Consider the following 72,089-nt stretch of genomic DNA (forward strand, 5'->3'; position numbering starts at 1 on the left):
ACCACCCAGTACTCTACCGTGCACCTTAGAGACTGCTGCCCTATGTTTTGTTTTATTTTATTTTTAACTTCACCTTTATTTAACCAGATAGGCTAGTTGAGAACAAGTTCTCATTTGCAACTGCGACCTGGCCAAGATAAAGCAAAGCAGTGTAACACAGACAACAACACAATTACACATGGAGTAAACAATAAACAAGCCAATAACACAAAAAAGTCAATGACACAGTAGAGAAAAGAAAGTCTATATACAGTGTGTGCAAAAGGCATGAGGAGGTAGGCAATAAATAGGACATAGGAGCGAATAATTACAATTTAGCAGATTAACACTGGAGTGATAAATGAGCAGATGATGATGTGCAAGTAGAGATACTGGTGTGCAAAAGAGCAGAAAAGTAAATAAAATAAAAACAGTATGGGGATGAGGTAGGTAGATTGGGTGGGCTATTTACAGATGGACTATGTACAGCTGCAGTGATCGGTTAGCTGCTCAGATAGTTGATGTTTAAAGTTGGTGAGGGAAATAAAAGTACACAGAGTCATTGAACACTGGTCACTTTAATAATGTTTACATACTCTTTCACCCAACCAAGCCATGATGTCTAAGGAATTGTCCATAGAGCTCCGAGACAGGATTGTGTCATGGTACAGATCTGGGGAAGTGTACCAAAACAATTCTGCAGCATTGAAGGTCCCCAAGAACCAGTGGCCTCCATCATTCTTAAAGGGAAGAAGTTTGGAACCACCAAGACTCTTTCTAGAGCTGGCCGCCCAGCCCAAACTGAGCAATCGGAGGAGAAGGACCTTGGTCAAGGAGGTGACCAAGAACCTGATGGTCACTCAGACAGAGCTCCAGAGTTCCTCTATGGTGATGGGAGAACATTCCAGAAGAACAACCACCTCTGCAGCGCTCCACCAATCAGGCCTTTTTGATAGAGTGGCCAGACGGAAGCCATTCCTCAGTAAAAGGCACATGACAGCCCACTTGGAGTTTGCCAAAAGGCACCTAAAGGACACAGACAATGAGAAACAAGATTATCTGGTCTGATGAAACCAAGATTGAACTTGGAGGAAACCTGGCACCATCCCTATGGTAAAGCATGGTGGTGGCATCATCATGCTGTGGGGATGTTTTTCAGCGGCAGGGACTAGGAACCCAGCTAGCAATGAGGAATCGGCGCAGAAGTGGCCCTCTTTCGGGGGGCCGGAACTGATTGAATCCGCCCGGAATCGGGTGTCGGACAGAATCAAAATGAGTGACTGCATAGAATCAGCCCAAGTACATCGGCTCGTTTCCGTCTACTGGCATTTTACCAGAATCCCCCCAGAAGTGGCCCGGTGCAAATGTAAATAAATGTAGTCATTTTAAATATTACTATTATACATTTTATACATACAAATTATACCCATCCACAAAGTGTTTAATGATGATCAATTGCCTTCAACAAAGTATCAAAACACTAAAATACCACTTAAACATGAAAGATTCAAAGAATGTTATTAATTCATTAACATTTCTTTCTATTTAGGCTATGGTAGTCATTCAGTTTTCTCCATCACTCCTCCACGGTCTGGTCACTTCTCACTCACTCGCTCTACTTTTTCTCCCTCCATCTCTGTCAGTGGCTAGCTGCATCCATCATTTTATCTATTTTTCTATCTCCACATCAGGAACTTAAGAATGGCTGCGATGCACAGCACCTTTGTGAATATTAGATAGAGAGAAAATAGAACACTTATTGAAATATTGCCAGAAATGACTCATAGTTTATGCAATTCCCCTATCCCTACAACACTGTTCTATCAATAGCTTTTTGTAAAATATGTCCAGTTCATTATATTCTTCCTGCCTTAAACTATGTTGTAATAATGAACTTCTCAGCTGACAATGAAATTGACATGCTGGCCTGTTTTATTTAATTAATCACTTGATTCCTCTCTGCCCATGCAGTGGCCTTGAAAGCAAACTTACCGATAAAGTGCCTTGCGAAAGTATTCGGCCCCCTTGAACTTTGCGACCTTTTGCCACATTTCAGGCTTCAAACATAAAGATATAAAACTGTATTTTTTTGTGAAGAATCAACAACAAGTGGGACACAATCATGAAGTGGAACGACATTTATTGGATATTTCAAACTTTTTTAACAAATCAAAAACTGAAAAATTGGGCGTGCAAAATTATTCAGACCCTTTACTTTCAGTGCAGCAAACTCTCTCCAGAAGTTCAGTGAGGATCTCTGAATGATCCAATGTTGACCTAAATGACTAATGATGATAAATACAATCCACCTGTGTGTAATCAAGTCTCCGTATAAATGCACCTGCACTGTGATAGTCTCAGAGGTCCGTTAAAAGCGCAGAGAGCATCATGAAGAACAAGGAACAGACCAGGCAGGTCCGAGATACTGTTGTGAAGAAGTTTAAAGCCGGATTTGGATACAAAAATATTTCCCAAGCTTTAAACATCCCAAGGAGCACTGTGCAAGCGATAATATTGAAATGGAAGGAGTATCAGACCACTGCAAATCTACCAAGACCTGGCCGTCCCTCTAAACTTTCAGCTCATACAAGGAGAAGACTGATCAGAGATGCCATTTCTCAAAGATATCCATAAAAAGTGTCGTTTAAAGTTTGCCACAAGCCACCTGGGAGACACACCAAACATGTGGAAGAAGGTGCTCTGGTCAGATGAAACCAAAATTGAACTTTTTGGCAACAATGCAAGACGTTATGTTTGGCGTAAAAGCAACACAGCTCATCACCCTGAACACACCATCCCCACTGTCAAACATGGTGGTGGCAGCATCATGGTTTGGGCCTGCTTTTCTTCAGCAGGGACACGGAAGATGGTTAAAATTGATGGGAAGATGTATGGAGCCAAATACAGGACCATTCTGGAAGAAAACCTGATGGAGTCTCCAAAAGACCTGAGACTGGGATGGAGATTTGTCTTCCAACAAGACAATGATCCAAAACATAAAGCAAAATCTACAATGGAATGGTTCAAAAATAAACATATCCAGGTGTTAGAATGGCCAAGTCAAAGTCCAGACCTGAATCCAATCGAGAATCTGTGGAAAGAACTGAAAACTGCTGTTCACAAATGCTTTCCATCCAACCTCACTGAGCTCGAGCTGTTTTGCAAGGAGGAATGGGAAAACAATTCAGTCTCTCCATGTGCAAAACTGATAGAGACATACCCCAAGCGACTTACAGCTGTAATCGCAGCAAAAGGTGGCGCTACAAAGTATTAACTTAAGGGGGCTGAATAATTTTGCACGCCCAATTTTTCAGTTTTTGATTTGTTAAAAAAGTTTGAAATATCCAATAAATGTCGTTCCACTTCATGATTGTGTCCCACTTGTTGTTGAATCTTCACAAAAAAATACAGTTTTATATCTTTATGTTTGAAGCCTGAAATGTGGCAAAAGGTCGCAGAGTTCAAGGGGGCCGAATACTTTCGCAAGGCACTGTAACTACACTTTTTAAGGCAAGAGGTTGAAAAGCCTGTTTCCCATTGGCCCCTCTCCAATTCATTTTCATGACCAGGCCATTTGTAAGGAGTTTTGAGAGGATTCTCCACACATTCTCCTTGGTGTTCATCCCTCCAGACAGTCCCAAATATATGTCTAAAAAACAAAAACGCATATATGATGAATATAATACCAATTTGAAGGAAGCTGGAATGATACTCTTGGTCAGATTGTGGCCTGGTTAATTACTTTTCAGCTATACATGTAATGATAATGATATCTTGTCATACCAGGTTATTTTTTTAAGTCTTGATCTGAAAGTTGACCCTCAACTCTCCTCAAGTCGTCCAGCGAGGATATTGGATGTCGAAGGTCTGTCACATCTGGAACCTCATCCAGGGTTGATCTGTTCGCCTGGAGCTTTTGAAGATGCAACACAATCAGCTTTTGCTGTTGCTGTTGCTTAATCATTTCTATAGAGGTTAAGATCTCACAAAGAATTGCTGCAAAAATACAAAACAGAACACAGTTGTGTTTTATCCCTCACATTCTTCCAGTAGTTAAAGTTATAAAGGATAATAAAGATAAATATATACAACATAATCAACGCAATCACATTATAGATCAGGGGTGGGAATCTTTGATGTTGGTGGCGGCCACAATATGTACCTGACATGTAACACTTACAATCACACACTGGCTGCTGCTGTTGTTGAATGTTTGGCTCAAGCCTTGTTGGCCGATCAGAATTCCCAGGTGTCTCTCTTCTGTCCAATGGAGGTCTGATAACTGATAACTGGTCTGATAACTGGTCTGATAACTGGTGCAGGTGGCAAACCCATAGAGGTGTTTGACTGGCCCTTGAGTGAAAACTTTTCCATTGGCTCCTCATCCTAAGTTTCAGTGGCACTGAATATTTGCGTATTTGTGCCCCTGATGTTAAAAATACAAGGTTATTGAACTCATAAGAACGACCAGTGAAGTAAACATATGTTGGATATTTAGGCCATACACTGATAAATGTATTTTTCAAATCATATTTGTTATAGTTATACCTTCCTTTTCTCTTCATATATGCAGGCGGTCATCCTCCTCCTCAGTCTGAAGATCAGATTGGACCACAGCCATAGGAAGCTTACGGCGAGCCTCTTCATATGTGTCTGTAAGGGAATATTAATGTATCGTGTTTAGATTGCAGATACATAATGTCTCAGGAGGTTGATGTCAGTTATAAATCGTTGACTGCAAATATAACATTAACTCACCTCTAGTGTACCTGATGTTCAACAAGTCCCATGTTTCGTCAGGTGCTTCTTGCCGTTTCATTGTCCTTGAGATATCTACAGCTGAGGTGGGAGACTCTGTCCATAGGACAACAATCAGTCGTATATTGCACAAATCTGGCCTTTATGGAAGAGTGGCAAGAAGAAAGCCATTTCTTAAAGATATCCATAAAAAGTGTCGTTTAAAGTTTGCCACAAGCCACCTGGGAGACACACCAAACATGTGGAAGAAGGTGCTCTGGTCAGATGAAACCAAAATTGAACTTTTTGGCAACAATGCAAAACGTTATGTTGGGCGTAAAAGCAACACAGCTCATCACCCTGAACACACCATCCCCACTGTCAAACATGGTGGTGGCAGCATCATGGTTTGGGCCTGCTTTTCTTCAGCAGGGACGGGGAAGATGGTTAAAATTGATGGGAAGATGGATGAAGCCAAATACAGGACCATTCTGGAAGAAAACCTGATGGAGTCTGCAAAAGACCTGAGACTGGGACGGAGATTTGTCTTCCAACAAGACAATGATCCAAAACATAAAGCAAAATCTACAATGGAATGGTTCAAAAATAAACATATCCAGGTGTTAGAATGGCCAATAGCTGAATCCAATCGAGAATCTGTGGAAAGAACTGAAAACTGCTGTTCACAAATGCTCTCCATCCAACCTCACTGAGCTCGAGCTGTTTTGCAAGGAGGAATGGGAAAAAAATTCAGTCTCTCCATGTGCAAAACTGATAGAGACATACCCCAAGCGACTTACAGCTGTAATCGCAGCAAAAGGTGGCGCTACAAAGTATTAACTTAAGGGGGCTGAATAATTTTGCACGCCCAATTTTTCAGTTTTTGATTTGTTAAAAAAGTTTGAAATATCCAATAAATGTCGTTCCACTTCATGATTGTGTCCCACTTGTTGTTGATTCTTCACAAAAAAATACAGTTGTATATCTTTATGTTTGAAGCTTGAAATGTGGCAAAAGGTCGCAAAGTTCAAAGGGGCCGAATACTTTCGCAAGGCACTGAATATTACTTAATACTTCAATATGATATGAATGATGTTGTGCTCATTACTTTAGACACACATTCGTGCACTTTAAAATACACATTTGTTTTTAGAATAGTTAAAACACTTATATAGTTTACACTTTTTATACAACCATTTACATACTGAACCAACTACATACTGCAGTTTTATATATTATGTTTGTAAAATACAATCAAGTATATGGCAATATCTGTTAGATTACAGATTGCAGATGTTAACCTTCAACCAAATGAAGAAGCAGCATACCCACAAATTAGTTTTTAAATGGCAAGAGCACACACTTTAGAAGGCTTTCATCTACCTTGACATATTTCAGATTTAAAGACATATCTGACAGAAGGAAGACTCCCAAATGTGATGATTTAACTGGGTAGTCAAAAAAGTCTGTGACAGAAGTGAACTCATTATATACAACATAGGAACCTCATTATGGGCTATTGTGTGTATATTGATGATTAAAAAAAACTATTTAATCCATTTTAGAATGAGGCTGTAACGTAATAAAATGTGGTAAAAGTAATGGGGTCTGAATACTTTCCCAAAGCATTGTATATGCTGTATTCTAGTCATGGCTCATCCTATATAACTACAGCTGTACACACTGTTCATACTCTCTATATATTTATATACATTATATGTATATATAGATATATTTATATTCCGGTCTCTGACATTTTTCTGGATTATGTGTGTATAGTTTTATTTTTTATTAGTGCTAGGTATTACTGCACTGTTGGAGCTAGAAACACAAGCATTTCACTGCTCCTGCGATAACATTATGCAAATCTGTGTATGCGACCAAATGTTGATTTGATTAGATTTAAGGAGTCCCAGGAATAATGATATAATCAAACACAGGTTTGTATCAAACACAAGAGAGTGTGAGATGACAACAAAGAGATACAAGAAGTAACCCACTCAGGCTGCAGCTATATGGGAGTTAACATGGATTTCTTCAGTTATCATGGCAGAGCTACAGGCTTTTGACCGGAGAGCTGATCCTCGTAGCTGGAAATTTTATAGTTTGCTGCTCTCTACTGGGCAAAAACTATACTAGCTCAGCTGGATTGACTTGATACAGTACTAAGGCCAAGTTGTCAGCTCTGAGGCCTTAAGATGAATTCCCCACCATTTACACTAGCATTACATCATGATTATTCACTGTCAAGCCATTGACATGCTTTCATAGGTTTGATGTAATCATTCCAATATTACAACCGATGATTTAGGAAATCATAGTTGACAATCAAAACTGTGCTGTGATTTGGAATGAGTAATTCAAAGCATGTCAGCCGTAGTAATCTGCCATGACCATATGGAAACGTGACTTGTGTGTGTTGATACAGTCCTATTTCAGAACATGACATACTTGGGTTTCTGGATTTTACTTACAGGATTTGAACAACCCTAGTCTACAGTAGATAACATGACAGAAGTATGAAGTTCTTACCTCAAAACGATTCTGGAGGTTCTGGAAGTAATGTTTTCTTAGACAGAGATACTCCTGTGACGTACACTTCACATCCTGGAAAAAGACAAGACATGCATAACCATTTCAGAGACTGTTTTGATTGCCTATGTACTGTATGATATTTTATATTACCTTATGTTATTGACCCTAATTGTCATTGGCTATTGAAGCCAATACATGCATGGCTGCTTTTACATTTTTCCCCCATTGTAGTACATTTATCAGCCAAAACATGACACCCACACTGTATTCAAGAGCATGTTGTGTCTCAGCTGATGCCGGGCACAACACAAAAGCCTTCCATGATGTAAAATAGGTTCTACGCGGTTTTGCTTAGTAGCCATTGATTCATGAATAATATAACTTATAAATGTCACATGAGCTTAGTTCAACTGCATAGTCGTACAGGACCCAAAATATAAGCTTGTTTAACTCCAATGTTTGTAAACAAAGTAAATGTATACAAATACTACATAGCCTCAAAACATGGTTTCAACTATAATTTTGAGATGGTCAAACCATAGTTTACAAGTTTTTAGATAATTGCCATTAAAGGTAAAGCAATAAATAATTTTAATAAAAATATACATTTTTCCAGAAATTCTAAAATAGTTTGACTAGCTAAGTGTTGCACATTAGTAGGGCTAACTAGCCAATACAGTAGCAGAAGGAGAGAGATTTTTCTAGTTAGGACCCACCTGGGTCTGAGCATGGCACAGCGTCACCACACGGGCAAAACAACAACATACGACAATCAATGCAGCAGAGAAGGGGAACTGACGAATATAGTGGAGGTAATAACAGGTGATTGAGTCCAATAATACACTGACGCGCCTGACGAGGAAAGGCAGGTGTGCATAATGCTGGGGAGCCTGGCGCCTTTGAGCGCCAGGGAAGGGGAGTAGGCGTGACACAGAGGTACGTTTAACCCTAACCTTAAACCGACACGGTTCTTGTACCATAAAGCTACAAACATTTAAATATATTTTGTTCTTGAAGAAAAGTTTAAGACATCAAGTCAATTTTCTTCTGATGTTCTTTTCAGCATAATGTCACTGCAGGTATACTTTTCAGTCAATCACCTGCATTCTTCTGCCACAAATATCACATCAGGCAAACCATTTGGAACATTGAGATAGTTTAAAAGGAATATTGTAGAAATGTCCTTTTATCCAATAAATCGTAGCAATTTGACCCAATCTACCCATACAATGCAGACTTGATTGTTGAATTATGGGGAAGCAGTCCTGATCGCAGTGAGGTAATCAAGTCCCTAAACCTCAAATCCAACTAAGTCCCTAGTGTTTGAGTCCCGAGTCCTATAGATAGAGTACCAAGTTGAGTCGTGAGTCCCTTGAAAGGCTAAAGATGTGGTTCAGCAATCTTTGAAGCTACATTTCATAATGGTGAAAGCTAGCTGACTTACAGTGATGCACATTAGTAGGGCTAACTACAGTAGATACTGTTTAACAAGGGAGAGGTTTTCTGATAAAATCACTACTGGTTGAGTTCGAGTGACAACTGGTCGAGTCCGAATCGAGTCACGGAAAAACTGAATTAGATCTGAGTGAAATCTGATTCCTGGAGTGTATTCAATAGACCAAGACCGTAGCAAAATGTTAAAAACAATTGCAAAAAGGTTTGCAACGGAAACCAGTTACTACAAAAATTGTTTATGTTGGACAAATGCAGGTAGGTCCCTCCCCGTTTCGTTACGTTTGCTTCTGCTGGCTTCCATTTGGTTCCTAGTGAATACACCCCTGTGGTGCGTTCAGTTTGGTTCAATGTTTGCTATGTTGTGTGACGGTTTGGACTGAACAACACAAATTCCCCAAAATGGTTCGCACTGTTATACAACAGCTTTTGAAGTATGTTTGCTCCCCGTGGGTGTGGTGAGGTATGGCCTGATCAATATGGGTGTGACCATTTGAAATCGCAAAACTAGTGAGGCACACCATACACCATCTGGGTTATCATTATCACGCCATTCTTCAACTAGTCGTTCAGTACAGTCTCTGTTGAATTGAACATGTACTAAACGCACCCCAGGGGTTTGCTTAATATAAGGAAGTTGAAAGGGTTTATACTTTTACTTTTGATACTTAAGTGGTTAACTCGTTGGGCCAGTAACTTGAAGTCTGCTGGATCGAATCCCCGAGCTGACAAGGTAAAAATCTGTCGTTCTGCCCGAGCAAGGCAGTTAACCCACTGTTTCCCAGGCGCCGAAGACGTGGATGTCGATTAAGGCAGCCCCCCGCACCTCTAAGAATTAGAGGGGTTGGGTTAAATGCGGAAGACACATTTCAGTTGAATACGTTCAGTTGTACAACTGACTAGGTATCCCCCTTTCCCTTAAGTATCAAAAGTAAATGGAATTGCTAAAATGTACTTAAGTATATTTAAAGCCAAATACTTTAAAACTTTTACTCAAGTAGTATTTTACTGGGTGACTTTCACTTTTACATGAGTCATTTTCTGTTAAAGTATCTTTACTTTTACTCAAGTATGACCAATTGTTCCAGATGACTGTGCGATCACGCTCTCCGCAGCTGATGTAAGACCTTTAAACAGGTCAACATTCACAAGGCCGCGGGGCCAGACAGATTACCAGGACGTGTACTCCGAGCACGCACTGACCAACTGGCAAGTGTCTTCACTGACATTTTCAATCTCTCCCTGTCTGAGTCTGTAATACCAACATGTTTCAAGCAGACCATCATAGTCCCAGTGCCCAAGAACACTAAGGTAACCTGTCTAAATGACTATCGATATGCAGCACTCACGTCTGTAGCCATGAAGTGCCTTGAAAGGCTGGTCATGGCTCACATCAACACCATTATCCCAGAAACCCTAGACCCACTCCAATTTGCATACCGCGCCAATCCCTATTGCACTCCACACTGCCCTTTCCCACCTGGACAAAAGGAACACCTATGTAAGAATGCTGTTCAATGACTACAGCTCAGTGTTCAACACCATAGTGCCCTCAAAGCTCATCACTAAGCTAAGGACCCTGGGACTAAACACCTCCCTCTGCAACTGGATCCAGGACTTCTTGATGGGCCGCCCCAAGGTGGTAATGGTAGGTAACAACACATCCACCAAGCTGATCCTCAACACGGGGGCCCCTCTGGAGTGCTTGTTCAGTCCCCTCCTGTACTCCCTGTTCACTCATGATTGCACGGCCAGGCACGACTCCAACACCATCATTAAGTTTGCCGATGACACAGCAGTGGTAGGCTTGATCACCGACAACGATGAGACAGCCTATAGGGAGGAGGTCAAAGACCTGGCCGCGTGGCGTAAGGACAACATACTTGCACTCAACGTGATCAAGACAAAAGAGATGATTGTGGACTACAGGAAAAGGAGGACTGAGCACGCCCCCATTCTCATCAACAGGCTGTTGTGGAGCAGGTTGAGAGCTTCAAGTTCCTTGGCATCCACATCACCAACAAACTAACATGGTCCAAGCACACCAAGACAGTTTTGAAGAGGGCACGACAAAACCCATTCCCCCTCAGCAGACTGAAAAGATTTGGCATGGGTCCTCAGATTCTCAAAAGGTTTTACAGCTGCACCATCGACAGCATCCTGACGGATTGCATCACTGCCTGAAATGGCAACTGCTCCGCCTCCGACCGCAAGGCACTACAGAGGGTAGTGCGTACGGCCCATTACATCACCGAAGCTAAGCTTCCTGCCTTCCAGGACCTCAATACTAGGTGGTGTCAGAGGCAGGCACTAAAAATAGTCAGACTCCAGCCACCATAGTCATTAGACTGTTCTCTTTGCTAACGCACGGCAAGCGGTACCGGAGCACCAAGTCTAGCTCCAAGAGGCTTCTAAACAGCCTCTACCCCTTAAGCCATAAGACTCCTGAACATCTAATCAAATGGCTACCGAGACTATTTGCATTGCCCCCCCCCACCTTCTACGCTGCTGCTAGTCTGTTATCATCTATGCATAGTCACTTCAATAACTCTACCTACATGTACATATTACCTCGACATCGGTGCCCCCGCACCTTGACTGTGTACATGGCACCCCCTGTATATAGCCCATATTTTAGGTATTTTCTTAACTGCATTGTTGGTTAAGGGCTTGTAAGTAAGCATTTCACTGTTGTATTCGGCACGTGACAAATAACATTTTATTTTATTTTGATTTAAGTACTTTTTCCAACACTGATACTTTTGAAGTTGATGATATCACATGCCCCGTGGACCTAACTATAAACTCCACTCCACATTTAATTCTAAATGCCTACTGCTTGCAAAATAACTAAATTTTAGCTAGAAGAATGTTTGTTTGCAGGAAAAGGATTGTCCTGACTTTCAAGAATGTCTGAATTGTTTCACTTTGCTTTTCTGGTTGGCTGTCAAGTTTCACCATCTGATTAATTCAGATCTATAAGGGTGCATGTCTTACCATGGAACAGACCTTGGTGATATGTTGGCATGTGAGATTTATTACCATATGGCAAATATTTGTAAATTATTGCATTCTATCCATGCTGGCTTTCGTGGCTACCTGAGACATGAAACAAATGCGTGGAAGACCTTACAGGTTGTCGCCAATTTATTAATGTGTAATTTGTCTAAATGGGTAAAGGAAACACTTCAACCACTACATTTTTATTCGACACTAGCTAGGTTTTCCTCCATTTGGCGACAAATTTTCATGCAAATATAAAAAAATCTGTATATAGAAAATGTGCGCATTTTCCCATCAGTGGTGTGATTCCACCAAACTGACTTGTTGTAGATAAAAATCAGTGTGTGATGACGTGGTGCACACAATGTACTTTTTCACTTAAGTTTTAATGTACTGAATAAAAATCTAAAGTTCAATGTATTTCCATTGCATTTTCAACCCTACTGATTTACTTTTGTCACACAAACTGTTGCATTAAATAGCAAATGTTCCTACTCTGGTCTAGCCAACAGCTCAAAGACGTGCATCTTATGGATGAGAGCAATGATATTTTTATTTATCAAACCGCAGTCAAGCATCAATCATCATGCCACCAGAATAAAACCCTCAATATTTATTGGAAAGGAGCATCAAGATCACTGTGCACTTTCACAACCCTGTGAAGTTCATAACTTATTTCATCTGTTGCCCAATAAACTGAATGGTTTCCCGAGCCGTAGTGGGAGGACTACACACACCGTGTTATCTCGTGGCTCCCAATTTTACTTTGATATGATGGTTGTTATATCAATACCATATCATTTTTCGCATAATTAATTTTACAGACACAAAAGGATCCTGCCATGTCGAACAAACAAATGATCTGACTGCATTTATAACATCACAGCTGTCATGTTTTATTTATATGGTATGACTTTACTTGCGTTAATAAATCTGGATGGAAACGTGGTTACTGTAGGTTGTGAAAAATAGTTTTCTGTCCATCTGTTTTTATACAAGATAGTTAAATGGAAAGGCCCCCTAGCAGACAATTGTCTCATCTATTTTATATACAAACTTTCTGTTGACAAAAACAATCACTGGGCAACTTTTTTTTTCTTTTTACCTTTATTTAACCAGGTAGGCCAGTTGAGAACAAGTTCTCAATTACAACTGCGCCCTGGCCAAGATAAAGCAAAGCAGTGCAACAAAAACAACACAGAGTTACACATAAACAAATGTACAGTCAAGAACACAATATAATTTTTTTAAATGGAAAAATAGCTAGTGTTAGGGAGGAGATGGGGCTGCTGCGATGACCCTATTACCGCCACACCGGCGGTCACGAGTCATGAAGGCAGTCAAATTACAATTAGGCTTCTCCAAGCTCTGATGCTGCTGATGGTCATTAGTAGCCTACCAAACTTGCTAACTGCCTCACTCTATTGTCCCTCTAATTACTCTGACATCAATGCAAATGTTTTCGAAAATCTAATCAAACAAACCATTAGAGCCCATGAGCTCATGTTGCGCAACATTTCTATAGGCTATGCAATTGCGCAAGAAAACAGAGTGATGACCTCTACTAAAAAGAGGAGACTTCCATCAGCTTTCTATAGGCTAGGCCCACTACATATTTATTTATCTACTTTCCTAATATTAAGCACATTGTTTATCGTTACAACAGGAGTGTAGCCTACCTGGCTGGCATGAAAATGAACCATGGGAAAGGTGTCCTCCATTTGCTAATTAAGTGCATAGATGACATTGATTTTTTTCCCCTGCTGCCCCTGTTTCGAGGTATTAGTAAAGACGAGATTACATCAGGAATGGTCTGATGGGACAATATTAGCCTATCACTTGTGAAAGAAATATTACCACTTGTGAGTGATGCCAAGTATAAAACTGCCTTTTTTAGGCTGATTTTTCAAATCATAGTCACACACCTCATGTAGCCTAGCCCATAGGCCTATATGTTTTGATAAGGTTTGTATCACAACTAAAGTGGTCAATTAACTTCTTCAAATTAAACACATTAGTCTGCTTTACAAGGGGTTTAGAGCACACATAAGGCACAAATAAGCAACGAGTGAGTTTCAAGTTTGGTGAAGATAATTTTCACCATACAAATGCACCTTTATAATAAAAGCATTACATGCATAATTGCATTTGCAGTCACATTTCATAATAGTGTTTTCCCGCTAGTGGAACATTTGCATTCATAGCCTACTGCCATGTGTGCATTGCTGCGCTTATAATGTGAAGAAATATCCTAATAGTTTATCAAAAAATGTTAAGCTAAATGTTCTGATCTGTTGCGTCAGCCACATTGTGTAAGAAATATTTTTTGATGCTAGTGGTTGTATTAATTTGGGATCTATTACATCCCACAACTGTCCCAGACTGTTTGAAATATTTATTTCTCGCACAGAATAGAATAGGTTCACTTTTGTACTATAGTAGTTGGACATAGGCTAGTGCTTTTGCTGTTCGTTAGGCCTACTCATCTTGTTGGCTAACGAAAAGTAAATGTGGACAGTTCTTCCAAGATATTCAATATGCATCTCGGAATTGGATCGTAGTACGAGCGTAGTTGCATCACCGATGTGTCTGTCTTCACTTGTAGCCTGTGAGAAAGACCTGATCACATGATGGAGAGGCATGTGAGTGAGAGGTGCTTAGGAGGGCGTAGCACTCAGGGAGAAGGGCACAATGCAGCACTCCGGGCCAAGGGCACAATGGCCACTGGGCGCAAAAGGCATGGATTTTCTTAGGGTGCATTACGGCCACAAAGGGGATGTCGCCATGAAATTTGAGGCATTATTAAGTGCTTGTCAAATTGTGAATGAGAGGCTGATGAAGTGTGTACAGCCTGCGCAAAAAAACAAAGCAGAGCTCATGCCTTTCAAGCGAGTCACATCGTGCAGCCTTTACACTGTGTTAAAAATCAAAACATATAGCCCAACAAATTATATTAACAACTCTAAATTAAGTGTGGAAGCCAGAAGATGATAAATGTGTTTATGTTAAGTAACGGTCAATTACTGTGAGACTGACAGTTATTTGCTTGACAATCACCGGCTGATTAAATTTCATGATCTCAAATGTGTTCAACATGGTTGAGGTCAGGGCTCTGTGCATGCCAGTCAAATTCTTCCACACCAATCTCGACAAACCATTTCTGTATGGACCTCACTTTGTGCACGGGGGCATTTTTATCAAGACTTACCAAATATGCCTAATTGGTATATTAATACATTTTCAAGTTCCTAACTGTGCACTCTCCTCAAACAATAGCATGGTATTATTTATCTGCAATAGCTACTGCAAATTGGACAGTGCAGTTAGATCAACAAGAATGTAAGATATCTGGCCATATCAGATATGTATATGTCTTAGGAAATGTTCTTGTTACTTATTACCTCATGCTAATCACATTAGCCTACGTTAGCTCAACTGTTCTGGGGGGGGGGGTCCCATAGAGTTATAAAATGCTAAAATTAAGCTAAGTAATGTAAATGCTGATTTGTTTGTCCTATAATTGTATAGAGTGGTTCTTCATGTTTCCAGGTCAAAGATGGTGACAGGCAATCGGAAGTAAGTTTGAGAGCTCAATATAAGTTTTTTGGTTGATGCCAACCTTTTGATTGACCGGGTGGAATTGAAATGTTGGTATGTTCCATAGAAAATTATAGAGGCCTCTAGTGGCCAAAAGGCTGTATTAGCATGGGCAGTGCAATTGAGGGCTTCCACCATTTTAACTCAGTCAACTGGGTGGGACTTCCTACTTCATTGGCTGATCCCTCCTGGTGACCCTGTTGGAGTCTTGTCAAACCGGGTGGGAGGGATCAGCCAATCGTTTAAAATGCTGTCACAGATGCTATAATGGCACAGATACAAAGATGAGTCCTCTAGCTCTAGGGTATGTTCCATTCTGAAATGCATTATTGGTAAAAGGTCTTAAAATAATTCAAACCCCTCGTTTATCTGGGGTGTAACCATTACTCCAGACTAGTGTTTCTATTGAACAGGTTCAGCAAACAGGGAGTAATGATTACACCCCTGTAGTGGCCAGACAGGGAAGGTTGGGTTGTTCCTGCTGCTGCAATTACTAAGGCAATGGTTGCGTTCTCCTGCTCAGATGTTGCATGCATCAACCAATGGTTGCGTGCCACTTCATCGACTGTGTCATCAACTGACTGATCGATACGATGTGGTTAGCTGCTACCTAAAATACATTCCAGACGTTGTAAGATGTAGCAGACATCAGCAACTCCTGTGCAGAGGAACGCTCAACTTGGCATTACTGAGGCCTTGCTAAGTTAGTTCAGTGCATGGATATGGAGCGAAATCAGTACCAACATAAATTGAATTTAGTAATTTTGAATTTGTTATGTGCAAATTTAATCATTGAGTTAATAAATTGAACTTGTATTTCATGATTTGAAACTTAACTGAAATAATATTGCATTCAGTTTTAACAAGTAATTTCAAGTTAATCGAATATTCAAATTCAATTAAATGTATATTCTCAGTTTCAATATGGTCGATATTACATTAATTCCAGGGTTTGAATGCAACATACCCAGGGTGTTGCCTGTGGTTTTGAAACTGAATTTAGAGAACTGAATTAGAAAACTGAATCTGAAAGCCTGCATATTTAAAATTGTGGAATTCAAATACAATTTGTGTTGATTTATAGATTTATAGGTTTCAGTTAATTTGTCATATGTATTGTAAATATTGTACTGTAAGTACTGTTGGCGCAGGCATAGTACTTTTAGGCCCAATGCTTTTAGGCCTATTTTATTCTTCATTTTGCAAATAAAAGCCCTCAGAGGTAGAGGAAAAAATGAGGGATAGGGAGAGAGGGAATGGGAAGGGACAGAAACAGATAAGAGGATCAGTTGATCACACAATGGTGAAATCAAGTTTTTAACAATGCTGTGGTATAAAACAATGTGCATTAGTAATAATAACAATAATAGGGCTATATAGTGCCATAATAGGCTATATGTTTTTTTTTGTGTAAAGGGTAGGCCTATTGTTAAATTGGGTCTTATTTCAGTTACTTCCTGAAGTATGCAGCAAATTCCAGCTAGGCATGACTAGGCTGGTATATTACAAAGCCCTATGAGCATGACATCCTGGCATTTAAAGCACACAATATTTTGCAGCACAGCCTAGGCCTACTATCCTTGTACATTCCTGCGTGGCTTAGTTGGTAGAGCATGGCACTTGCAACACCAGGGTTGTGGGTTTGATTCCCATGGAGGACCAGTATGAATGAAAATGTAGGTACTCACTCACTACTGTAAGTTGCTCTGGATAAGAGTGTCTGCTAAATGACTAAAATGTATTTTAAAAAGTACATGTACTTAGCCTAGGACATGGTATGAGCATTTGGACTGAAACTAATGCAGCATTCAAAACTAAGTGGGAAGGTGGAACTTACCAGTTGGATGCATTCACAAGCTTTAAACTTGTTCACTAAGGCTGATTGGCTTTGGACAAGCTGTCATTCATCAACTAAAAGTACATGCTTGTAAAAAGAAAAATGGTGTTCAAAAACAATATTGATATATTGGGTTTTATAAATAATATTGTGTTGCATTTAACTGCCTAAAATGCTGTTATCAATGTAATTTCCTTAGTAGGTGATGTGGGAGAAGTCAGCATGTGGGAGAAGTCGGAGCTCAGGGATGTAATTACCAGTTGGGGCGTTCAAGTGGATTTTTCAGTTATATGTTACAAATATCACCTTCCCACTTGATTATGAATGCAGGGTCAGCATACTCTTTGAATTGGAAATATTCTAAAGTGTTGGCCAACCAAGAAGTCAGCAATTCTCATCTAGTTTCATTAGCCTAGCAAGCTAATAGTGTTTTTTTTTTTTCAACAACAGTCTGAAAAAATACATCACTACACAGATGCATATACACACGTGTGTATGTATGTCTGAATTATATATATATGTATATATATATATTTATTTATTTCAGACATAGTGTCATATACATATATATGTAAACATTCATACACATAGCTCATATATTATATAGAGCCAAGCCAAACCACCCTACTCTCCAGTAATTGAACATCAACAATAGCAAACTTTATTGAATAAAAAAATGGCATGAGTGACAAAATATACAACAAAATATTCTCATCTGTTTTATGGACGTATAGACTATCATTTGGGAAAAAATGGACAAAGTGTGCATTTCACAGAATATTTAGAATGTTCAACATCATTTGTAATCATGTGTGTCATGAAGCTGTTACTTGTTTCAACTCCAATTCAACTTTCACATTATTAGATGCAGAAATGTTATTCTGCATGTGATTTCTAGTCTCTAATTCCCTGCGCAACTTTACGGTCGTTCGACCTTTTTTCGCTCTGCCCAGAATCATTTTGATATAACTAGCAGGCGTAGCAATTTCGGAATCTGTCCTTGTATGATGGCGGACGACGAAAATTTCCACTGGAGAAACCGCAACGCATAGCCTACCCTGAATACTGGAAAAGCTGAGCCTGGGCGGACTAGCCTGCACCTTCGTCAACACAATCATACACTCGAGTTCATGCCGGAAGATGTGAAGGTTACAATATCGAAAATAAAGCAGTTTTAGTTTAGATAATTTGAGAATTAATAACTAATTTTTATTTCAAAGCGCTAGTTGTGCAGTCACCTTTGGTGTCCGAGGAGGATTTTGGAGCTCGAGCTATCCTACTCGCATGTGCTGCATCATTTTGGGAGGTAACGTCAAACCATTCTTAATCGTTTTTTTTCTGATTTAGAAATCCAAAATTTGTAAATTTTATACAGGCCGCGGTTGCTGATAGTTTTTTCGACTCTCTCTTCATAATTAGTGAGGGTGTGTGTTTTCACCATTTGGTTTTCACGCTAATGCATGTTTGGTGAGCTTTATCAAAAGCAAGGGTGCTGGCTTTAGTTTCCGTCGCAAATAATCTGTTGATTTTAGACAGCGATTTCGAAGAAAGTTTGAGTAAACTCAGTTGTCTACACTGGCTAATTAACCCAGTGATACTTTGTAAAATGTAGCTTTAAAAGCGCGTGGGAAATGAGCAGTGGTGGTTAAATGAAGGACGAAGAACAATCTGAAAACACAACCTTGCAGCCATGTTTTGGGAATTTTGCTTCAAATTTCTTTCAACATTTTATAATCGCACCAATTGAGCCGTCCGTGTTTGTTGTGTTAAAGCGAAGGTAGGCTATTTGTTTCCGTTTCAATCGGTCGATATGAGAATTTCCCAATTTCGAATATAATTTCTACTTCTGTTTTCAAAATGGTTGTAGGATTTAAATTAATTTCATTTTGAAATTGGCGCCACCTGTTGGCGATTATTTTGTGAAATTAAGAAATTCCAATTAATTTGACTTGTTTAAGCATTTTATTCTAACTAACCTTTTTAGTTTTGTGACTTTGTTTTTGTCGAATGTGTTTTTGAATATAAGTAGGCTACATTGGTAGCCAATGATAAGATCCCTTGACTGTGGACCCTTTAGAGGATAATTAGTAGATTGCACGAGCAGCTCTGTTTGAGTGCATGAAAAACGATCAAATTGATACCAGTTACAAAATTACCTCCGTTTAGAAACAGATTAGTTTTATCACCATGCGCTATTTGATGTTGAATATGAGCAACGATAGGAGTAGGCTACAGTTTGAAACAGGGTGTGTAAACTCATTTTAATGTCTTATCTCAGTTTGGACTATTTTGTTTAATAGTAACAATGTCCTTAATTCAAATACTCTTCTAATTAGCAGGCTCATACTTAAAATAAGCAATTATAAATGCATTATATTACAGTGAAACTGTTTTACCCAATCATAACCCAAGATCTAGGCTGTATTAATCCATTGTTGATGTTTTTGTCATTTGACAACAATGTAGGCTATAGCTTCAAAATCAGTTTAGAACTAATCCTTGTTTCCACAGCTTAGATGCATTTGAGTGGTTACATTTACCCAGCCCCACCCAGCTGTACCAAACAGTGGCAGGCAGGGCCTGGCTGTTGAAATGGTAGATTTAAGCAATAAGGCCCAAGGAGGTGTGGTATATGGCCAATATTCCACAGCTAAGGGCTGTACTTACACACAAAGCAATGCGGAGTGCCTGGACACAGCCCTTAGCCGTGGTATATTGGCCACATATCACAACCCCCAAGGTGCCTTATTGCTATTATAAACTGGTTACCAGCATAATTAGAGCAGTAAAAAATATTGTTTTGTCATACTGTGGTATATGGTCTGATATACCATGGCTGTCAGCTAATCAGCATTCAGGGCTCGAACCACCCAGTTTATAATATGGCTTTATACTACTAACATCCTCTCTGATGTTGCTGGTTACTGTGAAGAGGTGTTTAGTAGGCTACCAAATAAAGTAACAATCAGCCTAATCTGTCAGCTTGTTGTGCATTTCCGTAATATTAAAGAAATGATGACTGGGTATGACACATCTAAGCCCTTAGATGTACATTAGAAGAGAGGGTAAAGAGATAGAAAACACTTGTACACATATACATATACATTCAAGTAAGAGATTCTGCATGTCACCCATTCTAAGATTCTTCTGTAAGAATTCCCTTTGCAATAAATAATAGAAATGCAATGTTTGAAAGGTCAAGGTTGGTCATCTTCAATTTGTTTTTTTTGTGTATTTTGAGAAATGATAGAGTGAATTCATGGCCTGCTCAAATGGTGAAACAAGGAATGCACCGGACTTGTTATGCGTCTAAACTTAGGGGGGAAGAAAACCCTGACCAAACAAAAGGGAACAGTACACGAAAGAGGACAAATGCAGAGGAGGACAGAGGTGACACATTTTAAGAAAAGGAAAAACAATCATTACCAATCTCTGCTTTTTACAATCTTGTAGACGCAAAACAATTTTCTGTCTTGCATGGTTTGTCATTGTAAGTAGATCTCGCCGAGCCATTTTACTTTGTTAATTTTGAAGCTGACCTTCAGAACTGTAGTATGAATTTGAAGTGTTTGTGGAATTTATTTGGTGTGTATGCTAAATTGGAACCCTGACCTTTTCCCTCCACATTCAGTGTAATCAAATGCAGGCTATAAATTACATTGGAAATTCCATGTTTTTAATAGAAGAGCATGAATGTATGAATGACAGAATGTTGTTTATTATTATTTATTATTAAATGTCAGAGCAGCCAAGTAATAAAATGCATTTAGGATTTGTTTTGGAGGAAGGTTGCATTGAAGTGAAAGGTGCTACAGTCTCAGAAGTTTGGACACACCTACTCATTCAATGGTTTCTTTATTTTTTACTATTTTCTACATTGCAAAATAATGGTGAAGACATCAAAACTATGAAATAACACATGGAATCATGTAGTAACCAAAAACGTGTTAAACAAATCAAATATATTTGAGATTCTTCAAAGTAGCCACCCTTTACCTTGATGACCGCTTTGTACTCTTGGCATTCTCTCATCCAGCTTCACCTGAAATTCTTTCCCATTGCAGCACTCCAGCACTCTCCTTCTTGGTCAAATAGCCCTTACACAGCCTGGAGGTGTGTTGGGTCATTGTCCTGTTGAAAAACACATGATAGTCCCACTAAGCTCAAACCAGATGGAATGGTGTATCGCTGCAGAATGCTGTGGTAGCCATGCTGGTTAAGTGTGCCCTGAATTCTAAATAAATCACGACAGTGTCACCAGTAAAGCAACATCACTCCACCTCCATGCTTCACAGTGAGAACCACACATGTGGAGTTAATCTGTTCACTTACTGTGTCTCACAAAGACAGGACGGTTGGAAACAAAAATCTCAAATTTGGACTCATCAGACCAAAGGACAGATTTCCACCAGTCTAATTTCCATTGCTTGTGTTTCTTGGCCCAAGCAAGTCTCTTCTTATCGGTGTACTTCAGTAGTGGTTTCATTGGAACCATTTGACTATGAATGCCTGATTTGACGGAGTCTGCTCTGAGCAGTTGCTGTTTGAGATGTGTCTGTTACTTGAACTCTGAAGCATTTATTTGGGCTGCAATTTCTGAGGCTGGTAACTAATGAACTTATCCTCTGCAGCAGAGGTAACTCTGGGGCTGCGGTCCAAACACTTAAAAGACACACCATTTTCCACTTACCCTCACCTTCTGCCCTTGGGGAATCCCTGTTGCCATCTTGGAGGGCAGTCCAAATGATTAGCCAAGCAATGGAAATTTGCAATGTATGCCCCCAGCCCTCGTTTTTTGTCGGCTTTGTGAGTGTACAATTATGTTCACTCCGGGGCCTGAAACTCCCCATAATTCAGTTTGTGCCGATTGTACATCCGCTAAGAAAAGTCAGCGAAAACTTAAACAACATCAATGGAGAAGTCAACATGCACGTAAGTAAAAACAAATGCAAATAAGTGAAATTGTGCTACTAATGCACATGCCGGCACAAACACGTCTCGTAAAAAGCAAAAATGTTTTTGTTTGGTCATCTTTTGGAAATTGTAGAAATAAAACATTTTCCTTCAGAGGTTCCAGCTAGGCAGGCTAATGTTAGCTAATTCATTTGCTAGCTATCATACAGTAGGTGTATATTTACTATAAGTAGACATGCATTCATAATTGACTAGTGCATATAAAGCACCCACAAGCTACCGGTAGCTGACAATCATCGCGGGATGGACGAGAGATTAATTTCCGGCAAAGGGTGGTCCATTTAAAAAAATAATTCCTTCCCTTGCCCTACAAGTATATACTTGTCAGACGTCATGATACGTCATCAGAAGTGTCCCCTTTAATTTGAGGGATAGGGTGTGTCTTAAGTGTTTTGACCGCAACCTGGGTCTTCCTTTCCTGTGGCGGTCCAGTTTCACCATGGTGCTTGATGGTTTTTGAGACTGCACTTTTTTAAATTTTTTGGTTTGTCTAACCTTCATGTCTTAAAGTAATGATGGACTGTTGTTTATCTTTGCTTATTTGAGCTGTTCTTACCATAATATGGACTTAGCCCTGTTTGGTAAAATACCATCTTCTGTATACCCCCCAACCTTGTCACAACACAACTGATTGGTTCAAATGCATTGAGAAGGAAAGACATTCAACAAACTAACATTTAACAAGGCAAACCTGTTCATTGAAATGCATTCCTCATGAAGCCGGATGAGAGAATGCCAAGTGTGTGCAAAGCTGTCGAGGCAGAGGGTGGCTACTTTTGAAGAATCTCAAATATAAAATATATTTTGAAAAAACAGTTTTTGGGGGGGGTTACTACATGATTCCATATGTTTTGTAGTTTTGATGTCTTCACAGTTTTACATAGAACACCAGGGTTTCTTTATTTTGTCTAACTTTTGTGTGTGAATTCATAGTAGTTTGACACCTTCTCAGACCTAAACACTCTACCCACCCAGGTCACACTGGCTTGCGGGAGACCGAAGACTGAGCAGGACAGGGCTATTTGCACCTTCAGACACTGATCACCAAGAGGTAGGATGTCCTGGTCTGCTTGTGAACCAAAAAATATCTGCCACCCCAATTAAAACAAAACTCAATAGGTCTGGAAAGAATGATGGACAACAAGATAGTAAACCATCTTGTCAGTTCATAACAATCCATGAAGGCCTCCCTAGACCATATATCACTAGCCAGGACTTGGTGTAATTTATTTCTATTGCCTAGAGTGCAGTCACAAACATTATGTAGGCATACCTGTCGTTGAGTAGACCTTGTTGAAATGCAGATAGATGTAATCCTTATGATGTTCTTGCTGAGACCTGCAAAAGTTAAGCAATTGTAGTTTATAGTGTGTATTTATTGGGCTTCTGTCCAAATCTGCTAAATGTATCAACATTTACCTTCCTTATATAAGCATCCTTGTCCTGATAAATCTCTGAAAATGATACCACTCAAATTAGGGACAGCAGGATGGTATTTCAGGTTTGGATGGCTACATGAAGAGCTTTTGGCATTTGGGGGAATATGTGCATTCTGTGCATATTTCCTTCCCCTTCTCTACTTAAAATGGACCTTATTGGTCTCATGAATAATGCACAGGGACGTTCAATTGCTGCAGCAAAGATGATTTAAGGGCCGTCTTTGTGGTTATATGCACATAGGGTGTTTTTGTCAGTTTTCTAAATGTTTCAGAGCTCAGTTTGCCTTTTCAAAAAATATACATTTTTACAAAGGGAAATCTCATTTCTGTGAAGGGGGGGGGGGTGTCTTCTCTTGCTCTAATGAATCCATAAATCACAAAGGAGCGGGTTTACCAGACCTGCCTCAGACTGCACTGCAATTTAGATTTTCACTCAAATAAAATCTGCTAGTGTGCAAGGGCTTAGCGGCAGACCGGATGCTGCCCTGAATTTCAAATTTTAGGGCTGCTCTTTCAGGATTTATTTTTTGTATAATTCAAGGCCACTTTTCAATATCTAGTTATTAAATTTTAATTCACAGCATTAACATATAAATTGAAAAGATTTTATGGGGTTTCGGACTGCATGCGGATGTAATTTCAAGAGTTGACACAGTTCTGTTTCTATACCATTCCGGCTAATAGAAGGAAATGTCGAAAGGGGGGGGGGGTAATTCTCCCATTTCTCTGCATTATTGCTTTTTTGAAATCGTTGGTTGGAAGCAATTTTGAGAGACATTACACAGAGGAGGCTAGGAAAATGTGCTTCTGATTTTAAGGAGCGGGGGAAAGCATTCAGGCTGAAATAGGATTTGTTCATCCCTGTGGCAGATAATATTCTACTCTGATACTCCCCTCTGCATAGCAGGAATATAGCAAACCAATGTATTGATCTAATTTACATAAGTATTCACACCCCTTTGCTATGACACTCCAAATTGAGGTCCGGTGCATCCAATTTCCCTTAATCATAATTTTTTAGATGTCTCTGCACTCTTGATTGCAGTCTACCTGTGGCCAATTAAATTGTTTGGACACGATTTAGAAAGGAACACACCTGTCTATGTAAGTTCCACAGTTGACAGTGCATGTCAGAGCAAAAACCGTACCACGAAGTCCAGGAACTGCCCATAGATCTGAGAATTGTGGTGAGGCATATATCTGGGTATGGGTATAAAACAATTTCTAGAGTGTTGAAAGTTTCCAAGAGCACAGTTGTCTCAGTCAGTGGGAAATGGAAAAAATTATGGAACTACCCACTCTGCCTAGAGCTGACCATCTGACTAAACTGGGCAAGAAGGACCTTGGTCAGGGAGGTGACCAAGAACCCAATGACTACTGACAGAAGTGGAGTTCCTTGGCTGAGATGGGAGAACCTGCCAGGAGGACCACAGTCTCTACACCACTTCACCGATCTGGGTTGTACAGGCGAGACGGAAGCCACTCCTGAGAAAAAGGCACATGACAGCACGTCTGGAGTTTTCAAAAAGGCATGTGAAAGATCATAAGGCATAAGATTCTGTGGTCTGATGAGACAAAAATGTCAATGGCCTGAATGCAAAGTGCTATGTCTAGAGAACCAGGCACAGCTGATCACCTGCCTAAGACCATCCTTACTGTGAAGCATGGTGATGGCAGCATCATGCTCTGGGAATGCTTTTCAGCGGCAGGGATTGGGAGTCTGGTAAGACTAGAGGGAACAATGAATGGACCAAATGCAGGCAAATCCTTGACGAGAACTTGCTTCAGAGTGAAAATGACCTTAACCCCCCCCCCAGTCTATGCTCCAACAGGACAATGACCCTAAGCATACAGCCAAAGCAACACTGGAATGGCTTTAGAACAAGAATGCAAAAGTCATTGAGTGGCCCAGCCGAAGCCCAGACTTGAATCCCATTAGAAAATCTGTGCAAAGACTTGAATGCTGTTCACCGCCGCTCCCCATTTAACTTAACAGAGCTTGGGAAAATCTGCAAGGAACGAGGGGAGAAAATCCCCAAATCCAGATGTGCAAAGCTTAAACAGACATACCCAAGACGACTCAAAGCTATAAATCACCGCCAAAGGTGCTTTACAAAGTATTGACTTGGGGGTGTGAATAGTTCTGTTTCATTTTCTATAGATGTGCACAAATTTCTCAACTGTTTTCAATTTGTCATTATGGGGCATTGTGTGTAGATGGGTAAGACAAAACATCTATCTAATCCATTTTGAATTCAGGCCTTAACAGCAAAATGTGGAATAAGTTAAGGGGTATGAATACTTTCTGAAGGCACTGTAATTTGTTATGGTATTAGCCAATGTACTTTCCACATATTGCCTAGTATTTTTAAAGTATCTTGACAAATCAGTACTGTTAAATAAATATTAATTCATTTATTTCCCCTCCAATGTTGACCTTTCCGACATCGCTAGCATTGAGACTGATTTGCTTAGGGCTGTAGTCCAGCACAATATGTTTAATATCCATGCAGTGACATTAACTGAACCACTGCCCTCAATCTTAAGGAAAGCAGTCTATTCAAATGGGTTCGTTTCAAGCTAAACTATTTTCATAACATGCCGTCTCACATACACACAGGGCCTATTGCCCCCCAAAAAACATTCAGCTTGTATTAATGCTGCTTTTATCCAAGGAATAATAAAATGTTTGTAATAAAATGTTCAAATGACTATTGTATTAGGGCTGGGAACTGCCAGGGGCCTCATGTTTATTTCTTATGTCAATACATTTTCAGAAGGATCTGGTCATGTGTTCCTATTTCATAGACATTTTTCCTATCAGCCATGAAATGGGAACATTTTAACCATGACATTCATTTTAACGTTTTATTAAATAGGAATATCATTGACGTTTTGTGTCAAAACAAGGTTGAATTTTTTTTTTTTTTATAGATGCAACAGAAATGATTTATGATCAATGAAAGATGGTGGTTTCACATTTTCAATTCAATAAAAGATACAGCAAGCCATTTTGTTTGCAGGGTATCCATTCTATATACATGAAAGTTATACTCGGTGGAAACATTCTATAGGTGCCAAAACAATTCATCAAAATGCTGAGATTCCTGACAGAATTTGACCTAGTTAGAAGCCCAAAGCAAGCATTTGTTCAATAATTTGAATAGGTAAATTCTTTAGTTTTTATTTGATTTCCTTTTTCTCTCAGGGTGAATTTACCATTTTTAGCAAAACCTTATGTAATGGGCTGTTCTAAGGCATGAGAAATGTGCTCAATACCTGACCTTTTGGCCATTGATTTTTCATCCATTTCAACCAAATTGGGGGGAGGGGGGTTGGGATCAATGCTGCCTTGCCTTGCCAGAATTCATTTGTCAATGTCCATGAATGCTATTTCCAGGCTGTGTTCAGTGTTGTGCTTACCGATACCATGTTGGAGTTAGCTTCAATTCTGTTTCACCGCATTAGATTATTTGGACACATTCTGTGGTATGTTTTTGTTCCTGATATTGAATCTTGGAAAGGATATTGTCAAATTCCATGATGTGAATAGCAAGAGGTCTAAATCCTCCATTTTGAATGTAGAGGAAAAAAATGTCATGTGACTATCATGCCTCTGTAGTTATGTGATGGAATTATTTAAACGGTGATGAAATGGAATAACCAAATTAGGCCTACATGAGGCTTATAAATTAGTTATTTTCACCTGCATATATAAATGAGAAATAACCTATCATTGTATGGCTTATGAGAGAAATTCCCTGAAACGGCACAATGTTTTCTAAAATATGGTTTGTTTGCTTTTTCCACCATGAGATTTCACAAGCTTGATTAGATTTATTACATGGTGGTTCCAGCACAGAAGCAAACACACAAATAGACTGGGCTAACTCACAATTGCATAGCAGCCGACCAAGCAGCACAGCATTAATGCCTACGTGTGCTAAAAGGAATTTTGTGGAGAAATTAATCACATTCTGCCATTAGGGTATGAAATCCAATCATGTCCAGCTTTGAGAGGGATTTCACTTTTCTGCTTTTTCCTCTCAGCTGATATTCCCCTCCATGTAGCTTCCTGCCCCCACCTGTTCCTGATGGGGCTGTTTTTGTAAAAAAAAAAGAACTCTTGTCATAATTTCCAACACAACATGGCGCATGGCGGTGACACGGCTGCTGCTGAAATGAACACTCGGCCATTCCCTTCGCTTCCCAAATTAGCTTTTATGGCCTCCAATCTGCCCAGGCTTGTTGAATTGGCCTCTTTTGAGGGAGATTAGAATTTTCAATATTTAGATTGTCGGCTCGCTATTTCTTTGCATGCATAATTTTATCAAGTAGGCTAATAGATGTCTGAGGTGGTTAGTCGTTTTGCATTTATTCTAATGCTATATGAGGTTAGTATAGCATCATCCCCTTAAACTGTTGCACCCATGCTGATATGAAAACATGGAGGTTCTGCCATTGTCCATTTCTCTACCAGATTAGGAATGTTTTCTCTACCACAACAAACCAATGTAGGCTAGATTGCAGAAATGGGGCATGAAACAGTGGAGCAGGTAACACCTTTTTTTTAAATTAATATTTAACAAAGTTGGAGTAACTGGGAATTGTTTAATGTTTTAATGACTAGCCTACTTGCAATGAGCTTCTTCCCTCCTACCACACATTATTCTATTGAACCAATACCCTTTTACAATGTTGCCAGCTTTCTAAGTAACTCCTGACTAACTAATTGCCATCCAGAAATACTCCCTCCACAGCTTAGGAATCTAAAAGTTCTGCATAATTCATATTTAGGGTGACAAACAGAAACATAGCAATGCTGTATTTTTGGGAACAACAGCTGTCCATGTATCCATGATCTGTTTTAATCATTAGTGCCAATGTCAATCAATTATCCCTTCCAAGAAAAGGTGTTGCCCATGAAAGGTAATTTCTCTTTACACCAAAAATCTGTCATCCTTGTTATAACTCTGTTTTGCTTGGTTGCATTTGACTTTATTTGAGCCCCCTCATTATAGTCCTAGTGTACAATGGTACTTACTGTAGAAGGCTGGGTAATTTGGATTTTTCTGGAATTAGAACACCTGGGTGCTGTGGATTTATTGTCGAAGGTCACTCATACAAAATGAATCACTGCACTGTAGGGCAAATAATGGGTAATAATGTATATCTCCCATCTATTCCCCTCCTATATTGGACAAACCCCATTTGTCACGAGTAGAGAAATGGTATTGAAATATTCTTTGTTTTTTAAATGTATTTAACTAGACAATGTCCTAAATAATGTCATTATGGAGACAATTTATAGACCCATTAAATTGCACTTTCTCTCATTGGTATGCCGGACGGACTACCTCTAACTTTTTGATGTACCTTGGTCAGGCATATGGCAATCTGAGTGTCAAGTGCCTTGCTTTAGAACTGGCTAAAGAGATGGTTTGGCAGAGCTCTGCTTTAGAACTGGCTAAAGAGATGGTTTGGCAGAGCTCTGCTTTCTTGGTGTTATCCCTTTCTGTATTTGAACTGCACCCGTTTCAAAGGAAGGCTGCTGTTTCTTGAAAGTTGTATTAGTAATTCTGACTTGTTTTGTTTCTTCCTCCTACCTTTTGCCTGGCTGTCTGTTGCACTCACTCACAGTCCCAGGAGCGCTGGCCCTGAGCAGTCAGTCATGAGTGCTCAGGAGGTGCCCACCAATCCTGGACAGGAGCAGGTTGACGCGGGGGGTGGAGTCCCAGATGGCCCCTCTCCTACCACCACCACCACCCTTGCTGTCCCGGTCACAATAAAGAAGGAGCCTGACATGCAGGGAGCCAGTAATGGGAAAGATGTGCCAGCCGAGATCTGTGTGGTCCTCGGAGGAGGAGGAGGAGGAGGAGCAGCAGCAGCAGCAGGAGGAGGAAGGTCGCGCAATGACCAGACCCAGGGTACGACCCCCCCCCCCCCCCCCAACACGTCACCTCCCGCTCCACACACAACGGGCATGCTCATTTTGCATCGCCATCTGTGCTCCAGGTTGTTGGAGTTTGCACATTTTAGACCATGATGGAAAAACGGGTGATGCAAATCGAACGCATCCACTCTCTCCATCATGCACCTGTCGTTTTAACTTCTCCCTCTGTATCTGTCTTCTTCCAAACCTGTGCACCTGCACCTGGCAATGCAAATGTCCTCATCTCAGCTGCTTCCTTTTTACCTAGTCCCAACATCTGGGTTCGTTACACAAAACTGTTTTGCACCTGTGAGCAACTACCTCACCCTTTTCACAGACTGCCCTCATTCATACTGGCCCCCTGACATTGAACATTAACTATCTCAGCTGGTATTTACTGTGAAATGTCATGCTAGGAAACCAGTACATTTCTGTACCTAATACATTTCTGTACCTATTTACAAGAAAAGGTAATCATTAGGATATTATGTCAGAACTGTCTGACCATGTAATATATTGATAAATACATGTAAATCAGGACTGGTCACCTGTTTTACAGTCTTAAATGATTGCACATGGTTAGTCTTAGTTAAGTTCCATGTTACACACCAATGATATCAATGCAGTTGACTCTTGTAGCTTTTGCAGCGCTCTCTATTTAGCTTTTCCTCTCTCATACAGGCTCCTACGTTTGCGGGATTTGTGGGAAGAAATACAAGTACTACAACTGCTTTCAAACACATGTCCGTGCACACAGAGGTAAGGAAGGCCTAACCTGAAACACTAAGGCTTTGTGTGACGACATGGGAATTGTTTGATACACAACATGATCAAAGGTATGCGGACACCTGCTCGTTGTACATCTCATTTTAAAATCATGGGCATTAATATGGAGTTGCCCCCCCACCCCCCCCCCCCCCCCCCCCTGGCTGCAATAACAGCCTCCACTCTTCTGGGAAGGCTTTCCACTAGATGTTACATTGCTGCAGGGACTTCATTCAGCCACAAGAGCATTGGTGAGGTCGGGCACTGATGTTGGGCGATTAGGCCTGGCTCGGAGTTGGCATTCCAATTCATCCCAAAGGGGTTCGATGGGGTTGAGGTCAGAGCTCTTTGCCGCCCAGTCAGTTCTTCCACGTCGATCTCAACAAACCATTTCTGTATGGCTCTTGCTTTGTGCACATGCTGAAACAAGAAAGGACCTGTGATTTTCAAAACCTCCAATGAGTTATTAGCCAGATGGAGGGTATTTTCTTGCTCCCCACGTCACAGGGAATATCAGTATTTGAACATTTGTTTTAACTTTTGATGTCATTGGGTAGAACCATTTTACTTTTATATTTTGTTCTACAAAACATAGAAATGTGGGAATTTCACATATTTAGACACTGGTATGGTGAATTTGAGGTTGAAAAATGGTGGAGTTGCCCTCTAACTTGTCAGCTGCATTCATCTGCTAATACTTTTCAAGTAGTCTACTTTCCTGACATCCATTATCTTTCATGTGATCAATGCCAAATGTTGTGTGTGTGTGTGAGAGATCTGAGTGAGTCGAGCTGTTAAGCGTTGGCGCCAAGCCAACAGCAGATCTTTTATGCATGTGCCTTTCTATCTCCCCCCCCCCCCCCCCCCGCAGAGTCCGACAGCATGCCAGGAGAGGGGGCACCAACAACTCCCAACAGTGAGTACACGGATGTGTATGCACACTAGGGTTGTGAACGTTTAAATTAAATTTAATAGTTAACGTTAAGAAAAATCCCTAACGGAAAAATTATGTTGTCCCCTCACAAAATGTTAATCACAGTGCAGTTATCAAAAAGGTACACCATCCTCACAAATGGGAAAAAATAACAAGTAGGCCTACATAATAGGCTTGGGCGGTATACCGAGGTATTTGGAAATAGCCATGGGTATGTTTTTCTACACCTTTAAAACAATATCTTCAAAGTTTTTCAATACATGTTAATATTTTTCGGTACTTTTTTAAGTTAATACCTGCAGTCAACTTGTACATACACTAGGATAAAGCATATTGTGTTCATCTACCCCCCAAAAAGGATGCATTTTTCATTTTACCTGTCACATTATTTTACATTATGAAGCTTACTGTAGTTCCCCAGAACAGTTGAGCCAGTCACGTGTGTGTTTTGTAAATAGCACAATGGGAGAAAGCAGGAGCAGGTGTGTCCAGCTGTGTAGTGTTTCTATTATTTTTTATTTTTTATATATATATCTATATATATATATATATTTTATTAGTAGAGTTATCAGGGATGTGCTACTATAGTTTTTCTTCAAAGAAAATACATTAGTGCAACACATTCTGCAAAAAAATAGCATCATTTTCGTCCGATGACAACAAAGTGCAACGCTATTTGGCTGGCAGCCACACGTCAACTCTTACGTATTAGCAAGGTCTTGTTTATCATAGAAAGAATGTAGCCAGCTACATTTCCTTAAAGTTAATCTTGCGTGAAAAGTAGGTTGGCTAAACCTAGAAAAGTAGCTACACATCAGTCAGTGCTGTCTGCTGATAGAATGCGCATTCGTGAGTTTAGAAGTGCAGCTGAAGCATGAATTGAGTCTGATTCCGAGTAGAAATGACAATAAGAAGCATTTTACGTCTGCTTTTACAAAACGCAGCAAGATTTTTTTGGTTGGTCTTTTTTCTTATTTTTTGTGAAAAATGCAAGATTCTGCGTTAACACGACCCCTAAGTTTAACTTGCTAGTTAATTATCTGAGTAAGTGGCTGAAATAATGTGATTGTGCATCATATTGTCTTAGCTTTCTGCTGTGTTTTAGAAGTCAAAGCCCTTTAGATGCATTATTTGTACAGCTGCCTCTCTTGATTTCTTTTCCTCTCTGTTCTCAACCCCCTCAGTCTGCTCCTCCCCCCTCTTCTCAGAGCAGGCAGGCCCGTTGCCTTAGCACAGCATTCCCCAAACATTTTGGTTTTTGCCCTTGCACTACAGAAGTGATTTTTAAATAATCAACTAATCAGCTAGCTTTGATTATTTGAATCAGTTGTGTAGTGCTAGGACAAAAACGGTACCCAGGACCGAGTTTGGGAAACGCTGTCCTAGCGATTGTCCTTCAGACAAGCATGTGTCTAAACTTTGTTCATTTGTATAACGCCTCGTTCACGTTCGCTTGCAAATGTCCGAACTCACCAAAAATGACATTCGGTAGCGTGTGTGTGTGTGTGTGTGTGTGTGTGTGTACTCAGCAAAAAAATAAACTTAACTTTTTCAGGACCCATCTTTCAAAGATAATTCGTAAAAATCCAAATCGCTTCACAGATCTTCATTGTAAAGGGTTTAATCACTGTTTCCCATGCTTGGTCAATGAACAAACAATTAATGAACATGTACCTGTGGAATGGTCATTAAGACACTGACAGCTTACAGACTGTAGTCAATTAAGGTCACAGTTATGAAAACTTAGGACACTAAAGAGGTCTTTCTACTGACTCTGAAAAATACCAAAAGAAAGATGCCCAGGGTCCCTACTCATTTGCGTGAATGTGCAAATTAGGCATGCTGCAAGGAGGCACGAGGACTGCAGATGTGGCCAGGGCAATAAATTGCAATGTCCGTACTGTGAGACAGGTACAGGATGGCAACAACAACTACAACTGCCCGAGTTACACCAGGAATGCACAATCCCTCCATCAGTGCTCAGACTGTCCGCAGTAGGCTGAGAGATGCTGGACTGAGGGCTTGTAGGCCTGTTGTCTGGTGAGGACCTGCCTTACATCATCCGACTGGGAAAATAGTGCTCTTCACTGATGAGTCGTGGTTTTGTCTTACATGGGGTGATGGTCAGATTCACGTTTATCGTCCAAGGAATGAATGAGCTTTACTCCGAGGCCTGTACTCTGGAGCAGGATCGATTTGGAGATGGAGGGTCCGTCATGGTCTGGGGCTGTGTGTTACACCATCATCGGACTGAACTTGTTGTCATTGCAGGCAATCTCAACTCTGTGCGTTACAGGGAAGACATCCTCTTCCCTCCTGTGGTGCCCTTCCTGCAGTCTCATCCTGACATGACCCTTCAGCATGACAATGCCATCATGCACAGAACGAGCAGTATGGCTGATTTCCTGCAAGACAGGAATATCAGTGTTCTGCCATGGCCAGCGAAGAGCCGGGATCTCAATCCCATTGAGCAGGTCTGGGACCTGTTGGATCGGAGGGTGAGGGCTAAGGCCATTTCCCTCAGAAATGTTTGGGAACTTGCAGGTGCCTTGGTGGAAGAGTGGGGTAACATCTCACAGCAAGAACTGGCAAAACTGGTGCAGTCCATGAGGAGAAGATTCACTGCAGTACTTAATGCAGCAGGTGGCCACACCAGATACGGACTGTTACTTTTGATTTTGACGACTTTGTTCAGGGAACCATTATTCCATTTCACATGTCTGTGGAACTTGTTCAGTTTATGTCTGTTGTTGAATCTTGTTATGTTCATACAAATATTTACACATGTTAAGTTTGCTGAAAATAAACGCAGTTGACAGTGAGAGGACGTTTCTTTTTTTGCTGGGTTTATGTATGCATATACGTGTGTGTGTGTGTGTGTGTGTGTGTGTGTGTGTGTGTATAGGTATAACTTCATGAGTTGTATTATCGGTCTTTTCAATTTCTTTATTTTCATTTGCGCTTGTTAGAATATTTAGCTAGCAGCCTCTATTGAAATTGTATCTTACTTGGTAGCATTCTGGTAATAGACGCCCAATGTTTTCTTTTGTCCCTTTTGGTGCCCCCTTGTATACTAAGCCGGTAATTATGTATATCCCAGTATGAGAGAAGTATGAGTATGAGAGAAGGACAGTATGCATACCGCCCAGCCTTACTACCTAACGCTACAATTCCTGTAAGGTTAGTAAGAGGGGATATGCATCTTTAAAATTCTATAAGCACATTGTCATTAACAGTTGGAAAAAAGTGTTAATTACAGAAATGATTATAGTTGAAATGCAGCCACTGTCATTGGCCTACTTGAGTTGTGAGGTAATCTGCTAATTGAAAGACTGCAAGTGCCATTTGAGCTGCGACTCACTACTGAAACAGGTGTCTTTCTCATCAAAAACACTTCCTTCACTCCTTTACACCGTGTACTCCTGTTTCAACACCGTGCTATTTCCTTTTTATAATGGGAGGTGAGACATGCAGTTTAACAGCATTAGAAAGCTAAAATCCTTCAGTTTTAACCAGTAGAATCCTGCATTTGGCATGTATTTTTTACCTTGTATTTGTGACCTTCTACTTGGTGGACAGGCTTTTTTTAAACATGAAACAAAGTATGTCCCTAGACTGATAAATCTGTCGTGATTTGGCAAGGAATGTAGTGGTCGGATCGAAATTGAATGAGACTCGTAACTGAGGGAAAAGAGAATGTAGGGAGAAGAGTTGTGATCACTTGGCTAGGTTCCTTTTTTTTTGTTGTGAGTTGCTAATGCGCATAAAAAATGGAAGGAACACTAAAGTCGATGTGAATTAAGGGTTGGCTTTGGGACAATTTCAGCTGTATGTTCAGGCAGGCACAGAGCAGATTCCAGATGCTTAAGCCTTACTGTATGACTGACAACTAGCCTTACTGTATGACTGACAACTAGCCTTATTGTATGACTGACAACTAGCCTTACTGTATGACTGACAACTAGCCTTACTGAATGACTGACAACTAGCCTTACTGTATGACTGACAACTAGCCTTACTGTATGACTGTCCCTTACACTTCAGCTCCACTATAAGTGTTTTGTTGCTTTGTCATCAGCATTGTCAATCGTCGTAGGGGTGTTGAGGGTGCTGCAGCACACCCTGAAAATCAACAAAATTATATAAACGCTCAAAATATTGAAAATAAATTGATTTATGCATATTGGGTCCGGGTGAAAAAGCACCAGGTCCATTACGGAACGGGTCCATTTCGGAAGGCATTTGCACCTTCATCCTCCAATTTACACCAGAGATCTATATATACTGATAAGATGCTCATGTCTCCGCCCTAACAATGGGAGTCATTGTCCCAAAGGTGGGAAGGCAGGCAACAAGCTTACGTCCAAAATAAACCCATAGAAACGCATTGGGCTTGTCTTTGGACAAATTTTGGCGAGAGTGAAACCTCTTCCTCTGTTAACACACACACACACACACACACACACACACACACAACAAGCCCCTGCCACTCACAACAATGTTGTCACTTCTTCACCTCTAACAAGCTGTTTCAGCTCACTATTTGCATTTGAGGTTTGGTCCAACAGAATGGGTCACATGGACACAAACAGAGACATTATTTTACTGTAATAGAGAAGTTACCTTTTTGAACCATACCCTTTTTATTGGGTCTCAGCTCCTTAAATTGCTCGCAGAGCAGACAATACTAAAACAGTAGTATCAATGAACATTGATTCTGGAAAATCAATGCTCAGTTTGTCTTGTGCCCATTGCTGTACCATGCTCCGCTAGCAGCATTTTAGTAAAGGATTCTTATATTAGCTGTCTAGTCTGTTTTTATAAATGAGCAATAAGCATAAAACACTTTTATAAGGAGTTGGCAACTCATTCTCATTCTGAGAAATAAGGTAGCTAAGCCACTTGATTTCAAAGTGGACAGGCCAGCATGCTGTTCAAACAGTTGGAGACAGACAGAAGGGTGTGCAAATAGATCCAAGTTAGCTAAACTTCAAATATTAAGGTTAGCTGGCTACTCACTAGCTCGTGGGCTTGTGCTTGAAAGATTGTTTGAGACCTGTGCTCATTTTCTATAATGCCTTCTATAAAAAGTTAGTCATTATTAGTGAATGTGCACTATGCATGGTTCTGGTTGAATTTGTAACAAAAAGGTCATTTTCGTAGACCGACTTGAAAGCCAGATCGGTGATTATTGCAAACAATCAGGTAAACTACTGTATTATGATGATACAAAATATATTATGATTGGGTCTTATGGTTGTGGAAGGCTTATATTTACCCTATATAATGTCACAAACCCTGAATTCAATAGATGACTCTTGACTGTTTGAAATGCAGTGTATTTGGCCTTTTAATTGTACCGTATAGCTTATTTAGAGAGAACATTACAAAAAAATCGACACGTATTGTGAATCGCCCATAAGTTTGGGGGGGAAAAATAAAAAATATTATTTTTAGGCCATATCATCCAGCCCTATCCAAAACACCATCTTAATCATTTTTCCAGTAAGACATAGGGCTGGGAATTGCTGAGACCCCCTGATACAATATTGTCACAATATTTTGGTGCCGATACATACAAAATGGCAATACCTATCATATCACAATTTATCAGGTACAAGAAAGAGCAATAATAAATGCTGGGAGTCATGGAAATAAAAGTGCTGAAAGCATTTTGTCTCACCATTTTTTTTCTTTTTTTAAAGAAGATTGAGTCTAAGCTATAAGATGAGAAATACCGAAGTCTTGGCGCAGTTACAGCCAACTAGCGCAAACTAATGTTAACTACCTGGCAATTTAAAAAAAAAAATGAGAATCTGTACTTTGAGTCAGACTTGATATGTTATAAAAAATACTGCAATACTCAACTGTGTTGATTCCATCCCTAGTAAGAGAATAGGTCTACATGCCAACACTACACACAAGCAAAGTCGATGGACCCATAACACAGCAAACCATCCACTGGTTTTTATACCTTACTAAGTGATATGAAACAAATCGGTGCTGTGCGCTAGACTATGACCAGCATGATGTGATGTCATTGAATGCCAGTGTGCCACAGACCAGACAATGCGATCTCTGTGTATCCGAGTGCAGATAACTTCCGCTACTCCTGTGACATCTGCGGGAAGAAGTACAAATACTACAGCTGCTTCCAGGAGCACCGCGACCTGCACGCTGTGGATGGTAACTGACTACCTACCCTCTTCTCATTTACTCTCCATTATTGCATTCCTACTAGGCCTTTTCTATTCTTTGTCTGTTTGGATTCGAATGGTAACTTGTTCTGCCTTAGACCTGGCACTGCAGTCGGCGTTCCAATTAATCCCAAAGGTGTTCGATGGGGTTGAGGTCAGCTCTTTGGAGGCCACAGTCATGTTCTTCCACACCGATTACGACAAACCATTACTGTATGGACCTCGTTTTGTAAATGGGGGCATTCTCATGCTGAAACAGGAAAGAGCCTTCCACAAAGTTGGAAGCACAGAATCGTCTAGAATGTATGCTGAACCGTTAAGATGTTCCTTCAATGGAACTAAGGTGTGGGGGGAAAAGCAGCCCCAGTGCCAACTTTACAGTTGGCACTATGTGTTGGGGCAGGTAGCGTTCTCCTGGCATCTGCCAAACCCAGATTTGTCAGTCCAACTCCCAGATGGTGAAGCGTGATTTGTCAATACAGAGAACGCGTTTCCACTCCCCAGAGTCCCATGGCGGCAAGCTTTGCACCACTATAGCCAACGCTTGGCATGGTGATCTTAGGCTTGTGTGCGGCTGCTCGTCCATGGAAACCCATTTCATGAAGGTCCCGACGAACAGTTCTTGTGCTGACATTGCTTCCAGAGGCAGTTTGGAAGTCGCAGTGAGTGTTGCAGCTTTTTAATTTTTTTTTACCTATATTTCACTAGGCAAATCAGTTAAGAACAAATTCTTATTTACATTGACAGCTTACTGGGGAACAACTGCCTTATTCAGGGGCAGAATAACAGATTTTTCCTTGTCAGCTTGGGGATTCGATCCAGCAACCTTTCGGTTACTGGCCCAATGCTCGAACCACTAGGCTACCTCTCTCCCCTTACAGTTGACCGGGGCAGCTCTAGCAGGGCAGAAATCTGACATACCTACTTGTTGGAAAGGTGGCATCCTATGTAGGTGCCATGTTGAAAGCGACTGAGCACTTCAGTAAGGCAATTCTACTGCCAAGTTTGTCTACGGATATTGCATGGCTGTGTGCTCGATTTTTATACACCTGTCGGGTGTTGCTGAAAAAGCCAAATACACTAATTAAGGTTTTCCAGACCCTAGTGGATTGGCTGTTCATACCTAGCACTGCCTAGCCTGCTTCCTAGCACCTACCTGATGGCGACGCTAACGTGGCTATCCAAATTATCGTGTTGTGGAAATGTACTGTATACCGGACGCAAATTGATTTTGTCCCCCCCACACCAAACACAATCACAACACGCAGGTTGAAATATCAAAATAAACTCTGAACCAATTATATTAATTTGGAGACATGTTGAAAAGCATTGAACTTTTATGGCAATTTAGCTAGCTAGCTTGCAGTTGCTAGCTAATTTGTCCTATTTAGCTAGCTAGCATTGTTGCTAGCTAATTTGTCCTGGGATATAAACATTGTGTTATTTTACCTGAAATGCACAAGGTCCTTAACCCAGACAATTAATCCACACATAAAACGGTCAGCTGAATCGTTTCTAGTGATCGCTCCGCCTTCCAGGCTTTTTCTTCTTTGAACTTTATATGACTTGGCAACTTTCATAATAATGTGCATTACCACAACCGACCTCAAGTTCATCTATCAATCACCCACGTGGGTATAACCAAAGAGGAGATGGCACGTGTGTGTATATGCTTCCAAAAGCCAATAAGGAGTGGGAGAGGCAGGACTTGCATCGCGTTCTGCGTCACAAATAAAAGTGACTTCTATTTTTGCGCCTGGCAACGCTGACGCTTGTTGGCGCCATGATTGAATAACATGCATACATTTATTTTGAAACGCTCGCGCATGCGACCTGATCGGTCTGGTCAGCATGTAAGCATAAGTATCATTGTTGCCCTAAAAAAACAGATTTCATTAACTTCCACTATCATGGTTACTGCTGCTTTAAATAAAGTAACCTCTGTCAATTAACTTGACCTCTTTTTCTCCATATATCTTTGTCGCCCCCCCCTTTCACCCCAGACCCATACGAGCAGGTTGTTCTAGGACCTGTGGAAGACGTCAAGGAGGAGGAGCCAGTGGAACCCTTCCAGAAAGTAGGGCCAAGTAAGGCTGCACTGTATGCTGGTCTACTGTTGCTTGGCAGATTAGGGGTTTGTGACTGGGCACATCGTACTTTGCCTTATATACACTACAGTTCAAAAGTTTGGGGTCACTTAGAAATGTCCTTGTTTTCCATGAAAACATACATGAAATGAGTAGCAAAATGAACAGGAAATATAGTCAAGACGTTGACAAAGTTATAAATAATGATTTTTAATTGAAATATGAATTGTGTCAAAGAATCTTCCATTTGCAGCAATTACAGTCTTGCAAACCTTTGGATTTCTAGTTAATTTGTTGAGATAATCTGAAGAGATTTCACCCCATGCTTCATGAAGCACCTCCAGTTGGATTGGCTTGATGGGCACTTACGTTCCATACGGTCAAGCTGCTCCCACAACAGCTCAATAGGGTTGAGATCCGGTGACTTTGCTGGCCACTCCATTGTAGACAGAATAGCAGCAGACTGCTTCCCTAAATAGTTCTTGCATAGTTTAGAGCTGTGCTTTGGGTCATTGTCCTGTTGTAGGAGGAAATTGGCTGCAATTAAGCACTGTCCACAGGGTATGGAGTGATAGCCTTCCTTCTTCAAGATCCCTTTTACCATGTACAAATCTACCACTTTACCAGTGTATGTGTCCTTTTTGCCCATCTTAATCTTTTCTTTTTATTGGCCAGTCTGAGATATGGCTTTTTCTTTGCAACTCTGCCTAGAAGGCCAGCATCCCGGAGTCGCCTCTTCACTGTTGACATTGAGACTGGTGTTTTGCGGGTACTATCTAATGAAGCTGCCAGTTGAGGACTTGTGAGGCATCTGTTTCTCAAACTAGACACTCTAATGTACTTGTCCTCTAGCTCAGTTGTACACCGGGGCCTCCCACTCTCTCTATTCTGGTTAGAGACAGTTTGCGCTGTTCTGTGAAGGGAGTAGTACACATAATTGTATGAGATCTTCAGTTTCTTGGCAATTTCTCACGTGGAATAGCCTTCATTTCTCAGAACAAGAATAGACTGACAAGTTTCAGAAGAAAGTTCTTTGTTTCTGGCCATTTTGAGCCTGTAATCGAACCCACAAATGCTGATGCTCCAGATACTCAACAAGTCTAAAGAAGGTCAGTTTTATTGCTTCTTTAATCAGAACAACAGTTTTCAGCTGTGCTAACATAATTGCAAAAGGGTTTTCTAATGATCAATTAGCCTTTATAAAATGATAAACTTGGATTAGCTAACAACGTGCCATTAGGACACAGGAGTGATGGTTGCTGATAATGGGCCTCTACGCCTATGTAGATATTCCATAAAAAATCTGTAGTTTCCAGCTACAATAGTCATTTACAACATTAACAATGTCTACACTGTATTTCTGATCAATTTGATGCTATTTTAATGGGCAAAAAAAATGTGCTTTTCAAAAACAGACATTTCTAGGTGACCCCAAACTTTGAAAGGTTGTGTGTGAGATAGATATATCTACATATCTCTCTCCATATATGTAGAGAAATATTCTATATTGTGTGTGTATATATTCTATATACACACACACACACACACACACACACACACACACACACACACACACACACACACACACACACACACACACACACACACACACACACACAGTGGTTCTTCCTATAAAAGTTGGCGTACTGCTTGCATGTTATTTGTCAGCCATTGTTGCCATTATTGGTAGTGTTAGTTTGCCCACCAGAGGGCATCTTTGAGACGCTAAGTTATAGAAATTACTTGGAGTCAAAGGGAGCCTTGAATAGCACAGACTATATGGGATAGATTTTTTTGATTTGATAATTTGATGAATATTATGTGTTTTCTATTCCAAGAAAAACAAATGCATTTCTTACTGTAGCTGTTTTAGCGTAACTTACTTATTTGCAGCAAGGCCTACTTAAATATACAGTATATCAATCATTCATTTGTGCATGTCATCACACAGCATACAAGTCATCCATGTCTTTTTAAATACAGTCAAGCATTTTAGTTATAAAACTAAATAACAAAGGGAGCCTTGATTAATTTTACAATCACAGCTAAAGTGATTTAATTAAGGGTTTGAGTTAGGAAAATATGGTGCTGTACAACGTGACCTGTTGGAGTAGGCCTAGGCTATTAAGTGACTGCGAGTGAAGAGCAAAATAATCCTTACATTTCCACATAAAAATCTGAATTTTAAAGACCAGTCCCCATGCTCTGTCATTCAATGATTTTATTCCCATAGTAATTTGTTATGGAGCCATCCAGATGTGGTTAGAAAACAGTGCATTTGGTGGGCTATGCAAAAGAGATGGGAGAATTGACATGCCTCGCAAACATTCATTAATACTGTACATTTAAAGTCCCTAAACTCGGCAAGTCTATTGTCCTGCTGAGAGCTCACCGGTGTGCCTGGAATGGATTGTGACTAAATTTTGTTCTTTGCAATATTCAACTTGTAATTTTCCGCCTGGCTCTCCGCCAATGACGCCTGGCTCTCCGCCAATGACGCCTGGCTCTCTGCCAATGTATCAGCTATAGCCCGTATTGCTACCCTCAGAGAATTTAGTTTTGTAGCTTAATTCGTTTGATTAATATTATGGTGTTTCTATTCCATGAAAAAACCTTTCTTATTGTAGCCGATGTAGGCCTAAGTGTTTCCGTTAGGAAAATATGGCACTATTCAGTGACATTTATTCCCTAGTGTCCTGCTGATAGTTGAAATAAACATCTGCATTTTGAAAGTGTTTTTAGAATTTTATTAACAAAAGCATGAAGATGTTGATGAACAAATACTGTACAGTATATGCTTTATCCAACATTTTGCGGTTGCATGAGGTTTGGAGTTCGAAATGTAAAACTTTAGAGTACTTAATACATTGCAAGTTGCGGGGATTTTCTTTTCACACCTAGCCGAGCTATTAGACTATCCTTTTTGTAAAAGTATGAAGTCTATTGTCCTGCTAATAGCCCATCATGGAATCATTGTTTGCAGAATTCACAGCGCGCTACGCTTGAGGAAAAACAAAAATGCCTTCAGCTGTCCATCACTACTGTAAATAAAAACACAGCATCTACAGTGGCACAAATATATAATGGAATTTGATAAAAAGGTTAATGCACATTTTCAATCTTATACTAACAAGTGGTTGCCATAGTGAATAATCCAATAATAATTGGTATGACACGGTTTTCGGAACACATTATGGGGCAGTTTCTAAATGAAAATACTTGTAGATCAATAATATGTCCCTGTAGATCTTATTCAATTGAGGATTGGAGGATTCTGAATTAATATCTAAGGGGCATTTTTCATTAGGGCAAATCTGGTATGTGATATTGAGTTAGATATTCTGTAAGATTTTACATTTCTAAGGGGCATTTCTATAATTATAATGCAGGAATAATAAAAATAATAATCATCATAATAATCCCACAACTCATTAACTGGCTACTGTCTTCAATATAATCGTTAATTCAGAAGGATAAACCCATAGGTTTTAGGCCTGCAGTAGGTTGTAATAATCCCTGCCTTCTGGGAATGTTAAATCCAAAAGTTATGGGTGGCGATAGAATTTTGTCTGTCAGAAGTATTAAAATCAAACAATGTCAGCCTTTTAAAATGCTCTATTATCCAAATGCGATGGAGAGAAACAAAATGGTGCAGTTTGAGGCCATGAGGTGGAGAGTTATGCGGGTGCTGGATATAAAATTAGTACAAAAAAAATGAGGAAAAATGAAGCTTGCAACACGCATCTGATTTATTCATTACGAATAGGATTTTGTTTACATTCTTCATTGTAACCACAATGTCACAAATAATTGAACACACACATGAGCAGATTACACACATGAGCAGATTATTTTGGTCAAAACATTTATTAATTAAGACTATCAGAAAGAATGTTGGTACTTATGTATTTTGATCCAAAGCCATGAATGAGTGAGTCACTCACTGACAAATCCTCGCTGGACTTTCATTCCGTTTCTTCATCACATCAGCAAAGGACTCTGTGTTTCAGAAACTCCCTTTTATATAGAGGGGCTATCACTCGTTCACACTGGTAAATAAAGACAGTTTGTTATTTATAATGACTTATTTCTGTTTTTAGAGGAAGATAAACCAAAACCTTTTTTTTGTTGAAAATCAAGGGTTTTTCTTTATTTTTATATTTTCTACATTGTAGAATAATAGTGAAGACATCAACTGTGAAATAACACATGGAATCATGTAGTAACCAAACAAGTGTTAAACTAATTCTAGATTCTTCGAAGTAGCCACCCTTTGCCTTGACGATAGCTTTGCACACTCTTGGCATTCTCTCATCCAGCTTCACCTGGAATGCTTTTCCAACTGTCTTGAAGGAGTTCCCACATATGCTGAGCACTTGTTTGCTGCTTTTCCTTCACTCTGCGGTCCAACTCATCCCAAACCATCACAATTGGTTTGAGGTTGAGTGATTGTGGAGGCCAGGTCATCTGAAGCAGCACTCCATCACTCTCCTCCTTGGTCAAATAGCCCTTACACAGCCTGGAGGTGTGTTGGGTCATTGTCCTGTTGAAAACAAATGATAGTCTCGCTAAGTGCAAACTAGATGGGATGGTGTATTGCTGCAGAATGCTTTGGTAGCTATGTTGTTTAAATGTGCCTTGAATTCTAAATAAATCAGTGTCACCAGCAAAGCACCCACACCATCACACCACCACCTCCATGCTTCATGGTGGGAATCACACATGTGGAGATCATCCGTTCACCTACTCTGCGTCTAACAAAGACATGGCGGTTGGAACCAAAAATCTCAAATTTGGACTCATCAGACCAAAGGACAGATTTCCACCTGTTTAATGTCCATCTTCTTCGTGTCCTTTTTATTAGTGGTTTCTTTGCAGCAATTCGACCATGAAGGTCTGATCCACGTCGTCTCCTCTGAACAGTTAATGTGTCTGTTACTTGAATTCTGATGCATTTATTTGGGCTGCGCTTTGAGGGTGGTACCTCTAATGAACTTTTCCCCTGCAGCAAAGCTGGATGCTGGGTCTTCCTTTCCTGTCGTGGTCCTCATGAGAGCCAGTTTCATCATAGGCGCTTAATGGTTTTTGCGACTGCACTTGAAGAAACTTTCAAAGTTCATAATTTTCTGGATTGACTGACCTTCATGTCTTAAAGTAATGATGGACTCTCTTTCCTTATTTGAGCTGTTCATGCCATATATGGACTTGGTCTTTTACCAAATAGGGCTATCTTCTGTTTACCACCCATACCAATTCACAACACAACTGATTGGCTCAAATACATTAAGAAGGAAGGAAATTCCACAAATGTACTTTTAACAAGGCACACCTGTTAATTGAAATGCATTCCAGGTGACTACCTCATGAAGCTGGTTGAGAGAATGCCAAGAGTGAGCCTAGCTCTCAAGGCAAAGGGTGAAGAATCTCAAATATAAAATATATTTTGATTTAACACTTTCTTTTTGGTTACTACATGACTCCATGTGTTATTTCATAGTTTTGATGTCTTCACTATTGTACAATGTTAAAAATAATTAAAATCCTTGAATGAGTAGGTGTAAACTTTTGACTGGTACTGTATATTTTATTTATATTCAAAGTATTTTTTTTAAATATCTGAAATCCTACTTTTGCAGTTTAAGGCAATGTTTTTAGTTTTATCCACATTTAAATTGCAATGCAATTTTGCTCTCAGGATAGGTGTAGTTAGTACATATAATTTATGACAGTAATAACATATTATTTAGATGTCTATCAATGTCCCAACTATTGAAAATGAAGGAAACCATTTCAGTGAACCACCAAGGATGCTACTCTTACCGTTGCAGAATGAGATTTTGTATATTTATCGCATGCAAATGTGATATTTTATGTAACCACTTTTTCTCATTGTCCCCCACAGAAACGGGAAGCTACGAGTGTGAGTTCTGTGGGAAGCAGTATAAGTACTTCAACCCATACCAGGAGCATGTGGCTCTTCACCAACCAATGAGTAAGTCATCTCACAGGTGTACAAAAGGGACTAGTCGTCTGTTGTAGTCAATAACCTCCCTCTCTTACCTATCAAACTCACCGGCGTCCTCAAATCACTTCTCATTGGTTCATGTAAAGTAAAATAATGAACCACTTTATTTGATGATAATGACAACTCTCTTCCCACAGATTTCTCCTTTGATAATATGAAGTCGCCTCGATCACGTGGAAGTGTGGATGGAAACATGGACGTTAGCAAATACAGTGCCACTAAATTAGAAACAGGTATGGAGAACTGGCCTGGGATCTGTGCTTAAGCAGCTCTCGCACTCTCACAACTGAGACTTTTGCAATCACTGCGCGTGAACGAATACAGTATAGTGTATACCACTTAAAGATGTAAACTTTTAGACCATCAAATAGACTTGCAAATTTACCCAAATCGTGGGTAGGTTTAATCAAACCCCACAAACCGTTAGCTGTAACATCATTTGACATCACTGTAATCCCGCGGAACTATTCCCCTCAACCCCACCTACTGGTAGCTGGGTAAAAAAAACAAAAAAACAGACACATTCAATAATTTTGAGCATGGAGAAGTAATAATACTTTCTGAAGGCACTGTATCTAAACTTGTAGTATTCATGGTCAAATTACCGTGGCCCACATTGATTTTATTAGCCACTCTCACTGTGATGTCATATTAAAAACGTCAAACATTCATCTTTGCCCCATGGCAGAATGAGTAGAATTGCATGAAATGAGTTATACAATTGCTAAATCTTCTCTCTGCCCCATGGCAAAAATGTGTAGAATGGTAGCGAACTTGCATTTAAACTAACATTTTCACTTTTTTCTCTCCGCTGTTATTAAGATGGGGGCCTCTGGAAAGGTGGGTTGGGGTGGGGCACTGCAGCCCCTCATGAGGTGTTCACATTTATTGTAGTCCCCATCCCTGCCATAAACCAAGGCTACAATCTCCTGCTGTGATCTGAAACGCTGCCTTCGCGCCTCTTATCTATCATATCGCTCACCTGATCAGTTCCTATCTCTCTCCACTGAGCAGTTTGTCTATGGAGAGCTATTTAAAGCTTGACAGTCTCTCCTAGCGCACAAATATGGGTCAAAAGAGAGAGTGGAGAGGAGTACTCGGACCCATATTTAAACGCTATGGGTGAATATTAATTTTATAAAAAAACTTTGAAGAAAAGGGAGTGAATCATACCAAGGACATGATAGAATTCAATACACAGAGTATAGTAGTCGTTTCGCTATGGATTGGTATTGTGTAGGCTTCGGAAATCATCTATTGCGTCAATATCCCCTGCTATTGTATGATATGTATCCACCTGCTTTTCACCCATGTGTTGTCAGTCACTCAAACAATACAGTAGGTCTGCACTCAGGTATTTTTTTGTGTATGTGGACTAACTGGTTCTACACACCAGGTAGGAAATGTTTCGGGAGCGCGCCATGGTTTTCCTTTTTCCTTGTCAGTTCAAACATTGTTTATCTTTCACAGACAGTCCCTTTAGTCGGAAAATGGAAAGCAAGACCCAGTCCAGCCTGGTGGACACCAACAGTTCACAGAACTCAAGCGGTAAGCACTGAGGCACTTCTCATAAGCTGTGTGCCTCTGTGTTTTATGAATATCTTTCTGCACAGATGTGTTCTTACTGAGACCTGGGTAGAACACTGGGGTGGATGGAGAGTGAATCAGACAGGAGTGTGAGTGTTGGTTTAGTGTCCAAGCACATTCAAATTGAGGCCTTGGTCTGATTCTCTACCCCTCTCCCTGAAGTACACATTAATTTTCTCCCCCTTGTGGATAAACAAAATAATTGATTGGCTTAGAAATATGGGGTAACATTCTCTAGCCAATGCTTACATCAATCGAATGCTTTTAACTCCACAAGGGGAGGAGAACAAGTGCACACTCTGAAATTGGTGACAAATAGGGAATCCTATCTAAAAATCTATGCAATGTCTGTGATGTCACTTTCTCACGCTCTCCCTCAGGTACTCCAAACCCCCTGGTGGCCGGTTCGTTCCCTGCATCACAGAGTGAGTCCACCTCTCTCGCTGCCTGCCTGAAAACACAAATGTGACCATTTCACCCTCTCCGTGTTGTTTATTTTGACCATAATGAGATGCAGCTACTGCCACTGATATTTTCCTACTCACTTGTCATTTCTTATCAGTCTCCCTGTTAATTTGGGCTTGTCACACTTGCACCTCCATTTCGTAATTGTTTGTGATCTTGTAGTAGTTGATGTGAAGGTTTGGATTTGGGCAGGTTACTCCATGGTGAATTGGAAGAGACTATGTTGGCATAACTGTTTTTTTAGTGTTGTCGTGGCAGCAGATGACTTATACTTTACTTCAGCTGGCCATACTGCTTCTGTGCCCTTCAGCAAAAACCTTTTACTATTGACAAGCCAGTTGGGAAATGTCATGAAAAAGGTATTCAATTAAGCAAGCAATCAAATGATGTTTATTTATTTACATCTTTTTGCAAATGCATTAGTCACAAAGTGCTTCACAACAATCCGGGCCTACAGTCCCCAAAACCCCAAAGACAAGGCGACAGTGGCAGAGACCAAGTCTCTAGGTAGGAAGACTCAATCACTCTTCAATGGCATAGATAGATGATATTAAGTAGGTTTAACATGTGTTTTATATGTGTTAAAATTAAACATCTTGTCACAGTGGCCTAGATCTTGGACCACTCAGGGGATAGACTGGGCAGGTCCACAGTGGATGTGCTCTTGTTACAATACGGGAACCCTTTTTTCTGGGCCTTGTGTTTCTAGAACCCTACACATGTGGCGCCTGTGGCATCCCGTTCCAGTTCTACAACAACCTGCTGGAGCACATGCAGTCCCACGCTGGTGAGTTACCTGCACCTCGAGGGACAGATACAGCACCAGACTGGCTGTAGCCCAAGTGTAACACTAAAGTGTAACACTATCAGTCAAATGGGTTGGAGAGGGGCTTTCAGCAGAAGTGGAAATGTACTGTTGTAATGGCTGAATACTTCAGATACTGTATTTCCAGCTATTGGAATTGCTTATTCCTTTGTACAAAGCTCAGCCAAATTAGGTGTCCGAAATAGCTGCTGTACAGCACTCCAAGCTAAAACGTACAAATTCCTAGGAGAGAGAAGGGATATTTTCATCTACACTTTGATTTTTGCATTTTCTAATTTCATTTTTTGCATATTAAATTGAGTATGCTTTGTTACAACCATTTCACCCCTGTTGTTTTATAATGTGTAGCCACTATTAGAGGCTAGTGGTTGTTTCCTAACCCTATGTAACTATCTGTTAACTTTTGCGCTAGTAGCCAATAGCCAACCCTTTGGTTATTAACTTTTAGCTAAATCCATTGTAGCTCGTTGCTAGCTGGCCCATTAACAATTAGTCATTAGTTAACCCTTTAGCCAACCTCATGTTATTATTAGCAATTAACCAACTTGTAGCTGTTGACCTTCTCTATCACAGAATGCTAACCCTCTATCCCCCCAGCGGATAATGAGAACCACACCAAAGGGGGGTCTCCAAAGACATCACCAGGCCCAGCCTCACAGGACCAACTGTGGAGGTCCCCCCAGCCCCAGCATCAGGCCCAAGCTCAAATAGTTCAAGTCCAGATACAGGCTCAGCCCCAGCCAACACAGAGAAACCACTACACCAACCGTGAGTAGGCTACTATTCATGAATGTCATAGTCATGCTGCTTATGAATGAACACACTTAGGCCACACTGCCTATGAAAACACACTCAAACTCGTTCTCCTCTACCTCATTTTCCATCTATTTTTCTATTTCTCCTTTCACTCTCTCACTGCTCCTCTCCTATGCCTCTCTCTATCCACAGAGAACAGTGGTGGACTACCGGAGAAGGAAAGGCAGCAGGTGGCTGAGCGTCTCCTCAGGGTGATGTGTACAGACCTGGGCGTGCTCAACATGCTCAACAGCAAGGACTTCCTGAAGCTGGCCCAGACTCTAGTGGACACGGGCGCCCGCCACGGTGCCTACTCCACCCGCGAAGCCCTGGGCAACATGAGCTCACTGGCCCTGCGCCAGCTTCCCCGCATGTACAACCAGATCAAGGTGAAGGTGACCTGCGCCCTGGGCTCCAACACCTCACTGGGCATCGCCGTCACCTGCCACTCCCAGGCAGTGGGGCCTGACGCCTGCCTAGTGCTGACAGCCTACCAGGTGGAGGGATCCAGGCTCAAACGCTATGTTCTAGGTGTCAAGGAGGCAGACCTGAGGGAGGGACCTGAGCAGGTACACCAGTGGACCCAGAACGTGCTGTCGGAGTTCGTCATGTCGGACATCCGCACGGTGTACGTGACTGAGCCGAGGGTGTCTGCGGTGGGGGTGGGGGGCTCGCCGCTGGGTGGAGCCGGGCGGGGGAGGGTGTGTCTGCGATGCGCCGGGTGCTCGCTGGGTGTAGTGGTCCAGGCGGTGCTTGGGAAGCGCAGCCTGCAGGCGCGGGGGCTCCAAGAATTGACTGAGCTGCTGGCTACCTGCCGTGACATTGCTGCCTCCACCAGCCTCTCGTTACGTGACGACTCCACCAGTGCCACCATCGACGAGGGCACGTCTAACCCCTCCGCTCCCCCCAGGCCTAGCCCCACCCCTCCCTGCTGGGACCGCACGGCTGAGGCCCTGCTTCAGGTGCATGCCCACTTTGAGCAGATATGTGAGGCATACGGGAGGAGCAAGGCCACAGCTTCTACGCTGCAGGGCCTCAACAAACACTTGCTGGGGACCCTGGCCTGCCTGCTGGCCCCTCTACGCCTTGCCGCCCTGGAGCTCAGCAGTCAGAGGAGGCCCACCCTGCAGCAGGTGCTACCTGTCTACCTGCGACTGGAGAAACTGTTCACTTCCAAGGCTGGGGAGGTGGGGACTGCCAGCAAGCTCTGCCACTACTTCCTGGAAGCCCTGAAGGAGAACTTTAAGGTGGAGAAAGCCCACCAGGTAGCCATGGTCCTGGATCCTCAGCTGAAGCTGCGTCCCGTCCCAGCCTACCAGCATGAGGAGATCATCGCCCGCGCCTGCGAGATGGCCACAGACCCCCACGATGGGGGGCAAGCCACCGGTGGGGGGTCCGGAGGTGAGGATGTGGATGGACCCTCAACAACAAAACGGCTTAGAGTGAACGTCCCCGGGGGTGGAGTGAACACCAGAGGGGTAGTAGCTGTGTCATCGGAGGCATCGTCAGATGAAAGCCAGACCCAGGTGAGACAGGAGGTTTTCCAGTATCTGGCTGAACCGCTCCTTCAGGGCACCACCCCAGACCTCTTCCACTACTGGAGCACCGCGGTGGGTGACCGCTTCCCCAGACTGGCACGCCTAGCACTGTGGCTGCTGGCCGTGCCCGCCGTGGGCATCCGCAGCGAGTGTGTGAGCGTGTGTGAGCAGAGCCTGGCCATGAAGAGGAGACAGCAGGTCACCACTGAGGAGATGAGCAAACTCATTTTCCTGCGCTCCAACATGGCCTGAACGTTAGCCTGACCACCAACGCTGACCTAACCATGACCTCTCCACCAATGACTACAGACCATCTACATAGGGATATGGGAACCCTGAGGGGCCATACTCGTAAACTTTCGCTTAGGCCCAAGGTTTATACCTGTTGTCTAAAATGGCTAGCTGCTAGTGTTTCTCATAGGCCAACCTGGCACAATTAGCTATGATGCTGAGGACAACCAGCTGAGCACATCATTAAATTATGTAAAAGTTTCTGTATCGGCCAATTCAAATCATTGACATAGTTGGATGTGATCCAGCACATTTTCACGAAAGCGTCCTTGCCAGAAGTCCACAGGCAAGTTAGTAACTAGCTAGTTCACAGTGTAGAGCGTCTGGTTCCTGGACAATTGTCACAACTTGCGGCGTAGGTTCGAATCCCCCATGGGATGTTTCATTTTATCAAACACCTGGACTGGTTGGATACTGTTCAAGAAGGTAAGGAATAGGGGGATCTTCTCAAGATGCTGATCTGGTTAGTGCCAAATGCAACAACCAAGAATTATCAGCAGTTGAATGGCTTAAAATTCCTAGGATAAATGTCAAGGATGTTAAGGGTGTTGCATATGGTGCTAGCTAGTAACCTCTATTATTCGTTGAGCCTTAAAGAACACTGTCTTTCGCTGAATCACTTCTAGCCTAGTCTCGTCCACCAGCCGGCTCTGCTTCTGTCAAGCAGTATGGTTTCACAGCGCCTCAGAATGAGACTTGATTGGAAGTCTATGGTAGGAGCAGATGAAACAAGCACTGGTTTTAATTGACTGGTCTCTTTCCATCACCATCTAACCATTAGTTAGATCCTCTTCCCTACATAGTGGACTTCAAAGCATGAGCAGCGCAACTAATTTAAACAAGGAATTAAGTTCAGAAAATCTGAAAGTATGCATCTTATAAATGGTTTTCACATATCAAAGTCATATGCCCGAACTCCCGACTCGACTGGGTTTCCCAAAAGTAATATGGTCAATGTGATAACATAATACAGCTGTAGCGGCTCTCTACATTGACATATAATTATTTTAGCAGACATTCTTATCCACAGCGACTTACAGTACTGGGTGTATACATTTTGTGTACTTTTTTTTTCATACTGGTCACCCGTGGGACTCGAACCCCCAGTCCTGGCATTGCAAGTGCCATGCTCTGCCAACCAAGCTACATGGGATCACAGGACCGCTCTCTCCTCGATTTTAACCACACACTTTTCAAGTCCCACTTTATTGCACTGTGTTACCAGGCGAGGTTACTTCTGACCTTAGACGTCATAGTCAACATCATGCCTTCACATTATCAAATTGCCTTCTTTTCATCCATGGCTTAAAGTTGTCTGACTTTAGTAACTACTTGAAGGACTAAGCTAGGTATACATTAGACAACGATACAAATCTTTACGTCGTTGGCCCACTTACATTATGCAAATTGTCTGCATAATCTCTAGTAGTCACCCTGATGTCTGCGACAGGTGTGCTCACATTACACCAGTTTGCTCACATTGCGACATGTCTAGACCCCTCCCTGTCCTATTTCCAGATGTGTCATGGCCACCTCCTACTGTGTGGCTGTAGCTGAGCAACGGAGGACAAGTTGCAAGTCACCTTGTAGCACCCCCCTCACTACGCAAGATACGACAGAACATTGTGTGCAGAAAAATAATCGGGACCTAGAATGTGGATCGGGACTGTGCAAAACCCATAATCGCACTTATTTCACCCAATCACATTATGTGACCTGGTTGGAGCTTACAACATCACGATTTACCTGCGATTGTAGTGGATCCCAAATTGTGGCAAAATCTCAGTTTATAATCGTATGGTCAGCTTAAGGCGAGCATGACCTCCGGTGGTTGTGTATGGCCTGGCTTCAGATTCGTTTTGGACAATGTTGCGATTCAACTCCACTGTGTTACTGAGTGACTATACTGAATGACTTGACAGTTGGGGTGGGTATGTTTGGGAACTCGTTGGTCTGATTGCCCCTGGCTTGTTAGTGGCATCTTTCTACTTTTTCATTGTGGTGTCTTTCAGTCTGGTCCTCAATTGTCTTTAGCCATGTTGTTTTTAGACCGTCTTCCACTACACCAAGCATCATGTGTCTTTATGTACTATGTCAGTTTCTCATATTTATTAGTCTTTCTTAGACTTCATTTGTTGTTTGTACTTTTTACATCAAAGATAGACCCATGTGTTAATTTATCCAAAAGCAAATAGTCCAAAGAAACTTAGTGGTGTGGCTGTTTATGTTTTCATGCTTTTAATTAATGCACTGGATTTGTTTATGATTTCGATTGAAGGATTAAATGTTTTGCCAATGTATGTTCAACCTTCCCCGCACTTGAATTTTGTCTGTCCTCCGTTCAGAGAGACACTTTCTAATTTAGGAGTTGAGTGTGTGAAATCATTGTTGCCTTTGTACAAACTTGCACAAATTAGTTGGAATGTGCATAACATCTCAAATGGCTTGACCAATGCTATATTGGAAGTGAGTGTCACACACCAAGGTACATCTTGATAACCTTCCCATTCAGTATAGATAGTTCAGACTTAACTTTCCTCTGTCCAAAGCAGTAGTGTGCTTCTTTTTTTTTTTTTACCTCAAATTCTATGACTGAAGGACATGCAGTAAAGGCTCCGACATGATAATTTTTGGATCTGTCCAATATGATCAAATAGTAAGTGTAGCATATAGATAATGGAACTGAAATTGATGTTTTAGTTTGGTCTTTTTTTTTTAGCAACCGTAGTGAATGGATTTTTACCTGTAGATCTTAAATTAGGATTTCAAGCAAAAAATGATCCTGAACACGCCGTCGTTGATGTCGGTATCTCCAATACTACTACTACGATTGTCTCATACGCTTTCTTTGGTAAGATTAGAATTATTACAAGATATGCATGTAATCAATACTAGAGTACTGATCTATTCTATCATATAAGCCAGTGTGTTTCTTCTAAGAGGGAACAGTTTCAGGGGGTCAGAAGTTGCTCCTAGGCACAGATCTAAGATCTGCTTAACCTCCCAAAATCCTAGCTTTAAACATTAGGGGCAAAGGCACAGACTGACTTTAGCTCAGTCTAGGGGCAACTTTGACGTACTCCTTTCAGGGGTGGCAGTGTGTAAATACAAGAGAACTGCTGTTTTATTCCACTAGAGGGAGCAAGTGTTGCAGAAATGGGGAGCACCGTTGATAACACCATACCTCTTTTTATAAACTAGCATTTCAAAGGTTTTGATACTCACAACTCAAGCTAAATACTGTTATAGAGAACTAAATTCAAACTTAAAATAATACAAAAAATTGCTGCTAACCTATGGCTTCACAGGAACACAGGTCGCAATCTTTTTCCATTGGGTGTGTTGAAAAAAGATGCAAATGTTAACTGTAAATACAAGATGGCTAACATGAATAGTCTTTCCCTCATGTTCAGAATTTTTGATGCTCAATTGGAATTGAGAATAGTCTGTGTTGTTATTTTATGGAGACTTGTCATGCTTTTCTTTTTATACTCTGCTGGGCTGCAAAAAAAAAATATTTCAAGTTTCTTATTTTGATTCCATAATTTGTCATTTTATCACGCTTTGGCAAATAGTTTTGTTCTGTTTTTGTGGATTTGAGTTGTCTTATCGGTAGGCTTAATTTATACTTTTGTAGTGACACTATTTTTATACTACTGATAGGATCAAGAGTCTTTTGTCAGGCGTGACAGCGCTGTACAATGTTATGAAATACATTACCCACTGTAGTATGTGCTGTGTGAATAAACTGGCTGAAATGAACATCATCAGCCTCTGGCTGTGCAGTGTCCATGCATTGAGTGTGTGTAAAAGACAGAAAGGGCTCTTAACATATAGACCAAGTTAGTTAGCCCCACCATTCAGATATGAACATGATGAGAGACTGGTGGCTGCTTTTCAGTGGCATAGAAAGAGAGGGCTCCCACATGGAGAGGGAGAGCAAGGCCTTACACAGTGGCTGAGTGAGACTGAGGGGGCGAATAGGCCTTACATAAAGGCAGAGTGAGAGAGAAGACTCACTTGCAAGGAGAAAGAGAGTGAGGCCTTACAGAGAGGCTGGTTGGTTGGAGGTGCGTGCAAGGGTTCCCCGGGGGCCACTGGTGAGAGGGGGAGTGTGTGTGTCTCGGCCTGCTGTCTTTCTTCCTCCCTTCGCACCCGGGTCACTGAGCCCCTGAGGCACTGCAGACTGCAGCCATGCAGAAACAACCGTGCTGGTTTCCAAGGTTACTTCCACCACAAGCCTACCCGCGAAAGCTAATTCACAGCACATGCGCCCATCTTTGTCTCCCCTTCTCCCTCCCCGCCCCACTGCTGAAGGTGAGTTTTTCCACACCGTTTAACCACAGTTGGATGTTTGCTTAAAGCACAAGTGTTGGGAAAGTCATTTTAAGTAATTTAGAAAGAAAAGAGGTGGAGAAAAAAAACGACCCACCACTCAGACAATTATGTCCCATTATGTGCTAGTGAGAGAAGTTGTTGCAGATCGGCTCTTTCTAGGTGTAGTATCCAAATACAGGTAACTGCCAAAATAAAGGAACACATTCTTCCACGAGTGGTGGAATAGTGTGTCTTGGGTACCGCTCCAGAATCTCCCATAAGTGGGATGTTTTAATCACTTAATTAACTCAGGAACCACGCCTGTGTGGAAACTGCAGCTTTCAATATACTTTATCCCTCTTTCAAGTGTTAACTTTTATTTTGGCAGTTACCTGTATGTTGTGCACATACAATGTGTTTTCACATTAATTTTAGCACCTCTATAACCTGTAGCTTTATAACTACTTTAACCGGACTAGTGCTTCATTACATTGGTAGGCAGAGGTTAGTTTCCCAGGACTCTGGGATTGAGGGGTTCCCCTGTTTACTCCCTGTGCCAGGAGGTGGCAGTACCAGGCTTTAGCTTGAGTTAGCTCAAGCCATTCTTCAGGGGTGAACTGGGAACACGTTGATAGATAGCCCAACTCCAGGTAACCTTTTGGCTTTGCTGAGCTGTGCTGTGTGTTATGGGGCAGGAAAAGGCGCGTGGATCCCCCTTAGACATGCATGTCAGGACTGGAAGCGGGAGGCAGATTTATTGAACAGGTAAACTGCTGCCAAGAGCGGAGGGCCATCCAATCATAGTTGTTTTGGCTTTGTTTTGCAGCCCCTGTCCAGCGTGTGTGTGTTTATTTAATATTCCATATACATGGAGACAGGAGTGAAAGCCGAAAGCCAGGATCAGGGAAGTGTGATGGATATAGGCACTCCTTCTGTGTTAACCTCTAGTTAAACGTAAGATGACTCTCTTTTTCAGCCAGTAGTAGTTTGATGAATGAGAACTGATTATTATTGCACCCGGTACCGTGCAAAGTCTAATTAAGTAAGCAGCCCACACACTGGTTCAATCTGATGACTCTCGCTGGGCATTATGCCATGTCTTCTACAATACACAACACTACTAGCCCTTCACACTCACTCTCCACCATGGCTGTGCCTCAATAGTATCATGTTCGCTTATTCATCTGCGCTAACTTCCTAACACTAGCGTGTGCCCCATTGTCATTTTCTAATAAAGTGTTAGCCAGATCCTGCCTCTCCAGTCGAAGGAGAGGAGAGGCACTTTGACTCACACAAGGTCACATCCCAAGTGGACTTCTTGACTGTTACCCAAGCAGAGAGAGAACCACAGCTTCAGCTTGTGTTCTGTACATGCATCTCATACCATGTGCCTGACAATGACAAGGGTGCTGGCATCTCCACCGGTGCCCACCTGTCCCTAGCTGTCTGTTCAGTGAGCACAGGGAGACCGAGGAGGACACAAGAACCAACATATATAGAACTCCTCCTGTCCCTGACCGTGGCAGCAGTGCTGTAGTTCTTCTTCACAGGTGCTGACTTTATCCGCGGTGACATGAATGTACAGAAGTGCCAGGGCGCATACACCCCACTGCTGTCAGGTGTCTCCCCTGTTAACACTCCACCTATCCCCCCCGACCTCACAGGCACCCAATGTACCTTCCTTCCTGCCTGCTTGCCTGCCTACATCTCCCTCCCAGCACTCCAACACACACACTCACACACCTTGGCCTGGATCCAACTAGCTTTTTGCAGACGATACAGTAAGGCAGAAAATTGTCCTTTCTGAAGACACATACAGGCTTTATACTCCTGGGTTACACACAGTACATCTACAACAAATGACAGGAGGTGCAGTGTGTTACGCAGTCTTGTCCTATAAGGACACCGCATTCAGGTATCACTGTCATGTTTGCAATTGACACTGCTTCTAATGGACACATTATGCAGGTGTATCTACCAACACTAATAGCTACTGTCTAGAGAGGAAGCACACAGGTCTATCGCTGCCCAGTGATGAAATGCACAGGTGCTACTTTCCCCCATTTAACCCACCCTCCAAAATACAGTATGCTGGTGTTAATATTTCATAGTAAGGAGGTGAGCGGAAGGTGTGAAAGGATGATGTAGTGGTCTTGGCTTGAGGATGATGACCGTGGTCAGTGTGTGAAGTGAGGTCCAGGTTGAACTGTCTATAAATATAGCTGTGATCTCTACATTTTTAATCATAGTCATAATTTGGGGACTCGGGCTAGCTCCCTGCATGATGTCTGACGACCAATGAGAATGTCAAGACAGATGACGAGGAAGGAGAGCGAGCGTAATTGAGGTCTCTGTGGCCAAAGCTGCACAGATCATATCCCCAATCTTCATCAACATTTCATTTGAAAGTTAACTAATTTCCTACCCTTCCCCATGTCACTGGAGGGTGTGCTGCATATGAAATGGTCCATTTTAAGCAAATGTATTATGGAATTCAGCCACTTGGCTTGTAGTGTGTCTTTCTATGTAGAAAGAATCTAGGGTAATTGTGAGTTGCTGTCAATGAGTCAGTCAAGTTTGACACACAATAATGAAAATGCACAAGCATTTTTGTACTACTTGTTTTGTTGAGCTATACAGGATTCCTGTCATTTTCTTGTTCACCATGTCACTGCCTATCTCAGTGTTTTTGAAATTCACTATTTTTAAAATGGAAACTTTTTGTCATCAGGTAGAAATGTATATTTTCTTCTACATAACTTTGAAATGCATTGTTTTCATATATGTACACATTGGTATTGGCTGAAGATAATGAAAGTGAAGTTGTAATGTGGAATTGCCTTTTCAAGTCTTGATGAATCTGACTTGAACCTATGTATGAGCCCCTGTGTCATAACGCAAGTCTGCTTCAAAGAATTCAAACATTAATATTATAAGACAGCAACACTGAAAGATGACCGAAACCCACTCAGAGCGATTTGTCTGCTTCCGTGATAGCGTCCGTGTTGTGAGGAGTGAAGGCGGTTAATGCCTTCCACCTTTAACTGCCCAGCTCTTGGCTCCCGTCCATATTATGTCATCCTCGGGTCCCGCTTTGGACTCAACGTAATGCAAGTTCATTATTAATGATTTAGCAATGAGTGCCTTTCCTATTCCGTCATCTTATTTCTCTGATTTGTAACTACTGGTGCTCTGCAATTAATCTTTTGAGGAGCATAATTCATTCTTGGAACGAGAACACTGCCCTCAAAATACAACCTGTGCATTTTGTATTGGCAAAGATGCTGAAAAACAGCCCTTATCTGTCTTTTCTGATAATCAAAGCTGACAGATTATTTTGATAGTGTTTAGACAATCATCAGAAACTGAAAATTTAATCTGGACACATTTCATAATTCTGTCCATATGCATCGGCTAGCTCCCCATTTTTAGTTAGAAATCTACTTTGATAATGGTGATTTCTGGCTCTTCATTACATGCCAAATCTTTCATGTGTGTGATTATTCCATTAAATTCAATGCCTTATTGGCGATTAATGTTCATTTTACACACACACACACACACACACACCCACTGCAGCTTTATTTGGATTCCGCCCTAGGCACTTACTCTGTACAGAATATCTGTTAGTCAAATAGGCTACCAATCTGGGTGAGAAGCGTAGCAAGTAAGTCTAAATGTCTGGAGATGTGGGTGTTTTTTGCCATAAGGAAATAATTACCAACTGGAGAGCTACATCTCCTGTAAGACCCCTTTTTTAGTTCTACAACAAAACAGCAGGACTCCATAGCAAGGCAGGTGTATCATGATGCACCGCTCTCATCAATGCCTAGTCCTTGACAATGTCAAGCAAGACTCAAATACTTTAGTGATCCTAGAGGGAGGAAGGGAGGCCTCTCTCCCATTCCCCTGTCTCGTTCTATCCCCAGCTCTCTTGTTATGCAGTGAGCTTGTATCTGGTTGGTGGAGAGAAAAGAAAAGGAAGTCTGATCGATCAGGCAGGGGGTTATTGATCAGTGATCCTCTGTGACCTTTGACATCAGCCCCATAAGGACTGTTCTCTCCAGAGCGAAGGATGGGGATTTGGGATCAGTGTTTGTGGGAAAGACCTGAGAGGACATGTATTTATTTTGAAATGCTGATTTAAAAACACAATCTGTCTATAGAAAGGAAGATATTAGGTCAGTGTTGACCTGGTTGGGATGAGGGGGAGGGGTTTTGTGAGTACTGCACGTTGATTGGCTTAAATGTTTTTGTTTGGGGCATTTCATTCTGTGGCCACAAAGGCGCAATCCTTAATTTCTTTGATGTTACAAATGTACATTTGTTCAAAGGTTGTACATTGTAGTCACACAACTCTTCAGACCAGTGGTTTGTCATGGTTTGGATGCAAGGCTGTAAGAAATACCTCCAAGTATATTGTAGATAGGCTATTGTTTTCACTGTTTATCCCTTCCCTCTCACTGCATACTATACATACCACCGTCATTCAAATACGCTTATTCTTACACAAACAAACACAGCCTACCAGCAAGAACACCACAGATACACAGCAGACGCAGGCATCTGGGTCCAGGCCTGGCTCCAAACCCCTGACCATTAAGAATGCACAGGCTTACATAACAAACCAGGGACAGTGACTTGACTGAATTCTTTTGGCACTTGGTACTCTCAGGTGGCTTGGTGGAAACCTTTCTGTTTGTCTCTTATGTTGTGGATGGGTAAGACAGAAATACTGTATACTGGACCAATCGGAGTGCTGCTCAGAAATGATGGAATATTGACAGGAATTTAAGTTAAATCATTGGTGGTGAGTACCGTAAACTAAGTCCACTGTTCGCATGCATGCACAAGCACTCACTGCAATCTGCTGTGCACCTTTACACAATTCCCACACCCCCTCTCTTGATGGGAATTTATCTTATTGCTTACGGGTCACACTGCCCCAGAAGGTCCTGTAGTACTTGTTCAAACAGACACATGGCGCCACTTGTGTAATCGGATGCTTTGTTAATAGTCGGCATTCAATTAATCTTTAATTGTTAGTATGAAGCGTAAAAATCTCCTGTGGGTCAAAATCTATCACCTCGAAGATATTATGCAGTGACTCTTGAAGGTATTAAAAGGGTACTTTTAATCCATGTATATTGACTGTCTGACAGGTTCCTGTGTTGAACTTCACCTACTTTTGACAGCGACTGATTTACTAACTTGAATTCTTTCATCTGCTGGTAGACTGCGCACAGTCACACATTCAATGTTGCATATGGACATGCTTGCTTTGACAGATGTTCATACTTTAGGTATGCGCTCTCTTTCTTCCCATCACACATACAAACACCCATACACGTGTGGCTGGACATGCATGTACACACACACACACACAGGCCTACTCTCCCGCACACACGCAATTGGCATCTGCAGGGAGTGGAAACGCCTCTCAATTGTCTGCGTTACATAGATATAACACCTAATAAAAAGCAAAGAGATCACTTTAATGAGTCTGTTTTCTGCCATATATTTAGAAATGGTCAGTGGATACCATGTGGTGACCCTCTCACCCTGGGTGGGTGTGTGTTTGTGTGGGAGAAAACATTTGGCACAGAACTGAGGACGCCAGTATTGCATTAATACCTCTGTATTGACCCCAATTACAACCTATTGTGGTTTTCATAAGTACATCTTTTATCTCTCTAGTGACTGAGGTTTTCACTTTTAATTGCCTTTGACAGTGTTACTATACGGCTCTGTGGTTTCCGTTTTCCAACCGGGTTCATTCAGAAGCTTCTCCAACAACCCTGCACTTACAGTAGGACGGCTCATTCCATGTCAGTGGCGATACAGTTGATAATTGTAGTCAAATCAATGCAAATACATAGTTTTGTCTTTTGTTGTAAAGTTGCTCAAAGTTTATGGCTGTACAGTCGTGGCCAAAAGTTGAGAATGACACTATTCATTTTCAAAGTCTGCTGCTTCAGTTTGTATGATGGCAATTTGCATATACTCCAGAATGTTATGAAGAGAGAGAATTAATTGCAAGGTCCCTCTTTGCCATGCAAATTAACCCCAAAAAACATTTCCACTGCATTTCAGCCTTGCCACAAAAGGACCAGCTGACATCGTCAGTGATTCTCTCGTTAACACAGGTGTGAGTGTTGACGAGGACAAGGCTGGAGATCACTCTGTCATGCTGATTGAGTTTGACTAACAGACTGGAAGCTTCAAAAGGAGTGTGGTGCTTGGAAACATTGTTCTTCCTCTGTCAATCATGATTACTTGCAAGGAAACACGTGCCATCATCATTGCTGTGCACAAAAAGGGCTTTACAGGCAAGGATATCGCTGCCAGTAAGATTGCACCTAAATCAACCATTTATCGGATCATCAAGAACTTCAAGGAGAGCGATTCAATTGTTGTGAAGAAGGCTTCAGGGCGCCCAAGCAAGTCCAGCAAGCGCCACGACTGTCTCCTACAGTTGATTCAGCTGCGGGATCGGGGTCCCACCAGTACAGAGTTGCTCAGGAATGGCAGAAGGCAGGTGTGAGTGCACCTGCACGCACAGTGAGGCGAAGACTTTGAGGATGGCCTGGTGTCAAGAAGGGCAGCAAAGAAGCAACTTCTCTCCAGGATCTTGCATAGTTAAATAAAGGTAAAATAAAGGTTCTCAATAAGAAATACAATTTTATTGTTTCAAGTGAACTGGTAATGAGGACACGCATACATTCATGCGCGCACACACACACCGTTAAAATTGGAGTGCTGTTTGATTATAAAACCTCTCAATAGCTCTGCATAATTTCTCCTGTTTGTAGATTTTACAGGGAGTGGCTTTAGGCCTGCCCTTTTTCATATTGTCAGCTCACCAAACAGATCAGAACTTTTAGGGTCTGAATCAAACGGCCCAGCAAATCTCTCTCGGACACACTTTTGGGTAACATTATCCAACCCTCAAACTAACATACTTTAGCCATAAAGCTTCACGTATAGACGCATATCCCTAACTTCAGAAGTTAGGGTAATTTAATGTCACCTGTTCAATACAGGTGAAATGTCACATTGTAGATGGTTGTCCTATTGGTGGATCCTCATCTAGTTTTTAGACAGACAGAATTGTAAAAATTCTATGTCGATCCAGTGAAAGATTTTGCCTTCCCTCAAGCTACACTTTCGTAATACCATATGTTTTGAGTAAAACCAAGTCATTTTTCTTTCAATGGACCATATCCCATTGTAGGCTACCATACATTTTTTCTGAAAATGTTCCATCCTTCCTCACCCAAAGATGGATGAGTCTACTCCAACGAAAAGGTTCCAGAGACCTTCCAAGAAAACGTCCTTCCTTCTCCTTTCTTGGAATGCGTTCAGGTTTCAGCCATCACTCGAGCGAACGTGGCCTGTGCCAAGTCTCTGGGGTTCGATGCCTCGACCTGGTTAATGCCACCGCAGAAACCACTCTACTTTGTGCTTTTATGGACAAGCGTCACTGCGACTGTATTTCAAGTAGGCCGACTAATGAGGCTTTTAACCATCTCCATATGGACGAGCCCTACTGACTAGACGAGACGGAGTATGGGGCAGACGCGTGTGTGCTGCTGACTGGGCCAAAGTTTGACTCTGTGCCCCTTACACATGTAGTTAATTCGCTACAGGCAGGAAAGTTAAACCGAGAGCAAGTCATTGAGTATTACTGTATCCCACAGAGCACTACGGCAGTGGTGAAGTTGTAGTTTGATGACTAGAAACACGTTAGTTCTGTAGGTTCTGATTTAGAGATGTCACAATAGACACACAGTATCTTCAATGATTGGTGATCAATGATTGGTGAGAAAGTTCCTTTTTAGAATTGGACACACGAGACATTGAAGCATAACCATCAGCTTCTTTTGTGTCAACTTCAAACGGCTATCTGTGTGAGGTTTATTCCTGCATGTCTTTTGCCGTCACTTCAAACAAATCATAAATTCATCTAATTTGCACGTCTGGTTACTGTCTGAGATCAAAACATTTCCCTCAAGGATAAACAGCAGTGACCCAACCAAGAATCTCCACCCTTTTACATTGTGAGCCTAATCTCTCCAGTAAAGACAACCTCACTTCTGATGCAATAGGGGTCAAATTTGTCCTGTCATGGCACTGGCTTGCGAGAGAACTGATGGCTGAATGGATGGAGCTCATTGGATTTGTCTCTATCATGTGTTTGAGATTAGGGCAGCCTGGGAAGAGGTGAGGGTGCCAACAGTTTGGCCTTGTGATTCTGATTAGCTTGTTGATTCAGTGTTGATTGTGTCCAGGAGCAGAGGGGGCTAGAGAGGGAGGGAGAGAAGATAGAGATACGCCTCACTGAGCTTAACCGTTTTGCCAGCTCATCCTCCAAAGATTCTTTCTCTCTTTGTCTGCCTTTTCCTTCTTTCTGCCTTTTACATTTGTGTGTCTCTCTTGTGGTACCTCTTCTCATTTCCCCTCTACATTATGTCTATGTACAGTATCTCTTGTGTCTCTCTCTGCTATAAGGTGGAGTGTTTTATGCATCAGTCGTGCTTCAGTACCAGTGAATGATTTAAGGAAAGTATGTGGGCCATGTTGTGAGGTAAAAGAGTGAGTGTGATTCTCCACTTCACCTGCCAGCTTCAATTCCTTTCTGCAGAGTTGATGTTGACTGAAATTACACTTTGTGTGTTGGTTGGTCAGTTTCCAGAATTGTTTGAGTGATAAATTAGGTGCCCAATGATGGGGCACAGCAATCTAATAGTGCTTGTAATGAAAATGCATTTAATATGTTATGGGAAGCCAAAATTAGTTTGATGGTATGTTTGTCGAGGCTATAACATTAAGTGTAACCTAATGAGAAAATAGAGCAACATTGGGTATAGGAATAATAGCAGTGTTTACCTCAGCATATTATGCTGTCATTGTGATCTGGTGAGCAGAGGACAAAATAAGAAAAGTTGTTTGTAAAAGACGTTGTCAAACATGATTTGTTTCCTTCAAATTGAGTTAGTGAGTGACTAAGCGGAAACTACGGTGTCTGTATTAACCTTTTAGGATGAGTTGTTGCGATTCGCTGCCAAAAGGCTTGGCCTTGTTTGGATGTGAGCAGGAAATGGGAGAGATATAATGTGATTGGAGTGTAGGATGTCAGGTATTCTCTCTGTGGCAGCCAAGATGAGAAGGAGATGGACAACGCGGTCCCTGTCGCTCTGGGGCTAGCGGCTATGACTAATAATTGATGTATCGCTTGGATAAGGAAAGGACTGGAGGAGTTTGCGGGAAAAATTATGAGGAATTGGTCAAAGTGAAGGGTTGCAATGACTGCAGTGGGCATCTCCCAGGACTCTTGGGGTATAAATATGGGGTATAAATATGATTGTGTGATAGTCATAGGAAATGTCCAGATAAAGTAAAGTAATGAGTCAGAACATAATTAGGAGTCATTTTTGAATTGCAGTGGTAAATGCTGTCCCTTTTAATTTTTCACCATTTTTATACAAGAACACTTTCAAATGAAAAATAACTTGTTGGGGAAACAATCTTTCATTTAACTTATTTAATAAGAAAACATGAGTCATTTTTATATTGCAAAACATATATTTGTATGTATTTTATAAACTACTGATGGCTACTGTCTTCACCCACTGGTGATATCTGTGTAGAGGTGTAGTGACATGTTGGGATTTAGAGAAATATATATATTATTTTGAAGGCTAAGCAGTGAAAAAGTATTTAATATACTGTATAGATCAATAAAAGGATATTTAAAATAGGTCGCATGAGTTAGAATACCTCATGATAAGCTGCAGACCATATTTACCAAGAGTTTATCTATATATTAGCTGCCCATTTACCACCACGAACCGATGCTGGCACTAAGACCGGACTCAACAAGCTGTATAGGGCCATAAGCAAACAAGAAAATGCACGTTCAGTTTCTTATGGCTGGTGATTTGAACGCAGGGAAACCGAAATCCGTTTTACCAGCTTGTCACCTGTGCAACTAGAAGCGACAAAACTCTAGATCACCTTTACTCCACACACACAAATACATACAAGGCCCTACCTCAACCTCTCTTTGGCAAATCAGACCATAACTCTATCCTCCTGCTTACAAGCAAAAAGTACCAGTGACACGCTGAATGCAGGAGTAGTCCAATGAAGCGGATGCTAAACTACAGGATTATTTCACTAGCACAGACTGCAATATGTTCCAGGATTCATCTGATAATTTTGAAGAGTTTACCACATCAGTCACCAGCTTAATTAATAAGTGGATCGACAACGTTGTCCCCACAGAGCATGTGCATACCCCATCCAGAATGGATTACAGGTAACGTCCGCACTGAGCTAAAGGCTAGAGCTGCCGCTTTCAAGGAGCAGGACGCAAATCCGGATGCTTATAAGAACTCATGCTACGACCTCCGAGCCATCAAACAGCAAAGCGTCTACAGGACTAAGATCGAATCCTACTACACCGACTCTGATGCTCGACTGATGTGGCAGGGTTTTCAAACTATCATGGATTACAAAGGGAAACCCAGCCGCAAGCTGCCCAGTTACTTGAGCCAGCCAGATGAGCTAAATGCCTTTCTCTGCTTGCTTCAAAGACCAGCAACACTGAACCATGCATGAGATTACCAGCTGTTCCAAAAGACTGTGTGATCTCGCGTTCCATAGCCGATGTGAGTAAGACCTTTTGTTAATAGGTTAACAAGGTTGCAGGGTCAGACCGAATACCAGGACACATACTCTGAAAATGCGCAGACCAGCTGGCAAGTGTCTTCACTGACATTTTCAACCTATCTCTGACCTGGTCTGAGATGCAAAATGTGTTTCAAGCAGACCACTACAGTCCCTGTGCCCAGGAATTCCCAGGTTACCTGCCTAAATGACTATCGCCCCATAGCACTCGCATCTATAGCTATGAAATGGTTGGTCATGGCTAACATCAACACCATCATCCCAGAGCTCAGGACCCTGGGACTGAACACCTCCCTCTGCAACGGGATCCTGGACTCCCTAATGGGCTGACCCCAGGCGGTGAGGGTAGGCGACAACACATCTTCCACACTGACCATCAACATGGGGGCCCCTTGGTGTTTGCTTAGTCCGATCCTGTACTCCCTGTTCAACCACAACTGTGTGGTAGTGGCGCACAATTCCAACGTCAACATCAAGTTTGCAAACGACACGATGGTGGTAAGCCTGATCACCAATGACTGAAACAGCCTATAGGGAGGAGGTCTGAGACCTGGCAGTGTGGTGACAGGACAACAACCTATCCCTCAATGTCAGCAAGACAAAGGCACTGATCATGGACTACAGGAAATGGAGAGGCGAGTATGTCCACATTGATGGGGCTGTAATGGAGTGGGACGAGAACTTCAAGTTCCTTGGTGTCCACATCACTAATTAATTTTTATTTTATTTATTTCACCTTCATTTAACCAGGTAGGCCAGTTGAGAACAAGTTCTCATTCACAACTGCGACCTGGCCAAGATAAAGCAAAGCAGTGCGACAAAAACAGTTACACATAAACAAACGTACAGTCAATAACACAAAATAAAAGTCTATGTACAGTGTGTCCAAATATGCCATAGAGGCAAAATAATTACAATTTAGCAATAACACTGGAGTGATAGTTGTGCAGATGATGATGTGCATGTCGAGATACTGGGGTGCAAGAGGATAAGTAACAATATGGGGATGAGGTAGTTGGGTGTGCTATTTACAGATTGTCTGTTTACAGGTACAGTGATCCGTAAGCTGCTCTGACAGCTGATGCTTAAATTTAGAGAGTGAGATACAACACTCCAGTTTCAGTGATTTTTGCAATTTGTTCCAGTCATTGACAGCAGAGAACTGGAAGGAAAGGCAGCCAAAGGATGTGTTGGCTTTGGGAATGACCAGTGAAATATACCTGCTGGAGTGTGTGCTACGGGTGGGTGTTTCTATGGTGACCAGTGAGCTACGATAAGGCGGGGCTTTACCTAGCATAGACTTATAGATGACCTGGAGCCAGTGGGTTTGGCAACAAATATGTAGTGAGGGCCAACCAATAGGAAGCCGATTCTAGATTTAATTTTGGATTGAAGATGTGAGTCTGGAAGGAGAGTTTACAGTCTAACCAGACACCTAGAATATGTGGAGATCTACAATTCCCTAAGTTCAAACCGTCCAGAGTCGTGATGCTAGTCGGGTGGGAGGGTGCGGGCAGCAATCGATTGAAGCGCATGCACTTAGTTTTACTAGCATTTAAAAGCAGTTAGAGGCCACAGAAGTAGAGTTGTATGGCGTTGAAGCTTGTTTGGAGGTTTGTTAGCACAGTGTCCAAAGAAGGGCCAGATGTATACACAATGGTGTCATCTGCGTAGAGGTGGATCAGAGAATCACCAGCAGCACGAGCAACATCATTTATATATACAGAAAAAAGTTGTCCTGAGAATTGAACCCTGTATGAGGTATGGAAGACAGGCCCTCCGATTTGACACAATGAACTCTGTCTGAGAAGTAGTTGGAGAACCAGGCGAGAAGGTAATTTGAGAAGTCAAGGCTATTGAGTCTGCCGATAAGAATGCGGTGATTGACAGAGTCGAAAGCCTTGGCCAAATCGATGAAGACAGCTGCACAGTACTGTCTTTTATTGATGGCGGTTATGATATCGTTTAGGACCTTTAGTGTGGAGACGGTACGGTGGGATTCGAAATGGTCAGTGATCTGTTTAACTTGGCTTTTGAAGATTTTAGAAAGCAGGGCAGGATGGATATAAGGTTGAAGTCAGAAGATTACATACACCCCCCCCCCCCCCCCCCCAAATACTTTTGCTCCCCTGAAATGGGGGGGACGGACTATGTACAAATACGGTTCACCTGAAATAGATAAATACCCTCAATTAAAGTGACAAGTCTCAAATTAAACAATGACTTTGAGGTTAAATATCAAACATTTTGAAGTATAGAGCCATAATTTTCTAAAAAGTTGCATTACTTTCCCAATAATAGAGGGCACTGTATATCTTAAAAGTATGCCTACATTCAGATATACTGTTGAAGTCTGAAGTTTACATACACCTTAACCAAATACATTTAAACTCAGTTTTTCACAATTCCTGACATTTAATCCTAGCAAAAATTCCCTGTTTTAGGTCAGTTAGGATCACCACTTTATTTTAAGAATGTGAAATGTCAGAATAATAGATAATTATTTTTCAGCTTTTATTTATTTCATCACATTTCCAGTGGGTCAGAGGTTTACATACACTTAATTAGTATTTGGTATCATCACCTTTAAATTGGGTCAAACATTTTGGGTAGCCTTCCACAAGCTTCCCACAATAAGTTGGGTGAATTTTGGCCCATTCCTCCTGACAGAGCTGGTGTAACTGAGTCAGGTTTGTAGGCCTCCTTGCTTGCACATGCTTTTTCAGTTCTGCCCACAAATGTTTTAAAGGTTTGAGGTCAGGGCTTTGTGATGGCCACTCCAATACCTTGACTTTGTTGTCCTTAAGCCATTTTGCCACAACGTTGGAAGTATGCTTGGGGTCATTGTCCATTTGGAAGACCCATTTTGTGACCAAGCTTTAACTTCCTGACTGTCTTGTGAAGTGCACCAGTCCCTCTTGCAGCAAAGCACCCCTACAACATGATGCTGGCACCCCTGTGTTTCACAGTTGGGATGGTGTTCTCCGGCTTGCAGGCCTCCCCCAGACTTGTGGAGGTCTTTGCTGCTTTCTTTTGATTTTCCCATGATGTCAAGCAAAGAGGCACTGAGTTTGGAGGTAGGCCTCGAAATACCTCCACAGGTACACCTCCAATTGACTCAAATTATGTCAATTAGCCTATCAGCAGCTTCTAAAGCCATGTCATCATTTTAGGGAATTTTACCAACTGTTTAAAGGCACAGTCAACTTAGTGTGTGTACACTTCTGACCCACTGGATTTGTGATACAGTGAACTATAAGTGAAATAATCTGTCTTTAAACAATTGTTGGAAAAATTACTTGTCATGCACAGTAGATGTCATACCTGACTTGCCAAAACTATAGTTTGTTAACAAGAAATTTGTGGAGTGGTTGAAACACTTAGGTTGCAGTCATTAAAACTAGTTTATGTCAACTTCTGACTTCAGCTGTAGGTCTATAACAGTTTGGGTCTAGTGTGTCTCCCCCTTTTGAAGAGGGGGATGACCGCGGCAGCTTTCCAATCTTTGGGGATCTCAGACGATACGAAAGAGGTTGAATAGACTAGTAACGGGTTGCAACAATTTCAGCAGATAATTTTAGAAAGAGAAGGTCTAGATTGTCTAGCTCAACTGATTTGTAGGGATCCATATTTTACAGCTCTTTCAGAATATCAGCTGTCTGGATTTGGGTGAAGGAGACGGGGGTGGGGGGCTTGGGAAAGTTGCTGCAGGGGGTGCTGAGTTGTTGGCTGGGGTAGCCAGGTAGAAAGCATGGCCAGTCATAGAACATGCTTATTGAAATTATTGTAGATTTATCGGTGGTTACAGTGTTTCATATCCTCAGTGCAGTGGGCAGCTGGGGGGAGGCACTCTTATTCTCCATGGACTTTAGTGTCCCAAAACTTATTGGAATTAGTGCTATAGGATGCAAGTTTCTGTTAGGAAAGCTAAGGCTAGCTTTTTCAAACTGACTGAGTATATTGGTTCCTGACTTCACTGAAAAGTTGCATATCGCAGGGGCTATTTGATGCTAATGCAGAACGCCACAGGATGTTTTTGTTCTGGTCAAGGGTAGCAAAGTCTGTTGTGAACCATGGGCTATATCTGTTCTTAGTTCTACACTTTTTTGAATAGGGCATGCTTATTTAAGATGGTGAGGAATTAACATGGTCCAAACACACCCACACAGTTGTGAAGATGGCACGACAGTGCCTCTTCCCCCTTCAGGAGGCTGAAAAGTTCTGGCTAGGCTTTCAGATCCTCAAAAGGTTCAACTGCACCATTGAGATCATGTTGACTGGCTGCATCACCACTTGGTAAGGTGACTGCAAGGCTACAGACTGCAAAGCACTACAGAGGGTAGTGAGTACGGCCCAGTAAATCACTGGGGCTGATCTCCCTGCCGTCAGAGGAAGGTCCAAAAAATGTCAGACCCCAGCCACCCAAGCCGTCGACTGTTTGACCTCCTACCACATGGCAAGCAGGAACCAACAGGACCCTGAACAGCTTCTACCCCTAAACCATAAGACTGCTAAACAGGACTGCTAAATAGATAATCAAATGGCTACCTGGACTACCTGCAGTTTATTGTCTCTTGCACTTGTTCTATGCACACACACGTACTCTACCGGTCAAAGGTTTTAGAAGACCTACTCATTCAAGGGTTTTTCTTTTATTTTGACTATTTTCTACATTGTCGAATAATAGTGAAGAAATTGAACTATGAAATAACACATATGGAATCTTGTAGTAACCAAAAAAGTGTTAAACAAATCAAAATATATTTTATATTTGAGATTCTTAAAATAGCCTCCATTTGCCTTGACAGCTTTGCACACTCTTGGCATTCTCTCAACCAGCTTCATGAGGTAGTCACCTGGAATGCATTTCAATTAGCAGGTGTGCCTTAAGTTAATTTGTGTAATTTCTTTCCTTAATGTGTTTAAGCCAGTCTTTTGTGTTGTGACAAGGTTTGGTCAATGACCAAGTCCCATATTATTGCAAGAACAGCTCAAATAAGCAAAGAGAAATGTCAGTCCATGATTACATTAACACATGAAGGTCAGTCAATATGGAGAAATAATTAAGAACTTTGAAAGTTTCTTCAAGTGCAGTTGGAAAAAGCCATCAAGCACTATGAAACTGGCTCTCATGAGGACTGCAACAGGAATGGAAGACCCAGAGCTACCTCTGCTGCAGAGGATAACTTCATTAAAGTTACAAGCCTCAACGTGCAGCCCAAATAAATGCTTCACAGTGTTCAAGTAACATACACATATCAAAGTCAACTGTTCAGAGCAGACTGCGTGAATCAGGCCATCATGGTTGAATTGCTGCAAAGAAACCACTACTAAACGATACCAATAAGAAGAGGAGACTTGGGCCAAGAAACATGAGCAATGAACATTAGACTGGTGGAAATTTGAATGAAGGGAAATAACATTGTGTGCAATCATTAATCATATCATTAGTAAAAAAAAAAAAATCATGAAGAATAGATTTGAGCATGTGTGGCCTCCATTTCAGAAAATCCTAATTTTAACAAAAATGTCTCATTGGTGGTGTTACTCCTACTAGTGGTACAATGTTGTCATAATGGTAACACACATTTAGTCATTAAGCTACCATGTTAGTTGATTTCGAATGGGAAGTACCCAAATGCATTTATTTTGTATTTTTTACAAGACTAAATATTTTTTCGAAAAGACCAAGCCCAAATGCCGCCGTAATTCAAGAACAACCCTTAGGCATTAACTGATGCACCAGGCACAATTACAAGCACTGAAAAGTAGCTTTTCCTGAACACTTGTATTGCAAGGAGGTCATTCCACGAGTAGTGCCTTTTGTGTTGTGTAATTTTGTTCATTTTCACCTAATTTTAACTTTGTCATAAAGAGCACGTGCTCAACTTCATTAAACATGTTTTCTGATTTCCAGAGGTTAAATTCATTAAAAAAATAACTAAAAGGTGATTAAAGTTTCAGGGTTGACTGTAACAAGGTTGACAGTTTCATTTTAAAGCAGCCATAACTCCCCTTGTGACTGGGGGTATTGAAGCTTGTGTGCAATTTGAATATAAGCTTACAAAAAAATGTAACTTTAAAA

General features: G+C 41.4%; 1 protein-coding gene across 7 annotated transcripts; it reads left to right on the forward strand.

Moving 5' to 3' along the window:
- The first annotated feature begins 18,032 nt into the window (after positions 1-18,032).
- On the forward strand, positions 18,033-54,757 carry LOC110523597 (zinc finger protein 618). Of its 7 annotated transcripts, none has more exons than XM_021602448.2 (15): positions 18,035-18,446; positions 23,090-23,165; positions 29,194-29,480; positions 30,167-30,244; positions 31,122-31,166; positions 37,281-37,370; positions 39,385-39,468; positions 45,371-45,460; positions 45,631-45,726; positions 46,964-47,041; positions 47,461-47,505; positions 47,969-48,052; positions 48,255-48,332; positions 48,969-49,139; positions 49,320-54,757. In XM_021602448.2, exons 3-15 carry the CDS (start codon positions 29,225-29,227, stop codon positions 50,954-50,956), a joined length of 2,832 nt encoding a protein of 943 aa, XP_021458123.2. In that variant the 5' UTR covers positions 18,035-18,446; positions 23,090-23,165; positions 29,194-29,224; the 3' UTR covers positions 50,957-54,757. The 7 variants fall into 7 exon arrangements, with proteins under 7 accessions (XP_021458125.2, XP_021458126.2, XP_021458127.2 ...); XM_036977270.1 differs by lacking the exon at positions 18,035-18,446 and adding an exon at positions 18,624-18,917; XM_021602450.2 differs by lacking the exon at positions 47,969-48,052 and having other exon boundaries at positions 18,033-18,446.
- Positions 54,758-72,089: the final 17,332 nt, after the last annotated feature.

The sequence above is a fragment of the Oncorhynchus mykiss genome, chromosome 5 (assembly GCF_013265735.2).
Source record: "Oncorhynchus mykiss isolate Arlee chromosome 5, USDA_OmykA_1.1, whole genome shotgun sequence".
Lineage (NCBI taxonomy): Eukaryota > Metazoa > Chordata > Actinopteri > Salmoniformes > Salmonidae > Oncorhynchus > Oncorhynchus mykiss.

Excerpts from the sequence above, each read along its gene's own strand:
- LOC110523597 (XM_021602448.2), top strand. The coding sequence starts at position 29,225 with ATGAGTGCTCAGGAGGTGCCCACCAATCCTGGACAGGAGCAGGTTGAC. Across the intron at positions 47,042-47,460 it reads CAGTTCACAGAACTCAAGCG|GTACTCCAAACCCCCTGGTG; the intron begins GTAAGCACTGAG and ends GCTCTCCCTCAG. Across the intron at positions 49,140-49,319 it reads GAGAAACCACTACACCAACC|AGAACAGTGGTGGACTACCG; the intron begins GTGAGTAGGCTA and ends CTCTATCCACAG.